At 48.5% G+C, this 69,323-nt stretch overlaps 1 pseudogene; it reads left to right on the forward strand.

Moving 5' to 3' along the window:
- Positions 1–35,532: 35,532 nt before the first annotated feature.
- Positions 35,533–60,456, forward strand: LOC140409380 (protein FAM200A-like; annotated as a pseudogene).
- Positions 60,457–69,323: the final 8,867 nt, after the last annotated feature.

A 69,323-nucleotide genomic window follows, 5' to 3' on the forward strand; every position in this document is an offset into this window, starting at 1 on the left:
GGGGCTGTCCTGGCTGGGGGTCGCGGACCTGCGCCGGCCGTGGCGCGCCGGCTTTCGCCGCCAGAGCAGCGGACAGCACTTTGCCGCCGTTCTAGCCCCCTAGAAAGGGGTGAATGCCTGGGCCCGTTGATGCTGGCTTCGCTCGCACCTGTTTTGATGCCGGCGTCAACACTTGGCCAGGATTTCAGAGAATCACGGCCTAGGTCTGCCATTACAGTTGAAGCTCATGGAACATAAGGGATAATGGCAGCATGGATATGAAATTGGCTGAGTGACAAGAAACAATGATTGTTTTTCAGGGTGGAAGAATGTATAGAGGGGGGTTCCCCAGTGAAAGACAACTGCTTTTCTCGATATTTTTAGTATCCAAGACATGGGTGTACGGACTCAATTAAAAAATTCACAGGTGATGCAAAACTGTGAGGAGAATAGTGATAGATTTCAAAAGGTCAAAGATGGGCTCATTGGACAGGTTTAACATAGCAGGTGAAGTTTAATGCATAGAAGAATGAAGTAAAACATTTTGGCAGGAAGAATGATATAATAGAATTTTAGGGCAATAACTTTCTCGGATTGGCAATCAGTGTTGGAGTCCATAACCACTTACCTGCATTAAATTCCTTCTGTGCCTGTCTCATCCGACCATCCTGACTCAAGCCAGACGAGATCCAGGCAGCGCTGCTTTCACCAGGGCCCAGTGTTGGAGTTTAAAAGAAGCGGAGTGAAGGAGGACATGCATCTTTTTTAATGGCACTAGCTGCTGTAAAGCAGGTGAGTTCAAAGATCCCATTGAAATTGATAGGCCAGGGAGGAGGTAAGTGCCTAAGGTAAGTCAATGTGATTTGGGCCGGTAGGCCATCAGACAGGGTGGGGGCAGTTCAGAGGGGGTCGGCTGAGGTTCAGGTAGGGATGTGGCGGGGAGAATCAGTTTGGTCAAATCAAGACGGGGGTGCCAGGTCACTCGGGTTGTGATGAGAGGTGGTTCACCTCAGGTTGGGGGGGGGGGGGGGGCGGGTGTTAGTGCGGGTGGGAGGGGGTCCATCCAGGTCAGATCAGGTTGGGTGTGATATCCCATGTGGGTGAGGTTCCGAAGTGGATAATCCCTTCGGTGGGGGGGGTGCTTAGTGGGGCAGATGGGGTGAGGGTGTCCGCTGTTGTGTCAGAAGTGTGGGGGGGGGGGGGTGGAATCCCGTGCGAGGACCAATCTGGGTATTTAAAATTGTGATCCTGAAGTTGAAGTGGTTTTATTTCTTTCATCTCTTTCAGAGTAACTATTAGCGTAACATTGGCAGAACCATCTGAAGTTAGTGATTTAAATTGCTTTGCCGGATTGTTCCCAGCGCAGGACAATGGCCATGGGGAAGTTAGTGCTTCTTGACAATTGCTGCATAAACCTTACCTTGGAATGTCCCAGAGGATTCCCAGCGCATCTTTGGAGTGCCCCCCAAATCTGACACTGCTGAGCCAGGAAGTCATAGGCCCCAGTATATACAATATACAATAAATAAAATATCTAAATATATCCATATGAATAATATAAATGGTATAACATTTTAAAGGGGTACAGGAACAGGGAGACTTTGGGCTATGTGTGCATTAATCATTGAAGGTGGCAGAGCATGTTGTGAAAGTGGCAAAAAAGCATTTGGGGTACTGGCCTTTAGTCATAGTGACATAGAGTACACAAGCAAATAAGTTATGATGAACCTTGATAAAATATTGGTTCAGCGATAACTCGAGTATTGTGTCTTATTCTGTGTGCCACACTTTAGTAACGATGTAGCCTGCTGTGAAATTAAACGCACTGTTTATAAACATCTAGCTATAATTGACACAGCTCATGACCACATCAAAAGCAGTTAAGTGCTTTCTGCTGAGAAAAAGAGGAAGTGAAAGCACTTAACTACAAGATGTTTATAAACATTGCGGTTAGTTTCACAGCAGGCAACTTGAGATCCATTCAAGTGTGAAAGGAATTGAAAACAAACAATCTAGACAACTGGGTGTCTGGAAGCTGTCAATTCCAGCCAACTAAAAGCTATTTCACTTTGAAGTGAATAGAAGCCTTGCAGATCAAATTATCTAAGCGGGTTTAAAGCCTTGTGATGTGATTTTCACTTTCTATGAAGTTACAGTTGCTGCTTTTTAGACATCGGCCTGAGGCAGCAGGTATAAGGGACAGGTGAGTCAAAAAGAAGTGATTTTCTTTCACTGTTTCTGCCTGGACTGCTCTTTACTTTCCAACAAGGGTGGTTGATGGCGGGAGTCTCTGGTGAGGGTCTGATGGGGGTCGCTGGTGGGAGTCTGATGGGGGTCTCGTGTGGGAGTCTCTGGTGGGGGGTCTGGTGGGTGGGTCTGGTGGGGGGGTCTGGTGAGCATGTCTGGGGGTTGGGCAGGGTAGGATGTGCATCGAGGGGAGAGGGGGGTCCTCCGATGGACTTTGGGGGCACCCACCTTAAATACCCTTGGCCCACCATGAGGTCCACTGCATCAGGGCCACGCTGGCAAATACGTGTACCAATCTAAACCTGTGTGAATCCCAGCCCAGAGGACCTGAGAATCACAGTGGAGTGGAGAATCCGGTGCCAGCCCGTTAATAGGATACAAGTGGTTCATTTTGACACATTTGCATTCTCCCGCTGGCGCGGGTCGCAAACCTTGATGTTGCCATCAGTGGGGTCCAAAGCATTGGAAACGGATCCCGTTTTTCCCCCCGACACTCAAATCTCTGCCATATCGGTAACACCACTACCAACAGCAGGCGGCGGAAAGTCCAGCCCTTTAAATGTCTCAATGAGATTGCCTCTCATTCTTCCAAACCTTAGGAAGCATAGGCCTAGGTTACTCAATCTCCCCTCAGGACAATTGCCTCATCTCAGTAATCAGTCTAATGAACCTTTGTTCCACTTCCTTTAAGGCAAGTATTATCCTCCTTTAGATAAGGAGACCAAAAGTGTTCACAGACACCAGGTTTGGCCTCACCATTTGCTGCATATAGAGGTTGAGGACAGATATCTTTGCTCAAAGGGTTGTGAACCTTTGATATTCTCTACATCAGAGAGCTGCTCATGCTCAGTTGTTGTGGGCAGCACGGTAGCATTGTGGATAGCACAATTGCTTCACAGCTCCAGGGTCCCAGGTTCGATTCCGGCTTGGGTCACTGTCTGTGCGGAGTCTGCACATCCTCCCCGTGTCTGCGTGGGTTTCCTCCGGGTGCTCCGGTTTCCTCCTACAGTCCAAAGATGTGCAGGCTAGGTGGACTGGCCATGATAAATTGCCCTTAGTGTCCAAAATTGCCGTTAGTGTTGGGTGGAGATGTTGACTTTGGGTAGGGTGCTCTTTCCAAGAGCCGGTGCAGACTCAATGGGCCGAATGGCTTCCTTCTGCACTGTAAATTTAATGATAATCTATGATTAATCTAGGACAATGTTTCGGCACAACATCGAGGGCCAAGGGCCTGTTCTGTGCTGTATGTTTCTATGTTCTATATACAAGTAAGGGCAGCACGGTGGTGCAGTGGTTAGCACTGTTGCCTCACGGCGCCAGGTCCCAGGTTCGATCCCTGCTTTGGGTCACTGTCTGGGTGGAGTTTGCACATTCTCCCCGTGTTTGCATGGTTTCGCTCCCACAACCCAAAAGATGTGCATGGTAGGTGGATTGGCCAAGCTAAATTGCCCCGTAATTGGAAAAAATGAATTGGGCACTCTAAAATTTAAAAAAAGAGAGTATATACAAGTCAGAGATTGACAGATTTCTAGATAAAGAGAGATTGAAGGGGTATGACCTTGTGCCGGATTGTGTAACTGAGGGAGAAGATCAGCCGTGATCTTATTATACCTGCTCATGGTTCTTATGCTCTTGTGCATAACATAATGGAAATAAAATTATCCTTGGATAGTCTCTAGATTTTTTTAATATCCATTGCATAAAATGCAAGTAGCCAAACCGTTAGAACACTTGAAGGTTCCTTTCCAATTCACTCACCAGCCCGACCTGGAAATATAACACCATTTCTTCACTGCCGCTGGGTCAAACTCCTGGAACACCCTCCCTAACAGCACTGTGGGTGTGCGTACACCACAGAGACTGCAGCGGTTCAAGAAGGCAGCTTACCACTACCTTCTGAAGGGCAACTAGCGATGGGCAATAAATAGAATAGAATAGAATAATCTTTATTGTCACAAGTAGGCTTACATTAACACTGCAATGAAGTTACTGTGAAAAGCGTCTAGTCGCCACGTTCCGGCGCCTGTTCAGGTACACAGAGGGAGAATTCAGAATTCTCAATACTGGCCTAACCAGCCACGTCCACATCCCGAAAATGACTTTTAAAAAATAATCATGTGCTATGGAATACTGCATGAAAGGATGTCATAACTGCCCCTTCTGCCATAAACCTTTTCAGAGTTGTCCATGTTTCGTAGACAATTATTGTGGCCAGTATCAGTTTTAACACCAAGCAAGATTGTTGTTAAAATGGTGGCCATTTGTGCCACAATCCTGACATGTTTCTCCTCTCCCTCACCTTTACCTTTCCCCTACTCCCATCGCACCCCCCCCACCCCACCCCACACCCCTCCCAACCCTGATGCCAACCTTGTCAAATCTGGGTGACATCCTAACCAGCCCTGGAACAGGGGCCGGGGGAGGGCATTGAAATGGCGCCAGCTTCGTGTTCAACTCTCCATGAAGTGTTTTATCCTGTTCAGAATGCAGTCCCAGGTCAAGTCAACCTCTTTTCTGAGGCATGTTTAGCCCAGCCATTTGTCTGCCAAGAACTACAACCTTCATTTTTAAATTTCTTAACGTAAAATATAAAATTCACCCTCCTTAAAGTGTAGTGTTGCTTCACTGACTACCTTTGTTAACAATGTTCACCACGTTTATTTGTTATACTTAAGCTGTTTAATTTGTGTGGCTATATCTAATTCTCTGTCCACTCAATGGGTGGTAAGTGTTTTTGGGAAGAGAGGGCTCATATTCATCCGTGGGAGAAAATGCAGATAATTATCCAACATTTCCTGCCCATATAACCTCAGCAACTTCAGACAGGAAGATTCTACTCAGCATAAATTATCAAAAACTATCAGATATTTGCTTTAGAATGTTCTTATTCATAAATGGTTTCCTATCATAGGTTCTACCAACGATCATTGATTTTGTTGTTACAGCTTGTTAAAAGCCGTGGTTCAACAATTTGAAGGTCATGGGTTCAAACCCTACTTAGAAGCTTGAATACATAATCCTCGCTGACATTTTAGTACACTGCTGAGATTGCGGGTCCAGAATTTCCTCCTAATTTGCACCCAACTACAAATGTAACCTGGGTATAAACAAGTGAAATATCTTAACGCTCCATGGAAATTTAGGTGAAAATATGTTATACTCACAATTATAACATGCCCATGTGTCCACCATCTTTCAAGTGTAATTAAAAACTGTGTTCAAATGAGTTCCCCCACTGAACACCACCCCCCCCACTCCCCCCCCCCCCCCCCACCCCTCCCATAAACTTGGTGAAGGCCTCAACACCAAAGTGTGAGTCTCCCCCAGTTGAGTGCAGGAGTTTGTGGGGGAGTTTGTTAAATTGCACCCCGATTCTCAAGAGCCAAGCCACCCAGTGTCACATGAAGCCAGCACAAATAAGTTGAGTAGCAATGAGTTGAAGCTTCAAGGTTTGCCTGCTGCTACAGAAATCCTACATTATGGAAAAGTCAGAAGGATGGTTTATTTTCTGTCTTTTCCACTGATCATCCTAATGCTGGAGGTGGGGGAGATTGCCCAGAAACATCACGTGGAGTCTCAAGGCACAAAGAAGTAACCAAGATAGGAAAAGACTGCATACCATTCACAGATATGCTTTTACAGATTATATAGGCTTCAAATGGTTCCGAAGAGATTCCTGAGTAAACACGGCACATTAGACAATTATGAATTGCTGCAAAATTACCTTAAGCGAGAAGGCCATTTTGAGAGAGGTGGCTCCAAGGTGTGGGAAGTGCTAAACATATTCCAATGACTCTCCTGCCAACATATTTCACTTTAAAATGTGGAAAGACATTGGCAGGGATCCTCCATTCACCATCGCTGCGGTCAAGAATCCCGGCCGGCGGAGAATGAAGCACCAGCAGAAAAATGCAATCACCGCTGGGTGCCAGACCCATTGCCATTCTCCGCTCCCTTCCCGTCAGCCGTAACCATGTGTGGTGAGCAACCTGCAGCCAGAGAATCCTCATCTGAGTGTAACTTGTCTGTATTTGGAAACGTGAAAAGTTGAGTCTCGAAAAATTCCATATTCTCCACCATGTCGGAGCTCCATTGGTGAGAATCTCCAGATATTTACTGGAACCAGCTTCAACATGAGAGAACTCCAGATCGAAACATTGAAACCCTGCAAACTTTATCCTTTGTTTTAAAAAGCCTATCTTCAAAAGCCCATTGGTGTGGAGACGTAGGGCAGGATTCTCCCAGCCCTGGGCCGGGCCGGAGTAACCCCGCGACCAGACCACGCCGCCCTGACGCCAGCACATGATTCTCCGCAGAGTGGAGAATCGGTGCCGCCGGCATGGTTGGCGCGGCGATGATCGCGGGCCGCTCTATGCGGCCGGTCCACCAATTCTCCGGTCCGGATGGGCCGAGTGGCCGGAAGAAAAAATCCATGTCCCGCCAGCGCCGTTCTAACCTGCTCTGAGCCGGCAGGACCTCGGCGTTGAAGGGTCAGGTGGCGGCCTATGTGGGGGAGGGGGATTCCAACTCCTGGGGGAGCCTCCGATGTGGCCTGGCCTGCGATCGGGGCCCACCGATCGGTGGGCCGGCCTCTCTGGCTGGGGGCCTCCTTTCCAAGCGCAGGCCCCTGTAGTCCTACGCCATGTTGCGTCGGGACCAGCGCGTTGAAGGAGGCGGCTGCACATGCGAGGATCCCGCGGTGCACAGTTCGCGCTGGGATATCGGCAGCTGGAGCGGCGTGAACCCCTCCAGTGCCGTGCTGGCCCCCTGTAGGGGCCAGAATTAGTCCTGGCAGCGGCCCATTCACGGCGTCGTAAAACGCAACGGCATTTACGACGGCGTGGACACTCTGCCGCGGGATTAGAGAATCCTGCCCCCTATCTGTTTGTCATTTGTGCGTGTATTTGCGTGGGTATTTTTAAAAGGAATGGAATTTCCAGATTACAACTGCATGTTAAGTAGTTCTTGTAGCTTGTTTTTAAAAAGAAGCTTTGCTTTATAATAAATCAATCATTCTGAGTTTATTGAAAGAAGTCTGATTAAAGTCTCTTTTATTCTGGGTAATGGTAGTTGTGGTAGTCTGTGTTAGAGGGATTACGGTACCTGGTAATGCCGGAATACCATTGGTGGAGAATGTACTTGTTCCCATTGGGTAAGCCTTTATGTTAGCTCTGCCCTGCTAGGCGGGGTATAAGAGCCTGTGCCGCCCTAGCAGCTTTCTTCTGTACCTGCGCTGCTGGGGAAAACACCTAGCGTATTAAAGCCTTCAATTGTCTCCAATCTCACTTCTGGAGTTATTGATCGTGCATCAGTAGTGAAGGTAAATGATTGCCATTTTGGTGAGCGAATGAAACTTTTGAACTAATGGTATGACCTGCAGAGTAGTGGGGCTAGATAAACTGCACACTCCTCCTATCCCAGTCATAGCAGTATGCAGGAGATGGAATTATTTGACCAGGTCTATGTTGATATATGAGTTTTGTTTTGGCAGCATTCAGGCTACCATTAATGAGGAGATCCAACACCAGTCAGCTGCACCAACTCAGTCTTCTACAAACTACAACACTGAGTGTTTGACAGCAGAGACCTCCACAAGCCATAAATATCTCTGTGTACTGAGCAGTTGTCATCATCACATTCCTGTACTACAGTGAGACTAGGACAATGATATAAATTCCACCAGCTATGCCTCTACCGCGTCCTCCGAATTCAATGGGAGGACCATCGAAAGAAACGCTAGCTCCAACAGAATCAACTCAAATGGACTGGACACTATGTCTGGATGACCAAAAACCATTTCCCCCACCAGGTCCAGTTTTCTCCACTCTTAAATGGTCAGCGTTCCAGCGCAGGACAAAGAAAATGCCACAAAGACACTCTGAATCTCTCAACATCCTCTTCATTGATGACTTGGAGGAGCTTGCTACCAACTGTTCAAAATGGCGACAACATGTCCATCGCGCTGAATTATGCTTTGTGTTGGAAACCTTAAAATGCGGTAGAGCAGCAGCAGAACAAAAAAGGAAGCAAATCCTGTATTTTGTATCCCATTACCTCGTCATACATGCTGCCCCATGTGTCCGACGATCTGTAGATTGAGAATCGGTCTGTTCAGTCACACGATGACCCATAGCAGAAACTCGTGTCCATGAGTAGATGTCATCCTTGAATTGAGAGAGGTGAGAAGATGATTAGCAGGAAGGTCACCACAGCTCTCAACCTCTGTAGGTGCAGCTCATTCCCAGAACATAAAAGGAGCTTGTGCCCGAGCAGTGAAGGGCAGCAATCTGCTGATGATTGGATACACAGAGCTGGAGAATTCACAGAATTTGCGTTTTCACCTCTGGAGGGGAGGAGACGGGCACTGGCCTATTGCCCCATCATTGGCTTCCCCAAGGTGCTTGTTGCAAAGAGGAGACTCATGTTTTGATACTGAAAGGTCTCCTTCAAACTCCATGTGAACAGGACAAATTGTTCAGGAAGTTCAGATTGTCTGCAGTGCACAAGGGCACATACCTTGGCATAATGCCTTTGACGTGCAAAGCTTTGAATAGACCCCCATGTTCAGAAATGGTCTGACAGTTGAGAGGTGATGTGGCATATATTCTGCTATCATAGCTTGACACTATTTTGGCCTCGCAGTATGAAGCCAGGGATAGGTACACTGAGGTGCATATGTCCTCCAGGCAGGTCATTGGGAGTTCAATCAGAATGCCGATTGGATGCCTGGACAGGTCTGGCATACTTCTATATTCCCCAGAGTGAGTGGCAAGGATTGTGGTCATGTACTTGACTCTGCACAACCTCGCACTGGCTGGAGGTCTCAACCACGATGGCTGATACAGACAGACCTACACTGTAGGATCCGGAGCAGAGAGGTGCGACGCCCGCTGAGGAAGCAAGCATTCAGATGTGACACCTGCTGAGGAATCAAGTATCCAGTTGGGCTGGGCTGTCAGACCACAGCTTGCAGTGTGTTGTTTTACACACCGAGCCCTGCTCCTTCAATTTCCCTAACAAAGCAGAAAAGTCAAAGATTAAGAAGTGTTATGAGATGGTGATCAGAAGAAGATGCAAACACAGTTTTGTTAACATTCGAAATAGATTTACCAAACTTATGTCTTACTAATTAAACTTATTGTGCGGTCCTCAATATGTAAAGTGTAAAGTTGCCATAGTTCCAGATGACCAGAGGCTGTTTTCCCCCTTTCAGGGGGAGAGCTGACTGGTGGTGATTTAACCTGAGGATCACCACACCGCAGGTGAGAGGCAAGGTTGAGAAGGTGGGGCCTTCATGAATAACCTCAGCCCGTACAGGAATTGAACCTGCGCTGCTGGCCTTGCTCAGCATCGCAAACCAGCTGTCCAGCCAACTGAGCTAAACCATGATTGGATGTTGTCATGATGAGTCATAGACCGATGTCTCATCAACTCATTAGGCGAGATTCACTAGCCTTTCCGTGGCATGTTTTTTGGCAGCGGGAGGCAGCCCAATGTTGGCCAGCAGTGAGATCTTCTGTTCCCGCCCCTGTCATTTCTTATTTAATCCACCCCACACCGCCAGGAAACCCGCGGCTAGGTGTGCCTTCGGCTGGACCAGAAATCCCACCGGCACGAACAGCTGGAAGATCGCACCCGTAATGGCTGTCTGCTCCCGGGGAAATGACGCTGCTGCCTGCATCCCAGAAGTGAGATCCTGAGCTGCCTCTTCAGGCCAGCCGTGAACAGCTGGAAACCTGTTTGCTGCTTAAAGGCTGCAGTCCAGGGTAATGCTGCCACTGCCATTTGGACCACAGGAGCCAAACCACCAGTGGAGAATGATCCGCGGCCTCAGCCAATGTTCAGATGAGTGGAATGATGGCAGCTGCGAGATACTGCAAGACCAGGCACTCAATACCATGGGGCCGGATTTTCCAGTCACCGGCGGCAAAATTGCATTTGCCGATCGGCCGGAGAATCATAGTTCCTGACCAAATCGGGGGCGGTGGCGCTTTCGCGATGCTCCGCCCCCTCCAAAGTGGCGTACTCATAGAGCACACCGCGTGACATATCGACGGCCTTAGGACATTGCCTGGTCTCACCCGTCGGGAACTTGGCGTGGCGGCTGGGGGCACTGTGGGGGGGGTGGTCCAGGGTGTGCGATCCATCCGAAGGGGGGGACTATTTTGACGGCCGGGTCCGCAAGTGGCCGGCGCCACGTAGAACGGCGTGGCCTTTGCAGACCGTCGCCGTTCTCATGTGAGGCCACGGACTCGCCAATTCTCTGGGGCATATCGGCAGCTAGAGCCGGGTGCTCTACGCTGCCGTCCTGCTACCTCCCAGTAAAACAGGGAATCGGTGGCCGTTTCGCGTCATGTTCCCTGGTGTAAAATGCCACCGTTCCCACGCCGGCGTGGGGACATAGCCCCAGAATCGGAGAATCCAGCCCCATGTGTCATCACACTTTCCAGCCTGTGTTCCGAAGCCTGAAGTGCAGAAGCCTGAGCTTGCTTTAGGAGCTCTAACTTCTCTGCATTGTTCTCTTTCTGTGGGCCTGCTGGATATCCGAAAGCAGCAAACAACAGGTTTCTGTTGCAATGCTGCTGCTGATAACTCAGCAAGGAAACATTGTCTATAATGCCAAGCAGGAGATTCTTCATGCCTACAGCTGAAAAGGCAGATTCCATTGACTCACTGCTCCCTGGCCATCCTCTGGTCAGTCTCTCTGAAGAGGCAGATGCATCCTTTGCCTTTTCCAAGTCCATTAAGTCAGACACCGAGGAGTTATCGTGACATTGCATTCCTCTCTAAGCACAGCTATCTGTGTCTGCACTGAAGCCCAGCTGAAGCAAGTTGGCGGAGGATGTGCTGAGGGTAAGGTTGAGGCTACATCCCCAAGGAGTAATGAGGATGAATCTTGGTTCTCCATTGTCCATAGAGCCATAAAAATGTTACAGCACAGGACTTCCGGTGGCGACTATGAGGGAATAGGTCGCACATTTGGTGGCTCCCGTTTCGGTCGGACTTTTGGACCTTTTCCCCCAACTTTTTTGCGCTTTTGAGCGCGGAACTGGAAAGCAATAGTACTCAGGCACTGAACCCATACAGAGTTGTATGGACTTAAGAAGCCGGAGGGACCGTAAACAGCAGAAGAAGTGGTCAAACAAGGGCACGGTGGAGGCTGTGAGAGAGACCAATTTGGCCAGTCTCCAGAGCAAGGCGCCGACAGCCCAGCCTACAATGGAGCAGCTGCTACAGGCCATGCAGGAGGGCTTTATAGCTCTGAAGCGCGATAATTTGGAGCCACTCCAAAAGTCGATAGACCGATTGGAAAAAAGGCTGGATGATCAGGCTGAGAAGCTCCAGAAGCTGGAGAAGACGGTGGAGGAGCAGGCAGACTTTCAAACGGTGGCAGACGTGGAGATTCGGAGGCTGAGGGATCAGCAAAAAATGCTCTTGGAAAGGCTGGAGAAGCTGGACAACAGATCTCGCCGTCAGAATGTAAGAATTGTTGGCCTCCCAGAGGGGGCTGAGGGGCTGGAAGCCGCCGCGTATGTGGAGGGTATGTTTCAGAAGCTGCTGGGGAATGAGGTGTTCCCTTGCCCCCCGGTGGTCGACAGGGCATACAGAGAGCAGGTGAGGCAGCCGTGTCGAGGGGGTCCCGCACGAGCAATGGTGGTCCAGTTCCACAGGTACCTGGACAAGGTGCGGGTTCTGCAATGGGCCAAGACCACACGAAGCTGCACCTGGGACAATAGCACCCTGCGTGTTTACCATGACCTGAGCACTGAGGTGGCCAGGAGGAGGGGAGTCTACAGGCAGGTGAAGGAGATTTTGTACAAGAACAAGGTAAAATCCGGGCTGCTTTGTCCGGCGCGACTGTGGGTTACATATGAGCGCCAGCACCACTATTTTGAGGAACCCGAGGAGGTGATGGACTTTGTTAAGAAGCAAGGGCTGGCTCTGAGCTGAGGACTCTTGGACTCATGGTAGAACTTTTAAGTCTATTTTGTTTCTCTCTCGCTTTGAGCGATGCCTGCATGCTTGGATCCGTTCTTTTTGTTTTTTCGATCTTTTTAAGTTGATGTATTTTGGTTGCAAATTAAGAAATCCAGCATGCAATGAAACTGCCTCAGAAGAGGAGACAATGAAAGAATAGTACCTTGATGCTCATCACCATTCATGGAATCTTGTTTAAAATTTCAAATACCCAATGTTTTCAGTATTTTATTGTGATTTTGTTTTCTTCCCTGAATGTTTCCTTTTTGGGGTCTCTTGTTGGGTTGGAGGTTTGGTCGGGGGAAAATAAAAAAGAAAATAGCTAAAAAGGTGTGGTTATGATGGGGGTACCGGGAGAATTTTTTGCAATCTTTTTCTGTGTGTGGAGGGGAAGGGCTGAGAGTGCCCGGTACTTCTTATCTCTATCTGTTTGATCTAAATTGCACTATTGTAGGGGATGTCTTCGACTTGTATTGAGTGTGTGCTTAAGCAGGGCTGGTTTGGGGAAGTGGTATGGATGGGCCGGGGGGAGGGGAGCCAGGGAACAATGGGTGAGAGACGTGCTGGCGCCGAAGTGGGGAGCCACCAGGCTGGCTGGGTGGGCTAGTGAACGGAAGCCAGGTGGGGGGGATTCATACAGTTAGACTAGAGTAGGGGTTAGGTGGTAGGATGGTGTTGCTAGGGGGGAGGGTGGGAGTTGATCTGCTGACGAGGGTGGAAACTGGACAAGGCAACAGTGACAAGGTCATCGGTGGAGCCGGCCAGGAGGCGGGCCAGAGGAAGCGTGACACATGGCTGGGGGGCTGGCCAAGGAAAGGGGATGGCTGATCGGCAAAGGAGGGGGGGGGGGGCGAAGTGCCCCCCAACCAGGCTGATCACCTGGAATGTTAGAGGGCTAAATGGGCCAGTGAAGAGGGCATGTGTGTTCGCACATTTGCGGGTTCTGAAGGCGGACGTTGTCATGCTGCAGGAGACGCACCTGAAAGTAGCAGACCAGGTTAGGTTGAGGAAGGGCTGGGTTGGTCAGGTCTTTCATTCGGGGCTCGACACTAAGACTAGGGGGGTTGCGAACCTGGTTAATAAAAGGGTTCAATTTGATGAAGAGGGTACAGTTGAGGACGGGGACGGCAGATTTGTTATGATTAAGGGTAAGCTCGAAGTGGTGAGAGTGGTCTTGGTCAGTGTGTATGCCCCTAATTGGGACGATGTGGATTTTATCAGGGGGCTGCGAGGGAAGATCCCCGACTTGGACTCACGCAAACTGATTATGGGTGGGGACTTTAACAGAGTCCTGGACCCGAACCTGGATCGGTCGTCTTCAAAAACGGGCAGGTTGCCAGCGATGGCAAAGGAACTGAGAGGGTTCATGGAGCAAATGGGGGGAGCTGATCCGTGGAGATTTAGCCGGCCGTCGGAGTTTTCGTATTACTCCCACGTCCATAAGGTGTATTCCCGAATTGATTTCTTTGTCATGAGTAGGGGCTTGGTGTCCGGGATGGTGGGGGCAGAATATTCGGCAATTACCATATCGGACCATGCTCCGCACTGGGTAGACCTACGGATTTGTAAGGATAGCTTCCAGTGCCCACAATGGAGGTTGGAAGTTGGATTGCTAGCAGACGAGGCGGTGTGTAAGACTCAGGAGATGCATGCAGAATTACCTGCAGGTAAATGATATCGGAGAAGTCTCAGCAGCAGTGCTCTGGGAGGCACTGAAAGCAGTGGTGAGAGGCGAGCTGATCTCAATCCGGGCCCACAAGGACAGGACAGACAGGGCAGAAACGGACCGACTGATTCAGGAAATTTTACGGACAGACAGGAGCTACGTGGATTCCCCGAGGCCAGAGTTACTCAGGAAACGACAGCGGCTGCAGGTGGAGTTCGGGGTGCTGACCACAGGCAAGGCTGTAGAACATCTTAGAAAGGCAAAAGGCGCGATATATGAGCATGGAGAGAAGGCCAGCAGAATGCTCGCGCAACAACTAAGGAAGAGAGAAGCGGCTCGGGAGATAGGAAGGATAGCGGATAGGGAGGGAAAACTGGTGGGGGACCCGGCAGGGCTGAACAAGGTGTTTAGGGACTTTTATAGTAAGCTGTACACTTCGGAACCCCCCTGGGACCGCAGGGGATGAAACGATTCCTGGACGGACCGACCTTCCCAAGAGTAGGTAGGGGGTTGGTAGATGGGCTGGGGGCCCTGGTTGGGATCGAAGAGGTACGGGGGGGCCTGAAGGTCATGCAGTCAGGTAAAGCCCCGGGGCCGGATGGGTATCCAGTGGAGTTTTACAAAACGTTTGCCGAGATAATGGGGCCGGTGCTGGTCAGGGTTTTTAACGAGGCAAGAGACAGAGGGTTCGTATCCCCGACGATGTCGCAGGCCACTATTTCGCTTATTCTGAAAGAGGATAAAGACCCGGAGGCCTGTGGGTCTTATAGGCCGATCTCTTTGATCAACACAGACACTAAGTTACTGGCTAAGATCTTGGCGACTAGAATTGAGGACTGTGTACCGGATGTAATTGCGGAGGGCCAAACTGGGTTCGTAAAGGGTAGGCAACTGGCGGCCAATCTAAGAAGGCTGCTTAATGTGATCATGATGTCCCCGGAGAGCAGGGAGGCAGAGATAGTGATAGCTATGGAATTGGAAAAGGCTTTTGATCAGGTCGAGTGGGACTATCTGTGGGAGGTGCTGGGACGGTTTGGGTTCGGGGAGGGGTTCATTGACTGGGTTAGGCTGTTATACCAGGCCCCATAGGCTAGTGTAAGGATGAACAGGACGACATCGGATTACTTCAGACTACACCACGGGGCAACACAGGGCTGCCCTCTCTCCCCACTGCTGTTCGCGCTGGCCATAGAGCCGCTGGCAATTGCTCTGGGAGCTTCAAAGGACTGGAAAGGGCTGGTCCTTTCAAAGGACTGGAAAGGGAGTGGAACATAAAGACTCGTTATACGCGGATGACCTGTTATTATACGTAGCGGACCCAATGGCGGGGATGGACGGCATCATGGAAATCCTGAGGGAATTTGGCCGGTTTGCAGGATATAAAATGAACATGGCTAAGAGCGAGTTGTTCGTAATTCAGGCGAGGGGGCAGGAGAATAGGCTGAAGGGGTTACCGTTCAGGCTGGTAGGAGAAAGCTTTAGATACTTGGGGATACAGGTGGCACGGGACTGGGGCAGATTGCATAAGCTCAACCTGTCCCGATTGGTGGAACGAGTGAGGGAGGAGGTTCGGAGTTGGGATGCGCTCCCGCTGTCACTAGCGGGGAGGGTGCAGACAGTCAAGATGACGATTCTCCTGTTCATATTTCAGTGCCTCCCCATTTTCATCCCGAAGTCCTTCTTTAAGGGGCTGAGTAAAATTATCCTGGGATTTGTCTGGGCGGGGAAGTCACCGCGGGTGAGGAAGGTGATGCGCGAAAGGAGCAAAGGGGAGGGGGGGCTGGTGTTGCCGAGCTTTAGCAACTACTATTGGGCGGCCAACATAGCGATGATAAGGAAATGGATGGTGGGCACGGGGTCGGTCTGGGAGCGGATGGAGGCTGCGTCGTGCGGGGGCACCAGTTTGGCGGCCCTGGTTACGGCGTCTCTGCCACTCCCGCCGGCGCGGTACTCCACCAGCCCTATAGTGGTGGCGGCTCTGCGGATCTGGGGCCAGTGGAGGAGGCATATAGGGGAAGTGAGAGCATCGGTGTGGACCCCAATCTGCGGCAATCACCGATTTGCCCCGGGGAACATGGACGGTGGATACCGACTGTGGCGGAGGGTGGGTATTGTGAGGGTGAGTGATCTGTTCCTGGAAGGGAGCTTTCCGAGCATGAGGGCGTAGGAGGAGACGTTTGGGCTGGCGGGAATGACTTTCAATACTTACAGGTGCGGGATTTTGTGCGCAGACTGGTGCCGTCCTTCCCACGCCTCCCGCCAAAGGGGAGGCAGGACAGGGTAGTTTCTAGGGGAGAGGTAGGTGAGGGTAGAGTCTCAGATATTTACAAAGAACTAATGGAAGCAGAGGATACACAGACTGAGGACCTGAAGCTTAAGTGGGAGGAGGAGCTCGCGGGGGGGCGGGGCGGGGGGGGGGGAGGATGGAGGACGGTATTTGGGCAGAAGCTCTGGGCAGAGTAAGCACAACCGCAACGTGTGCCAGGCTCAGCCCGATCCAGTTCAAGGTCGTGCACCGGGTCCACATGACGGTGGCCCGGATGAGTAAATTCTTCGGGCCTGAGGACAAGTGTGCCAGATGCGCAGGTGGGCCGGCTAATCACGTGCACATGTTCTGGTCGTGCCCTAGACTCAGGGGGTAGTGGCAGGGATTCGCGGACATTATGTCCCGGGTTTTGAAAACTGGGGTGGTAATGAGTCCTGAGGTGGCAATCTTTGGGGTGTCGGAGGACCCGGGAGTCCAGGAGGAGAAGGAGGCCGACGTCTTGGCCTTTGCTTCCCTGGTAGCCCGGCGACGAATACTGTTGGCATGGAGGGACTCAAAGCCCCCGAAGGCCGAAGCATGGCCATCGGACATGGCGAGCTTTCTCGGTCTAGAAAAGGTTACGTTCGCCTTGAGAGGTTCACTATCGGGGTTCGCCCGGAGGTGGCAGCCATTCATTGACTTCTTCGCGGAGAATTAATCAGGGAGGGGCGAGGGGGGGAGCTAGGGTAGTGTAGAGTAAGGGGTGGTTTAGGCAGGTCCTTGCGCGGATGGAGTCATGGTTTGTACTATGTGTTACTTGCTTTTCCTTTTGTACGTTCTATACAATGTCATTGTTTTATATGCCAAAAATACCTCAATAAGATCGTTTATTAAAAAAAAAATGTTACGGCACAGAAAGAGGCCATTCAGCCCATCGTGTGTGCGCGCCGGCCGAAAGATAAAAACCTAGCTACCCATGTTCATCTCACCTTTTAGCACCTGGCCCATAGCCTTGCAGGTTACAGCGCTCCAGGTGCTGATCCAGGTACCTTATAAATGAAATCAGGGGTGCTGCTTCCACCACCAATCCAGGCAGTGAATTCCAAACACCCACCACCCTCTGGGTGAAGATGTTTTCCCTCATATCCTCTCTAATCCTTCTGTCAAACACCTTAAACCCTTCATCTGCTAGCTCAATAGGCAAGATCAGCATTGTGAATCCAGTGTTCTCCTTCCCCCATTTCCTCCTGGTACTATTCAACCTCCCATGCACCTACTTCCTCTTCTGCTGCAACTGCTCCAGGTGCTAATGGCCTGTAGAGAAGCACATTTTTTCCCCCACTATTCATTGATAAATTGGCAGTGGATAAATACTTACAAGTTTGTGGACTCATCCGTCAACCTTGACAACAATAATGGGTGGCTCCCCAGGAGCTCCATTGTTTGTTGCCCATGCCAGGGACCTTAGGATCCCCATCACCATTCTTCATCCTCATTACCCTGCAAGGACAGAAAAGGGAAACATTTAAAGTGTGAAGAGCAATTGCAAGTGTTACCGCTCTGCATTCAAGGGGCAATGCATTCAAATTAACTTATTCGCTGTCAAGCACTTTGGCGTATCATGAGATCATGAAAATTGCTTTCATAAACAAAATAGTTTTTTCTTTCCAGGCAGATGTACAAATGAGCCTTAAAACAGGATGAATCAACTTAATTAGTTGCTCCTCAAATTCAACGCTTTGGAATGTTGAACACAGCACAAACCTCAGGTTGAATAGCTAAATCGCTTTGAGCTTCTGGGTCATCGATGTTGCAGATTCAGGATGGTCAATGTACTAAGCTGAAGCTTGGCTCCCATGTTAAAAAGAAAGGGAAGGACAAAAATGAGACACAAAACAAGATTTTTAATAATGTTTCAATTATTGGCATCTTGTCTGAGTTGTTAAAGATGTTCCTTTAACAGACTTTTTAAATCATGTCTGCTCTGACAGGTCTCTGGCTACCATTTCAATTTACTGGCAAAGTTGAATTAATCCAAATAAGCTGCCACTGCACAAGAAATCTTGGAAACAAAGTGAAATTTAAACTCCTCTTTGCACCCAAGAGAAGCTGCGGCTGTGCAGGTCCAAATGCAGCAAGACCTGGATAATATCCAGACTTGGGCTGACAACTGGCAAATAACATTTGCACCACACAAGTGCCAGGCATTGATCATCTCCAACAAGAGAGATTCAAACTATCACCCTTGACGTTCAATAGCATAACCGTCGCCGAATCCACCCACTATCAACACCCTAGGGGTTACCATTGACCAGGAATTGAACTGAATCAGGCATATAAATACTGTGGCTGCAAGAGCAAGTAATGCAAGGCAAGGAATCCTACAGCGAGTAACTCACTGACTCCTACCTGTCCGCCACCTGCTAGGCACAAGTCAGGAGCACAGTAAGAAGTTTTACAACACCAGGTTAAAGTCCAACAGGTTTGTTTCGATGTCACTAGCTTTCGGAGCGCTGCTCCTTCCTCAGGTGAATGAGGAGGTATGTTCCAGAAACATATAGACAAATTCAAAGATGCCAAACAATGCTTGGAATGCGAGCATTAGCAGGTGATTAAATCTTTATAGATCCAGAGATGGGGTAACCCCAGGTTAAAGAGGTGTGAATTGTATCAAAGCCAGGACAGTTGGTAGGATTTTGCAGGCCAGATGGTGGGGGATGAATGTAATGTGACATGAATCCCAGGTCCCGGTTGAGGCCGCACTCATGTGTGCGGAACTTGGCTATAAGCTTCTGCTCGGCGATTCTGCGTTGTCGCGCGTCCTGAAGGCCGCCTTGGAGAACGCTTACCCGGAGATCAGAGGCTGAATACCGTTGACTGCTGAAATGTTCTCCGACTGGAAAGGAGTGTGATAGAATACTCTCCCCTTTCTCATAGAATTTACAGTGCAGAAGGAGGCCATTCAGCCCATCGAGTCTGCACCGGCTCTTGGAAAGAGCACCCTACCCAAGCCCACACCTTCACCCTATTCCCATTACCCAGTAACCCCACCCAACACTAAGGGCAATTTTGGACACTAAGGACAATTTAGCATGGCCAATCCACCTAACCCGCACATCTTTGGACTTTGGGAGGAAACCGGAGCACCCGGAGGAAACCCACGCACACACAGGGAGAACGTGCAGACTCCACACAGACAGTGACCCAAGCCGGGAATCGAACCTGGGACCCTGGAGCTGTGAAGCGACTGTGCTAACCACTATGCTACCGTATTTCCTCAATGAGTACAGCTAAAACAACACTCAAGAAGCCATACACGACTCCATACTGGAGGTAGACCGTAAATACTCCAAGGCCCCAACCGTAGAGCTCCTGGGGAAGAGGAAAGAGCTACAAAAGGAACTTTGATCTGCTCTCCACCAGGAAAGCAGTGCACCAACTCCGCCAGGCACGTGGGACCCTATACGAACACGAAGCCAAAGCCGGCCGCCTGTTGGCACACCAGCTGAGAAAGCAGGCAGCCACCAGAGAAATTGCACAAATCAGGGATACCAGAGGCACATTAGGGACAGAACCAGAAAAGATCAACAAAACCTTCAAAGCCTTCTACCAAGGGCTGTACACCTCAGAGCACCCAATGGGGGAGTCCGGGATTAAACGGTTCCTTGATGGACTGGACATTCCAGTCGTGGGGGAGGGCAGAAAATGGGGCCTGGAAACACCACTAGCACTGGGAGAGATCATGGACAGCATTAGCTCCATGCAGGCGGGGAAGGCGCCGGGGCCAGATGGGTTCCCGGCGGACTTCTACAAAAAATTTGCGACAGCACTGGCCCCGCACCTGCGGGAGATGTTCACAGACTCGCTAGCTAGGGGCACACTGCCACCCACGCTCGCACAGGCCTCAATCTTGCTGATACCTAGGAAAAACAAAGACCCAACAGGATGTGGGTCATACAGACCCATCTCACTGCTGAACGCAGATGTCAAAATACTGGCGAAAATCCTAGCCAAAAGGCTCGAAGACTGTGTACCAAAGGTGGTTGCAGAGGACCAGACGGGCTTTGTCAAAGGTAGACAGCTTACCTCGAACATCAGGCATCTGCTGAACGTGATAATGACCCCCTCCGGGGAGAGAACACCAGAGGTGATCATCTCCCTAGATGCAGAAAAGGCCTTCGATAGAGTCGAATGGAAATACCTCATAGAAGTACCGGAGCGGTTCTGGCTTGGAACAGGGTTCACCTCCTGGGTAAAACTCCGATACAACGCTCCCATGGCGAGCGTATGGACCAACAACACCAACTCCCGATACTTGCAGCTGCACAGGGGCACCAGACAAGGATGCCCACTGCCCCCGCTGCTGTTCGCTCGAGCCATCGAACCACTAGCAATCGCGCTCAAAGCAGCAAAAAGCTGGAGGGGCATCCGAAGGGGAGGCAGAGAGCACAGAGTCTCACTCTATGCAGATGACCTGCCCCTCTACGTTTCGGACCCACAGAGTAGCATGGACGGAATCGTCGCGCTCCTGAAAGAGTTTGGCGCCTTCTCGGGCTACAAACTCAACATGAGCAAAAGCGAGATCTTCCCAGTACACCCACAAGTTAGGGGGTCAGCACTAACGGGACTGCCGTTTAAACAAGCCCAACACAAATTCCGCTACCTGGGGATCCAAATAGCCCATGACTGGAAAGGGATCCACAAATGGAACCTCACCAGTCTGACGGAGGAAGTAAAAAAGGACCTGCAAAGATGGAACACACTCCCACTCTCCCTCGCGGGGAGAGTCCAGACGATCAAAATGAACGTGCTGCCCAGGTACCTCCTCCTACTTAGATCCATTCCGATCTACATCCCCAAGGCCTTTTTCAAAGCACTGGACAAACTAATCATGGCGTTCGTATGGGGAGGGGGGAAGAATGCTCGGATCACAAAGAAGGTCCTACAAAAAACAAAATCCGGGGGGGGGGGGGGGGGGGGGGGGTGGCTAGCCCTCCCAAACCTACAATTCTACCACTGGGCGGTGACGGCCGAGCGAATAAGGGATGGATCAAGGAGCCAGAAGCCGAGTGGGTGCGCGGGAATAGGCCTCCTGTAAGGGGACCTCCCTCCGGACCCTCACCATGGCAGCACTCCCATCCCCACCCAAAAAACACTCCAGCAGCCCGGTGGTGATAGCCACCCTCCAATTCTCGAACCAGCTACGGCAGCAATTTGGCCTGACCAAAATGTCGGACAAAGCTCCCATCTGCAACAACCATAGGTTCACACCAGCACTGACTGACGCCACCTTCAAAAGGTGGGGGCAGGATGGAGAGACTCTGACAGTCAGGGACCTATACACGGTCGGGAGGATCGCAACACTGGACGAACTAACAGAGAAATTCCAGCTAGCCAGGGGGAACGAGCTGAGGTATCTACAACTCAAAAACTTCCTACGAAAGGTGACAAGGATGTACCCACAACCGCCACGACAGACATTACTGGAAGAGTTACTGGACGCAAGCAGCAAGCATACTAGATAAAGGAAACTGTAGCAACATGTATGACTGACTGGTAGAGAGGGCCGACACCGTACTGGACGCAACAAAAAAGAAATGGGAGGAGGACCTGGGGATTGAAATAGGGTGGGGACTCTGGAGCGAAGCACTGCATAAGGTCAACTCCACCTCCACGTGTGCAAGGCTCAGCCTGACGCAACTAAAAGTGGTACAGAGAGCCCACTTAACAAGAACCCGTATGAGTAGGTTCTTCCCGGAGGTGGAGGACAGATGTGAGCGGTGCCAAGGAGGCCCAGCCAACCAAGCCCACATGTTCTGGTCTTGCCCCAGACTTGTGGAGTACTGGACAGCCTTCTTCGAGGCAATGTCCAAAGTGGTGGGGGTGAGGGTGGAGCCATGCCCAAAAGTGGCGGTCTTCGGGGTATCAGACCAGCCAGATCTATTCCTGGGAGGAGGGCTGACGCCCTTGCCTTTGCCTCCCTGATCGCCCGCAGTAGAATCCTCCTCGGCTGGCGGTCAGCAGCACCACCCAAAGCTGCAGACTGGCTGTCCGGCCTCTCGGAATCTCTCCAAATGGAGAAAATCAAACTCGCCATCCGAGGGTCAGACGACGGCTTCCACAGAACGTGGGAGCCATTCACCCCATTGTTCCGAGACCTGTTTGTGGCCAACAAACAAGCAGAAGAATAGCTAGGTAGCCAAGAAACAGGGGAAAGTAGCCAAAGCATGAGAGGGAGAGATAGACCGGGAGAGGGGGGGGGGGGGGGTGGGGACAGCTAAACCTAAGAGGAAAGAAAGGCGAACCATAGGAGGGGGGGAGGGGAGGAGCGGGAAGGGACAGGGAACAAGAGAGGAGAACCAGGAGGGTGCGGGGGAGGCAGGGAAATGACAGCCGGAAGGAGGGCACGGGATACGATAACAAACTTGGCATCTCCAGGAACAGAGAACAAGGAGAATACAGGCGAAAGACGGGAGGAACGGCTGAAGCGGAGGTGAGCGCGAGACGACAATGGCAGCGAGATCCGTCCGGGAGAAGCAAGTGACAACACCAACACCAAACCCATTCACGTATTGCCCCCTGTAATTGTTTCTCCGGCAACCAAATGTATATTTACCTCCCCAGTCTCCAGCCCCCCCCCCCCCCCCTCCCTCCCCACAAACAGTCGCCGTCTTATGTGTTGTCAATAGTATTGCCAGTTGTACAGAGTTGCTGCTGTTGAGCTGGTGCAAATACCCTACCAGATATTTTATTTTATTTTTATTATTACTTTTTTTTTTGCTACTTTTGGGTGTGCCCTTCTCTTCTATATATTCCTTATTCTGTGTACATTATGGTAAATTGTTCAAAAACGCAAAAAAAAGAAGCTATACACCATTCAGGACAAAGCAAACCACTTGATTGGAAAACCATCCATAAAAACTCACTCCGTCCACCACCAATGCACAGTAGTAGCAGTGTGTCCCATCTACAAGATGCACTGCAGGAACTCATCAATGCTCCTTAGACAGCACCTTCCAAACCCACGACCACTACCATCTAGAAGGACAAGGGTGGCAGACACATGGGAACACCACTGCCTGGAAGGTTCTCTCCAAAGTACACACCATCCTGACTTGGAAATATAGCGCTGTCCTTCATTGTCGCTGGGTCAAAGTCCTGGAACTCCCTCCCTAACAGCACTGTGAGTGTACATACACCATAGGAACTTCAGTGGTTCAAGGGGGCAACTGACCACCACCTTCAGTTAGGGATGGGCAATGAATGCTGGAGGGGCTGGTGAAGCCCACATCCCATGACTGAAATACATTACCTGTAATGGCTAGCCTGAGCCACGGTCCGGCAATCAGAAAAGGTATGTGTTGCTAATCAGACACAATAAAGAACAAGAAAAATGGAGGCCTGTGCAGCAGATGGCTTTGTTATTGTGTAATGTGTGCCTGAATTATATGATAGGAAGGTACACAAGGAAACCTACACTCTGTAACAGCAAGAGGGCTTGGATGCGGGCTGGTCAAGGAATTGTTTGAACTTGTTTGTTTGGATCGTGAACTTAGCGGTTAATTACTTCTTACCATAAATTCAAGTTTTTTCATCCAAGCTAATCTATATTCATCCAACCAGAAGTTTGAGTAAACAAAGGTCCCCAATTATAACCCTGTGTCATTGGAAACAGTTTGTGTTGAAGGCGGGATGCTTCACTCAGCAGGCCCAGTGACTGAAAAGTGAGAAGCAGAACTACCACAAAACATCTGAAAATAAATTCAAACTTCCAGTTTTTGTTACATTTATATTCAATTTTACATTGGAGTTTAAATCATTTCTATTCTAATCACTTCCATTGAGTTCACTATGACCACTTAAGTTGGTCTACTGCATTTTTCTGGTATGAATCTTCTTTGAGTTTATTTAAGACATATTTATACAGTTCATAACATAAACTGACCAAAATGGTGCTGTACGCAATGCAATGGAGTTATCGTGCACCATGCCACGGACTGATCAGTTATCAGGTTCATGTGCAATTCGTCACAAAAGGGGTTCTCACTCCCAGCCATGCTACCATGAAAGACCCCTAAGTGAAGACTCAAAAAACGGAAGGAGAGAGTCAATTGGGGTAATTTTGACTTGGGTGAAAATGTACAACAGCCAATATCGATTCAGTCATCCCCTGTACATCTCTCCCAACTTTAATTTCACTGATAACACTCGTTTTGAACTATCACCCAAACTCAAAATTGCCTCTAATTACCGTAAGCCTTTCAAGTAAACATAATGGTCAGTTGAAGAGCAACATTGACACAAATACCTGAACAGGCGCCGGAATGCGGAGACTAGGGGCTTTTCACAGTAACTTCATTGCAGTGTAAATGTAAGCCTACTCATGACAAGAACGATTGTTTTTATTTAAGCATGGGGACTGATCGTTCAAGTCAGTTTGGATAGTCTGAGGGAGATAAGAGAATTTGGCTTTGCTAACTTATTTGGCATCAAATGTAAATATGGTGTTGCATTGATTAATTTGGTGGCATTGCTCTGTCCTGAACAATTAGTGTACGTCCCACTTGACTTTTCAACCAAAAGTTCATTACTGATAAAGCAATTTTTAAGCTTTATATTAAGTCTGACAAGAGACATTGTAAAGGTATTAATGTTGGCAGTTATAAAAACCAAACAATGGTTACCTGGATCTTGGCAAGGAAGACAGATTAGAATTACATTCAACTTTAAAAGGAATCAAATCACAGAAATAACTCTTGCCAGTTTTAGCAGACAACATTAAATACCTTTGTCTGCATTATAATAGTGATGTTTTACCAACTTCAGTATTCAACGACTGGCATATTCAAAAGTCATTTCAAACTTAGATAGTTTGCCTCTGATAACAGAAATAGATAGTTCTTCCTTGCTCTTACTCTCTGCTGTAGCAGATCACTCCACAATAAAATCTACTGATCTAGTGGGGGCTATTCTCCGATATGGAGCTCAAGTGTTTGCGCCGTCGTGAACGCCGTCGCATTTCACGACGGCGTGAACTGGGCCCTGGTACAACCGATTCTGGCCCCCACAGGGGGCCAGCATGGCGCTGGAGCGGTTCACGCCATTCCAGCCTCCTTTCGCGGAGCCAAATGGGCACCACGCCAACACACACATGCGCAGTTGGGCCGCGCCAACCTGCGCATTCGCGGGGGACTTCTTTAGCGCGCTGGCCCGACTCAACATGGAGTCAGTGTTCAGTGGCCAGCGCGTAGGGGGGGGAGAGGCCGGCCACCCGATCGGTGGGCCCTGATCGCGGGCCAGACCCCATCGGAGGCCCCCCCCCCCGGTGAAGGAGACCCCCCCCCCCCCCCCCACAGGCCACCCCCGACCGTTCCCACAGAGTTCTGGCCGGCAGCGACCAGGGGCGAACGGCGCCGGCGAGACTCTGTCGTATCGGCCCATCCGGGCCGGAGAATCGGCGGCGATTCCAGTGGCCCACGGGGCTCGGAGAATCGCCCCCAGTGTGTGCCTTTATGTTTAGAGCTTAGGACATGTAGACATTAATTAAAAGTTTGATAGAAACCTTCAGACAAACTATGTGCCAATAGGTGATTTATATATAAAGCCAGCTTCTGCGTACGTTGTTAAACTGACATGCTTAATCCAATCGCATTCATAGCCCTTACATTTTCCCGAGTTTACAATGCCACTGATTCCCTGAGTAGAAGACATTTATACTGTGGAATGCAGCCGGTGCACAGAGACAAGCATGTTTTTCACTGGCTGCATTCTTCTAATATAAAAGCATCTTACAGTTCAGAATGGGAGGCTGTGCGCAACAATCTATACCTAATATAATGTCTCCGGTGCTACGCCCTAGGCTGTGGCTTTTGTCTCTCATGACAGTCGCAAATAAGGACCTGCAGCGATGAGGCATTTGTCGTCTTTTAGACATTTGCAAAGTAATTCCACTTTGGGCCTGTCGCTAAGCAAACCCAAGCCTCAGTGGGTTATATTTAAGCCGAATTCAGGTGAACCAGATAGAATTTCTCGTTAGAGGCAATTTTCTATTCAAATCAATTAAAGCCCTTTGAACACAAGGCTCCTAACTGCTGGTGGACTATGAATGTCTGGCAGAAAGGAGGGAGTAAACAGCAGTTTGGTTAAAAATATTGAGCTAATAGCTAACTGGTTGAAAGGCTTTTTGTCCTATTAATATAGTCTGATTCCAGCTTAAAACCCGCCAACATTTTTTCTGTGTTAGTTTAAAAATGTCTGGCACTCAGGGCAAAGTAAGGCTGTTAATGCTAGAATAGTTTTGAGTATTTATGATCTATAATGTGTAGAATCATAGAATTTACAGTGCAGAAGGAGATCTTTCGGCCCATCGAGTTTGCACTAGCCCTTAGAAAGAGCACCCCTACTTAAGCCCACACCTCCACCCCATCCCCATAACCCAGTAACCCCACCTAACCTTTTGGACACTAAAGGGCAATTTAGCATGGCCAATCCATCTAACCTGCGCATCTTTGAACTGTGGGAGGAAACTGGAGCACCCGGAGGAAATCCACGCAGACACGGGGAGAAAGTGCAAACTCCACACAGACAGTCACCCAAGGCCGGAATTGAATCCGGTAGCCTGGAGCTGTGAGGCAGCAATGCTAGCCACTGTGCCACCATGCCACCTATAATTCCATTGGTAACGTATAATACTTCCATACTTGTTAGACCTTTGCAGTGGTTAACATTATTAAACTTTAACAATTTCCCCAAGTATGAAAGGCTTGCGCCAGGTATAACTACCTTGGTTATGGGTTTTTTTCTCGGAATTTCCTTCTCTTCCAGCTCACAGAAGTTGCAGGAACATCAGAAGACTATTTAGAGATTAAAATGTTCCTATGTCTCTCTCCTGGTGGTGCCAAGAGTGCCTATTGCAAATTAGACACTCACTGCTCATGATTTTCCATCCACTAATTTTAATGGTTGGACTATCATGGGCCAAGGGTACATAGCCTAGAGTGACTAGATCATTTGACAAGTATGGGGAAAACACAAGCTATCTCTCCAGACAAGTTGTCTTATTTTAATATTGATATGTTGCCATAGCAATAAATGTTCTGGCTCCGTTAATAATAATTTGCAGATTCCGCGGTAGGTTTTTATAAATTCACACTCCAGGAACTCTCGTTACCTCCGGAGTCTGCTTAACTCTATGCCTGAATTCCCAATATGCAATCCCCATGCACAAAGCTCTGGCCCATGAGCACAAACTTAAAGGCCGCAGAATTAGGCTCCAGGGCGGAGCATGTAGCCTGTTTTGCGGTGGACTGCTGCTTCTGGCCATCATGAGGGCATGGACTTTCTCACCATGGATATAGGTAGCAGTTTAGGGGTAGGAGGAGGAGAAGAAAGGGATGGGGCTCTGGCACATTCCCAATCTGACCCGGTTGTCTATGATTACTTCATTCAATTACAGTTCCCATTAATAAACTCAATGTCCCCATTGTACAACAGTCCCACGCGTTTTAATCCCACTGGTATGGACTATCATATTGTTGTACCATCAATTCACTGTAAGACGATGAGAACGAGTGAACAAAGGCTTTAACAACTGAGAACTTGTCTGCCTGTGAGTTCAGTAACAATGAGTGCCGCCCACAGGTGGCCAGGTCTATATACAGCCCCGGGGGGGGGGGGGGGGGGGGGGGGGGGGCAGAGGCAGAGCCCACCAGGGCTCCTGTACAATACATGGTAGTAGTTCGTATTACTATTTCCTGGTCATAGGCCACAGTACTATACAGACAGGGTAGATCATATTACCATTTCCTGGCCATAGGCCACAGTACTAAACAGACAGTTTATATTACGGTGAATACATTCACCACATTCACCCCCAGTTTAAAAAAATGAAGTCTGCCGGGGGTGAAGTGGGGTCATCATATATTCAGTCTGTCTGGAGGCCAGATTGTTCTTTTGGACCTCCTCAGCTCTGGCGGTGCGGTGGGTGCGGGCATTGCAGTTGATGACTCTGAGAGCGTGTTGTCTGGAGCTTCGGTCCAGCATGTCGGTGTCGGTTGAGGGGAGGGGATAGGCAGGGCGGTGATGGATGGCGACAGTGTAGGTGCGGGACAGTACAGGAGCCCCAGGGGGGCGCAAGGAGCATCGGGGATGGCGGTAGGCAGCGGTGGGGGGCGCGTTGGCCGGGGAACCAGCGGGCGGCAGGTCCCGTAGGGAGACCGTATCTTGCCGTCCGTCTTGATGCGCGACGTAGGCGTATCAGGGTTTGGCGTGCAGCAGCTGGACCCTCTCGACCAGGGGGTCGGTCTTATGGGTCCTCGTATGATTCCGGAGAAGGACGGGCCCCGGAGTTATCAGCCAGGATGGAAGTGAGACCCCGGAGATGGACTTCCTAGGGAAGACAAACACGCGGTCGTGAGTGGTCTCATTTGTGGCTGTGCAGAGGAGCGACCTAATGGAGTGGAGCACGTTGGGGAGGACCTCCTGCCAGCGGGGAATCGGGAGACTTCTAGACTGGAGGGCAAGAAGAACGGCCTTCCATACCATCGTACTCTCCCTCTCCACCTGCCCGTTTCCCTGCGGGTTATAGCTTGTCCTGCTCGAGGCGATGCTCTTACTGAACAGGTACTGACGCAGCTCATCGCTCATAAATGATGTGCCCCGGTCACTGTGAATGTATGCAGTGAACCCGAACAGGGTGAAGATGCTGTGCAGTGCCTTTATAACAGTGGCCGAGGTCATGTCAGGACATGGGATAGCGAAGGGGAAGCGGGAGTACTCGTCAATGACGGTCAGGAAGTATACATTGCGGTTGGTGGACGGGAGGGGCCCTTTGAAGTCAGTACTGAAGCACTCAAAGGGCCGGGAGGCCTTTACCAGATGAGCCTTGTCTGGCCGGTAGAAGTGCGGTTTGCACTCTGCGCAGACGTGGCAGTCCCTGGTCATGGCCCTGACCTCCTCGGTGGAGTTGGGCAGGTTGTGGGCCTTAATAAAGTGAGTAAGCCGGGTGACCCCCGGGTGACAGAGGTCGTCGTGGATAGCCCGAAGTCGGTCATCTTGCTGCTGGCGCATGTGCCGCGGGACACGGCATCTGAGGGCTCGTTGAGCTCCCCAGGACGATACTTGATATCGTACGTATAGGTGGAGAGTCCGATCCTCCACCTCAAGATTTTGTCATTTTTAATTTTGCCCTGTTGTGCGTTGTCGAACATAAAGGCTACCAACCATTGGTCGGTGATGAGGGTGAACCTCCTACCGGCTAGGGAGTGCCTCCAGTGCCGTACAGCTTCCACGATGGCTTGAGCTTCCTTCCCGACAGAGGAGTGTCGGATCTCGGAGGCGTTGAGGGTTCGGGAAAAGAAGGCTACTGGTCTGCCCGCCTGGTTGAGGGTGGCGGCCAGGGCGACGTCTGATGCATCGCTCTCTACCTGGAAGGGAACGGACTTGTCCACCACGTGCATTGCGGCCTTAGCGATATCGGCCTTGATGCGGCTGAAGGCCGAGCGGACCTCAGCCATCAGGGAGAATACCGTGGCTTTAATAAGTGGGTGGGCTTTGTCCGTATAGTTGGGGACCCACTGGGCGTAATTGGAGAATAGCCCCAGGTAACGTTTGAGGGCCTTGAGGCTGTGGGGAAGGGGAAGTTCCGTGAGGGGCGCATGCGGTCGGGGTCGGGCCCTAGGACTCCTTTTTCCATGACATAGCCGAGGATGACTAGTCGGGTAGTGCGGAAAACGCACTTCACCTTGTTATATGTGAGGTTGAGGGATTGGGCGGCCTGGAGGAACCTCTGAAGGTTGGCGTCGTGGTCCTGCTGATCATGGCCGCAGATGGTGACATTGTCCAAGTACGGGTATGTAGCCCGCAGCCCATACTGGTCCACCATTCGGTCCATCGTTCTCTGGAAGACCGAGACCCCATTAGGGACGCTGAAAGGGACCCTGAGGAAGTGGAAGAGTCGGCCGGCTGCTTCAAAAGCCATGTAGTGATCCGGGTGGATCAGGAGCTGGTGGTAGGCTGACTTCAGAACTACCGTGGAGAAAACCCGATATTGCACAATTTGGTTGACCATCTCCGCAATGCGGGGGAGGGGGTACGCATCCAGTTGCGTGAACCGGTTTATGGTTTGGCTGTAGTCCACAACCATCCGATTCTTTTCCCCGGTCCTGACAACTACCACTTGTGCCCTCCAGGGGCTGTTGCTGGCCTCGATGACCCCCTCCCTCGCTGGACCTCTGACTTGATAAAAGTCCTGTCTTGTGCACTGTAACGTCTGCTCCTGGTGGCAACGGGTTTACAGTCGGGTGTAAGGTTCGCGAAGAGCGGGGGGGTTGGGGGGGGGGGGGGGGTGGCGAGGCTACATACCATGAGGGGGGATAAGGGTTCGCCGAACTTTATGGTCAGACTTCGGTGACTGCATTGGAAGTCTAGTCCAAGCAGTAGGGGGGCGCAGAGGTGAGGGAGGACATACAGTTTAAATTGGGTGTAATCTGAGCCCGTTATACAGATCTGGCCACCTGTGGGCGGCACTCATTGTTACTGAACTCACAGGACGGCAAGTTCTTGGTTAATTAAGCCTTTGTTCACTCGTTCTCATCGTCTTGCAGTGAATTGATGGCACAACAATTTATGAACCGAAGACATCACTATGGAAGCCGCTCTATAGCCTGATAAACTTGACCTCGACGCACGAGCGACAGAAGCTAAGGAGATCTTCTCCCACTGGCTCCGCTGTTTTGAGGCCTACCTTGACTCCTCTGAAACGCCTCCCTCCGACACCCTCCACGCCCGGGTGAGCCATAGAATCTCCGTGATGATTGAGTTGTTTTGAGTTCAAGAGTCTCTTGTTCGTCTTTCATTTCAGTTCTTAACAAGATAAAATTTTTGGGGGGGTCTGCAGCGATAAAGCACAAAAGGAGGGTCATGGTGAGGATGCAGAGGCAAAGCAAGATAGACACATTCTTAAATTGCTTTCAAATCGCAAGAGATTGTGGGATGCGGGAGAATTTGGATGTGCGAAGGAGGATTAAGTAAGAACATACCACCATTCTCTATAATTTCAGCCTAGCCACTGAGAAAAGTCTTAGTCATGGCCATGCCAATGTTTGCCAGCACTGTCTCTTCCATGGATATGAGGACATGCAACCCAGTCTGACACCCACCGACGAGATGCTGCTGCCTCCAATTATGTGGGAACAATGTTCATGTCTGTGGTGGAATGTATTTTGGGTTATGCCACAGTTGAGTAACTGGAATTGGGTGCAAACTGTGAAATGTGAGCCTAAGGCTTGTGTCAGGGCTAAGTGTGTGAGGGGGAGATGAGGCAGTGAATGTTGGTTATGATTCATGCTTGATAGAGACTGTTGGTCGGTGTGCAAAGGGCAGGGGGTTTGGCGATAGAAGCAGTGTGAGAGGGACAAGCGGTTCAGTTGCAAGGATATGACATTTGAAGATGTATTCACTTATATTGATCACAGGCGCAAACTCATTAAACTTCTTGCAGAACTGGATCAGACTCTATGAACTATTGACCGCAATAGCTATCTGCTCCCACTGCCTCCATAATGCCTGCCCAAAGGACCTCCTGGACCTCTGAGGATCTCTCTCTGCCAGTCCAATTCATGCACCAAAGCCTCTAATGCTGCTTTGGAGACGTTAGGAGCATGTTCTCTAGTCTGCTGCACCATTTCCACTCCTACTTCCGCTCAGAGACAATTCTCAAACTAATTCAAGTAGTTGTCCCAACCAAAATGTTCCTAGCAATTAAATGTAATGAAGTCTGGCTTTAAAGTGGTGCAAGACTAACATGAACTGTGGCCCCCTTCTGAGGCTTTATCCACTCGGCAGTGTACTGCACATGGGGCCACACATCATTACCATTGAAACTAGCATGAAGTTTATGTGGTACCTGTGTCACTATGAAAAGGTGTCATTTAATCACATATCGTGATCCACACTGATTATTGATCTAACCCAAGTTTTCCACATTCTGTCTGCACCTTACAATTTTAATAGAATGGTAAATCTTTTAAGTTAATGAGGTGAAGGCTTTCATTCAGGAAATTATTGAGAGGTGCTAAAATTAACATGGTACGTAATGACAAAGTTGTTTGTCAATGTTGAACTAAATCTGTGGTTGTTTGTGCAAGTTCCAGAATTTAAATACTTATTTTCTCTTTCAGAATTCATCAAATAAAATGAGCACACACGTAATGAAGTCATCATCCACTAATCCTAGTGAATTGCTTTGGTAATTGTGTACTTCACTATATGCGTAAGTAAAGTTGCCATCGTCCCAGATGACCACAGACTGCTTTTCCCTTTGAGGGGGGAAGTTGACTGGTGGTGGTTTAACCTGAGGATCATCACATCTCAGGTAAGGAGCAAGGTTGAGAAGGCAGGGCCTTCATGAATAACCAAAGCCTGTACGGGGGATTGAGCCCATGCTGTTGGCCTCACTATGCATGACGAACTAGCTGTCCAGCCAGCTGAGCTAAACCGGTCGCATGCATAACAAATCTTTGCATCGCATCATGTTAATACATAAATGTGACTACACAGATTTGACATAGACGAGATTACATTAACATAGAGAAAATAGTTTCTTGCTTGCAAATGGTTCTTCTAAAGATAGTATATAAATGTATTTATTACAGTGGCATGGATAGTAATGAAAGAGATTACTATTACCAACCGTACCAGAGACCACCATTTGTCAAAGTAATAGATGGTGGCAGAAATTCCTTTTTTTGTAAATGCAAGTTTTTTGTATAGTTTTAAAGGTTCAAATTTAACGTAATAATTTTGATATGGAAGTTACACATTTGGAAGATCTGAAAAAAGCTTTACTGAGGTGTAAAAAATGATAATGTTCCATTCTTTGCCAAACCATATGCTGACTAATCAGTGGCATCAAGTACAAAGGGACACTGCAGGGTATTTATAAATGTGGATTTTCCAAGCAGAAATGACTGATAATGCGGTCTTTAACCTCACTGCTCCTCAGTGGATTTATATAACCCTATACTGAAATATAGTCAGGGGCAGCATTATGCTCTCTGATAAAACCTGACCTACAAAACAAACATGGAATGGAAAGGGTTAAAACAGCTGAGAGGCAAGGGTAAAGAAAGATGGATTATAAATCTTATGGTTGGGCTGGTGGAGCAGCTGACCCTACCTCTGCTCCCTCTCTCTTCTCATTCTGAGAATCAGTGTGGGACTAAAGTGTACCCTCTATAGACTAAATGGTCATTTGACTGCTTAAGCTGTGTTACGAGACAATAGAACTAAGGAGAATCTCTTCTTCCTTCCTTCCTGTTCAGTGTTCTGCCTGACTAAACAAACTAAATACACCTCCCCCCTGCTGAAAATAGTGGACTCGACCACAGCTTAAACCAACAAAGGCGTATTCTGATATATCTACAGCAGCACTGGGCACCAAGTCAACAAGCAGGTTTCATTGAAATGCAAATGTAAAATGTACACAACAGCACCTAGTGTTCAAGACTTTTCAACTTGCATTAACAATCATTTCCAAATTTGTCTAATGAGTGTTCTTCCATCAAAATATTTCCCCTCCCCCCCCCCCCCCCCCCCCCCCACCCCCCCTCAAACCATGCACTCTTTTGGTATTATTTAACATTATGCTGTGTCCTTCTAACCCGCAGCTCGGCTGATAAAGCTGCAACCAGCACAGCTGGTGGGTCAGGACAGGCTGAAACCTCCGTAAAATCCCATAAAAGAAAATAGGGTAGGAGATGACCTGTTATTGAAGGATGTGTGTTTTATATAGGAAACGGTTTTTATACTTCTAAAACCGATCAAGTGAAGGTCAGCTGGAGACGGTACATACAAAATCCATTTACAAGAAGTAGCAGAGTCACAGCCTCCCCTTAAGAGTATCTTCCCAATATCAAAGGGAGTAGCGCAGATATTTGAAGAAGTGGTGAAATTCTCTTCAGATGTGCATGGCATTTAAATGATTATCAACAGTGGCTCAGAAATTTCAATGCCAGAACATTGAGTCACTTGACCAGGTGGAGATTGAACTTTACACACACGATGACCTGAGACGCTGCATTTTGCCAATAGGGATGAAGTGCCTTTGGGGGAGTAAAATGAAAATAGGATGTGATAGCTCAAGCCCAGGAATGTTCAGGGAGGATTGTGGATAAGTGCTGAGCATGTTGTGTAATGCCTGAGCAGGGGGCGCAAAATCCTGAGGGGCTAGCATGAGTTCAAGCTAGCCTGCACTGAGCAGACTGCACCTCCTCAAGGGGGAGTGCATTTTGCTTGCAACAGGTGCCTGAAAAAAGTCAGTTTGGCTTGGGAAAGACGTGGATGGCACAACAGGAGAGTTTGCGCTGAGATTTCCGGACCGGAGGCCTTGGTCGAGGAGATGCAGAGGAAGAGAGATGTCATCTACCCCAGGGCGTTGGGAGGCCCTCCAGACAAACTCTCAGAAAGCAGTGGGATCAGATAACAATGGTTACTATCAGGCATCAAACTCCGAGGAGCTGGATGCAGAATCGCAAGAGGCTCAATGACCTAACATGAATGTTCAAGCTCAGTAAGTCCATCTTCAAGTGGACCATCCCAGCAACTGCACCATTATAGTCTCACACTCTGCCCAATGCAGCACACACCCATCATTCACTGACCAAAGGTCTCTATCAGTCATTACACTTCTAAGATTCACATCATCACCTGTACCTCACACACCCTCACACCGCTGCAAGCCTCATATCCACATTTCAAAGTTTGTGCAATGGCAGCTATTCAACCATGGCAGTCATATCACCCAAACAGAAAACACGACACACTGACAACCATCCCTCCCTCTTGCAAGACAGGTTGGCATTTCACTGGAGGGGAGCGTGCATAGCAGTTTGTTCTTACCCCCCTGGAGGAGACAGTAATCACCATCATTGTCTGAAGCAAGAAGTGGTGCTGAAACCATTGAGGATAATGATATGGTCAACCTCAATCTTCGTTCTCACATCCCATGTCCCTCTCACTTCACAATGACTTCTGGTTTGCAAGCTGCAGATGGTGTAAACAGACAGCTCTTGCTTCCCCTCCTCGCCCCTCATTGCCATCTTATTCTTGCGCCTTTCAGCTACCCAGGAACGGCTAACTGTCAGTGGTGGAAGAGAAAGGAAGGAGAGCAGGAAGATAATCATGATAAAGAAACAGTGTCACTTGCTGTCCAGCCACCAGTACAAATACTTACACTTTGGAGCACAGTTTATAGACAGATCCTGCACATGGTGAGACATCAGGCAAAAGCGACTGCAGCTACGGCAGGGAACAGAGTAGTGCAGACACTAACTTGCTGACGGGTGTGGGCATACACGGGCTGTGCTGCCGAGTTCTCAGGTAAAAATTTCTATGGGCAGCTTAGAGTAGAATACTGATGATGGGTGTGCGCACTGAACTGCTTGGTGTATTGGTAGGTCTGTAAGAAAGCCTGAAGTCAATGTCATGGAGTTTGGAGGAGACTGGAGGAGTCAATTTGGTACAGGACATCATGGAAAGCAACTTACCTGACAAGGGAAAGTCAATGATCTTCCAGGATTGCTTCTTGGCCTTTTGGCTAATGTCATAACATACACCAGTATATCATGGTGCAGACACACACTGATGGACACACTGTGGGACCAATCAACACACACAATGCCGCAGCCAATCACCAGTTAGAGCACACGCACTATAAAGACAGGGGGCATCAGAGTTCCCGCTCATTCAAGTTGCAGCTAGCTAGGAGGACAGAGCTCACAGCCTGCAGCACAGACATTCACCATGTGCTGAGTGCATCGACTGGTTAGGACAAGGCAAAGGTCTTTAGTAAAAGCTAGTATCATATTAACCCACAGTCTAAGTAAGTTCAAACAGTTAATGATTCAATAAAATAGTGTTGCACTATTTCAAGTGTTGGTGACCTGTATGTGATCCAGAACACCCAACACATCATGATACCAGGAGGGGTGGGATACTAGCACTTCTTATACCTACCTGCAAGTGATCTGCCTTCCGCCAGCATTCCGTCATCCTGCGACATGGACAACATCAGCCCGCCGCCGCCGCTCCGCATCGCCGGCAACCTCGGGGCCAACTGAAAGATTTTCAAACAGCGCTTCCAGCTCTTCCTCGAAGCCACGGACATGGAGGGCACCTCGGACACCAGAAAGATTGCTCTTCTCCTCTCCACGGTGCCGTCCATTCACGTCCCAGACCTCGACCATGTTCCGGTCTTTCAAAGAATGCAACTGTCTCGTGCACAGCACAAGGCGGCTCAAGACTCCCGTGCAGCTGATCTCCCTGCTCTGGCTCCAGATGACAACGTCCGCGTCCATCTTCCGGATGGTGGCTGGTCTGCAACTGCTGTGGTTCTTCGGCAGGTGGCTCCCCGCTCGTTCCTAGTTCGTCTACCGGATGGTTCCATTCTGTGCTGTAATCGACGTGCATTTTGTCTCGTTATGCGCTCGCTACATGATCCTCCACCATTGCCACGCCCTCCTGTTGTCCCTGACCTGGACTATGCGGAGATTCCGGTTACTCTGCATCCTCCTCACTCTGACGCAGTCTAGCCCGCTCCTCAGCCGTTGGCTCCTGACCCACCCTTGAGGCAGTCAACCAGAATTCGTCGCCCACCTCAGAGACTTAATTTGTGAACTTTGTGCACTAATGGACTCTCTGGTCTGTTCTGTTCTTCCGTTTAATCGTTCAAGTGGTTTGTATATAGTGTTCATCTCATTATTCTGCACCAGGTACCTTCCCATGTAAATAGCTTAGTTTTATGTACATAGTCCTGTAACTATTTCGCACACACGTAGTCAGGAACATTCACCACACACTATTTATTGTCACCCAGGCACATCTTTTTATGTGAAAGGGAGGATGTCATAATATACACCAGAATATCATGCTGCAGACACACACTGATGGACACACAGTGGGACCAATCAACATACAGAACACCGCAGCCAGTCACCAGTGAGAGCACACGCACTATAAAGACAGGGGGCATCAGAGTTCCCGCTCATTCGAGTAGCAGCTAGCTAGGAGCACAGAGCTCACAGCCTGCAACACAGACATTCACCATGTGCTGAGTGCATCAACTGGTTAGGACAAGGCAAAGGTCTTTAGTTAAAGCTTGTATCGTTTTTACCCACAGTTCAAGTATGTTTAAATAGTTAACCATTTAATAAAATAGTGTTGCACTACTTCAAGTGTTGGTGACCTGTATGTGATCAAGAACACCCATCACATCAGCTAAGATCAAGTGTAAGTTTCAAGTTGCGGGTTTTTGTGGAGCGTCGCTGGATGTCGATGTGGATTTCGGAGTGACATTGATGACAAGGAAGAAGACGGAGAAGACACGGTTTAAGCCTCTGGTTTGGACCTAACACTGGTGCAGCACGACTCAACGTTTGAGCTATGTCTGCGGCAAGTTCCCAAGCTCCAGGCCAAGGTGCACAGAACACTGTCAGGGTGACAGTGAAGTCGTTGGGAGAAGACATGCCCATGGGCAGGACCTACTTCATGAAGTGGATTCTGTTTGATTGCTGTGGACTTGAAGCAGCAGATACTTTTTGCCTGCAAGAATATCCCAGCGGTCAATGTCCCCTTGAGAAGCATTGCGGGATGCATCAAGCTTCTTCAGGTGCCCAGGGAGAAAGGTGACTCAGTGCCCCTGTCCATTCTGACTGTGGAGCCTCTGTTTACTCTGCCATCGCAGTGGAACTGGGTTTTCACCTTTTACCTGTACAACCCCCACATTCCTGTGGTGGATGTGCTCACATTGCTCAGCAGGTATCTTGAGCTGAACAGAAATAGCACTCTAGTCAAAGACACTTTTGGTACTTGGACCAACAAACGCCACATCCAGGTGACCTTGAAGACGGATGCGAATCGAGCCATCCTGCACCCTCCATCCAGCTTTGCCATTGGAGGAAGTCGAGGATATCTCTTCTATGCGGGACAGCCAAGAGTGTGTCGTACCTGCGGCAAACTGGACACGTTGCTGCTAGCTGCGGCACTACCGTCTGCCAAAACAGCATGCAGGAGAGACATGCAACCAAGGACTGCAAAGAAAGCAAGTGCTGCGACCAGTGTGGGGAGGCCAGCCATCTTTACCAAGCCTGCCCAAAACGGAACAAAGAACAAAGAAAAGTACAGCACAGAACAGGCCCTTCGGCCCTCCAAGCCCATGCCGACCATGCTGCCTGACTAAACTACAATCTTCTACACTTCCTGGGTCCATATCCCTCTATTCCCATCCTATTCATGTATTTGTCAAGATTCCCCTTAAATGTCACTATCGTCCCTGCTTCCACCACCTCCTCCGGCAGCGAGTTCCAGGCACCCAGTACCCTCTGTGTAAAAAACATGCCTCGTACATCTACTCTAAACCTTGCCCCTCGCACCTCAAACCTATGCCCCCTAGTAATTGACCTCTCTACCGTGGGGAAAAGCCTCTGACTATCCACTCTGTCTATGCCCCTCATAATTTTGTAGACCTCTATCAGGTCGCCCCTCAACCTCCGTCGTTCCAGTGAGAACAAACCGAGTTTATTCAACCGCTCCTCACAGCTAATGCCCTCCATACCAGGCAACATTCTGGTAAATCTCTTCTGCACCCTCTCTAAAGCCTCCACATCCTTCTGGTAGTGTGGCGACCAGAATTGAACACTATACTCCAAGTGTGGCCGAACTAAGGTTTTATACAGCTGCAACATGACTTGCCAATTCTTATGCTCAATGCCCCGGCCAATGAAGGCAAGCATGCCGTATGCCTTCTTGACTACCTTCTCCACCTGTGTTGCCCCTTTCAGTGACCTGTGGACCTGTACACCTAGATTTCTCTGACTTTCAATACTCTTGAGAACATGTCTGGAGTGCTAGGCAAGCACAAATAATCAGTATATCAAGTCACCTGCCCTAACCCAAGAGCATTCAGCCACCATCGGTACCCCAGGAGGTCATTCTAGCCCTAAACTGCCTAGACACCCTGCCAGCATCTGCAGGGCACACCTACAGCTGGGTCCAAAGAGACCCTATTCTTTCAAAGGTCAAACAAATGATATAGTCTGGCTGGCGCTGAGAAGTGTGAGCAGCTGAGGCCCTACTTCACTCATCAAGACGAGTTGACATGTGAAGACGACATGATTCTGTGCGGCTCACGGGTGGTAATCCGCCTCAGGCAAGGCGGCCCCTCCTTCAAGATCGACATACCATCCACCAGGGAAGGCAAAGATGAAGATGTTGGCACACAGCCAGACATAGATAAAACCTTTGAAGAACTGGTACAACAGTACCACTCTTGCCAAATGCAGCAATCTTTACCGCCATCCTTCACCCCTGGGAATGACCAGCTCGCCCATGGACCAGGGTCCAGGTTGATTATGCGGGGCCGTTCCTGGGCAAGCTGTTTGGCGCTGGTGGACACCCACTCAAAGTGGCTATCGGTTCAAGAGATGGGGACTGCTATCTTGGTGGCCACGGTAGATGCCTTGCGCTGAGTGTTTGCCATTCATGGACTTCCTGAGTCAATTGTTTTGGGCAGTGCCACCCCCTTCACTGGCGAGAGAAAATGGCATACGACACATCAGCCCCCTACCACTCAGCATCAAACAGTCCAGCTGAGAGGGCTGTTCAAACTTTCAAGAATGCCATGGAAAAGCAATCCGATAAACCACTTTGCCAGAGGTTGGCTATGTTTTTATTGTTGTACAAATCAACCCCCCATTCAATCGCGGGGGTCATACCGGCTGAGCTGCTCATGGGCAGTTGAGAACCAGATTGGATCTTGTATTTCCAAATTTGGCGGAGGGGTGGAGGTATGTCAAGGCTCCCTGAAGAGTAGCAGTCAAAGCGGAGGAGAGACCTGATTTTGCTCCAAAATTACACTGACTGTTTGCCTTGGTTAGAAGGATGGGTTGTGGCCCAGTCAGGGCAGTGTCTTATGTGGTTGATGTTCACAGGAAGACCGTCAAAAAGCACGTCAACCATCCTGAGGAGCAAGGGGTGGTGACCACCTATGTGGGGTCGGCAAGTCCAGTGAGCATCAGGAATACTCCTGTACCTTGGTCCAGCCAAGGGGAACCAGGAGCTTCTGCTTCTGTTCAACCTGCTGCATCTTTGAAGCCAGTGAGGCTAGTTCGCCTGTCGTTGAAGTGGGCCCTCCTGAGGTGGCATCGACTGTGGACCACTTGATCGCACAAAAAAGTGCCGCGCCTTTGGCAGGGCTTCGGAGGTTCTGGACGACGCAGAGGTCCCCAGGCTTATTGATGTTTTGGTGGACTCTCTTTCCTTGGTGTTCCCTGTTAACAATTGTAACTTTTGTACATGGTTTTGGGGTAGTGTGTTAAGGAGCTTAAGGAAAAAGGGATATGGTAGCATGACGCCTCTCTCAGATTACACCAATTAACCCTGCTGCCCAGATATCCAGAGAGGCTGAGCATTGGCTCGATGTTTGCTTGGCAGAATGCCTTCCAGTTGATGTACATCTCAGAACGGATATTCGATGCTCACAAAGCAATGTGTGTAGTCAATGGTTCCCTATGCATCATGGGGAAATCTGCAGTCCTCACAATGTGCTTGATCCACTTACATCTCTTTGGGCAGAGAGAATTAAATGTATCCAGCTCTCTTTGAAGACAGAACTTTAGTGAATTCCATTATCCAACAGTGGACAGTGAATTTGGAGATGTTGTAAATATTGGCTGTTCCAGCTTGGATAAAGCCAGGCACATAAACGTCCATAGTCACAGTCACTCTCGCAGTTATTGGCAATGCCATCCTCGCCCTGCTCTAAGGCTGCAGTTGTGACTGCAGTAGGTGGTAGATTTGATGAACACCACCTAATTGAAGCAAAGATATCTGATTAAATATTCCTCGCTGAGGGTCAGGTGGGAGAATTTCTCCCTGAACTCTCAAAGGGGATTGTGACCACCTGCTGAGATCCCACCTTCTCTTCTTCCCCTCTTCCTCCTCCCTCTTTCAGCAACTTGTCAGGTTATAATCAATGTTCGGTACCATTCGCAACTCCTCAGACAATGAAACAGTCCATGTCCATATGCAGCAAGACCTGGACAATATCGGCTTGGGTTGACAAGTGGCAAGAAACATTTGCGTCACACAAGTGCCAGGAAATGACCATCTCCTACAAGATAGAATCTAAACATCGCCCCTTGACATTCATTGGCATTACCATCACTGAATTCCCCACTATCAACATCCTGGGAGTTACCATTGATCAGAAACTGAACTGGACTAGCCATAGAAATACTGTGGTTACAAAAACTGGTCAGAGGCTGAGAATTCTGCAGCTAGTAACTCACCTCCTCACTCCCCAAAGCCTGTCCAAGGCACAAGTCAGGAGTGTGATGGAATACTCTCCACTTGCCTGGGTGAGTGCAACTCCAAAAACACTCAAGAGGCCTAACACCATCCAGGACAAAGCAGCCTGCTTGATTGGCTCCTCATCCACCACCTTCAACATTCATTTCATCCACCACCAATGTACAGTGATAGCAGTGAGTACAAGATGCACTGCAGTAACAACCAAAGCTCCTTTGATAGCACCTTCCAAATCCATGATCCACTATCGCAGCACGGTAGCACAGTGGTTAGCACTGTTGCTTCACAGCGCCAGGCTCCCAGGTTCGATTCCCGCCTTGGGTCACTGCCTGTGCGGAGTCGGCACGTTTTCCCTGTGTCTGCGTGGGTTTCCTCCAGGTGCTCCGGTTTCCTCCCACAAGTCCCGAAAGACATGCTGTTAGGTGAATTGGACATTCTGAATTCTCCCGCAGTGTACCCGAACAGGCGCCGGAGTGTGGCGACTAGGGGCTTTTCACAGTAACTTCATTGCAGTGTTAATGTAAGCCTACTTGTGACAATAAAGATTATTATTATTATTATCTAGAAGGACAAGGGCAGCAGTTGCATGGGAACACTAGCAAGTTCCCCTGCCAACCACACACCATCCTGACTTGGAAATATATCGCAGTCCCTTCACTGTCGTTGGGTCAAAATCCTGGAACTCCCTCCGGAACAGCACTGTGGCCGTTCCTAAAACAAGAAAGCAGCTCACCATCACTGTCTAAAGGGCAATTAGGGATTTGGGATAAATGCTATGCCCACATCCCATGAACAAATTATTTTTATTAATATGCCCCATGTCTGGGAGGAAGTAAAGTCTGTGAAGAATCCTTGAAGTCAGGACAAAGTCCTTCAGCAAATGCCACACCACTCCTGTAGACGTCAGCAACTTTAAACAGGTCTGGAAACCACCAAATACTTCCTCAATTGCAGCAAGAGCCAGCAGCAATCTATCAACAATTAAACTTGGAAGTTGTTGGCGGCCCTGACACTCCTGTGTGCTCCTGCGTGATGTGAAAGGAGGGAGGGAGCTGGAACATTGAGCTCCTGGATGGCAGTGCTGGCATCAAGTCAGCAGTACACACTGATTGACGTTGCAATCTGTCCACTCTGCATACCTCTTGGACACTCTGATCCAGCGCACCAACACCCTCAGTGTGAATGTTGGGTGAGGGCAGGTTTGCGATTAGCTGGATGCTTGGATAACTTGTCCACATTCACATGCCAGGCTCATATGTGGAGAATGACCATTTGGACATGTTTGTTGGAGTCACTGCCTGTGAAATACTACCTTGAGAGTTGGAACATCAAAAAGAATATGAAAGAATTTTAAAGTACATTGATTGCAATTTTCCTTGGAGCATGCTTCCTCTGTACAGACATAACTTCAGCTGAGGCGCATCATCAGAAAGTCTGTTTACACCTGGCGGAACAGGAGGAGCTCCCAGGAAATTCAGAGCCATTGATTTCAAACTGATTTTTTTAAGAGTGTCCTCATGATTAAAGAGGGAACCTATTTATATTTTAATAAGGTTCTGGAAGCCTGCTTAAAAATGTTTCTCTCTGTTGGTCTAATGCAAAAGATTACCGTGAACATGAAATACGTTAAATTGTAAAGCTGTTGTTCTGAAGTGGCTTGCGACACCTTTAATCCCACATTTAACGTATCACTCTTTAATTTCACGCAGATTTTTAAAAATAACCCCCACATGAGTCTCCTTTGATGCACCCCTGTTAATGATGAATAACTGTAGCTTGTGTGAGGCTGACAAAAAAAAAGAACAAAAGAATGTAAATCTTTTCAAACTGTAGGCAAATTTCCACTCTACGTTCACCCAACCCCCAGCTGCGACTTTCCAGCCCTCTAACCCTGTAAAGTCTCCCATTGTTTCTCTTGACACTGGATCACCAAGCGGAAAAAAAACTAACTGCCAGCACAACAGCTATCCTCTGATAGGGCCTAGTGGTATCTAATCAAGGGCAATAGGCCATTTCCGAACAACTGGGCAATAAAAGATTATTTCCAGTCACAGAGCAAAAGAGAACAGGCGGGGGGGGGCGGGGGGTGGGGGGGTTGGTTGGGGGGGGGGGATCTCTTGTCTGTGGGAGGAAGTGCATTTAAGAAGCCCAACAGACGGGAACCATCTGGCCCTGAGCTACACAGCCTGTTCTCAGAGAGAGAGAGAGACCCTCGAAAGGGGCCGCTGACTTACAGTCTGGCTCAAATGCTGAGCATTCAAGAAAAGAGCAGAGATGAATGACAAAAAGCCGACGCGGAGGCTGGGGGTGCATCTTTCCTCACGGTGTCTGATTCTGGAAATTTCTGAAAAAAAGGTGGTGAAATCTAACCAAGTAGCAGTATGAATCATAGATTGCGTGCCAGTCAGACTGAGTGTGAGTAAGGGGACTTTTTTTTTTACTTCCAAAGTTTTTATTAATCGTGTTCTTATTTTCTTGGTGAGGGGATCAGAGAGAAGGAAGTATTATTGGTGATACTCTTGTTCATATTGGAAGGATTAATCCACTGGCTGGTAATTCTATAGTTTTACCAGCGGCGTTCTCAATGAAAATCTCTCATCTGTTGGCTAGCTTCCACAGTCTGAAGAAGAAATTAGGCCTTGTTGCCTTCATTTTCCAAGCAGAAAATTGATACAAAAAAGGACCACTTTCAGGACACAATGTCAATCAGTCAGTGCCTGCATTGTGGATGCTGCGATATAGGTGTTCTGCAGCTGCGCCTGATAGCAGACACTGGGTGTCTTGCTAATTTTAATGAGGAGCTTAATACCTTTAAGGACCAGAAAGGACCCCTGCTCAACACAGGATTACTATGTCCACAAACAGTCTAAACAATGACCACAAAGGGTTCTCTGATGGCTGCCACAAACTTTACCCTTCCTGGCTCCACAGCTCCACTGCATGTCACCTCCAGCCCCTGCTAGCCAACATCCCGTTATACTCCACCCCTCCCACCCTAACACTTAGAGGGGCACAACTCCCCTTAGATATAGGCCACACTGTTATATGGCGTACTGTTCTCAACTATAACTTGGAAAATATTGAGCTTCGGGGATTCATCAGAATATTACCAGTGCTCCATGGTTAAACTCGGAAAGGGAGTATATAAATTAGGCTTGTATTCCCAGGCATATAAATGGTTAAGGAGCACCCAGTGCCCAATTGCGACTCCCATCAACAGAAATTACTGGCCCCAGCTTTTCCCCCCATCTTTGGTCTCCCAATCACAGCTCCTTCCCTTGCCGGGACCTGCATAACTGACCCATATGAAGCCGCCTGTACTTACTGTGGTAGTCACCACTGTTTGTGTATATTACGTATATGAGAAGTAATACGGTAAAGCTCCTGTACTACAGGTACGGGGGTAGATTCCTGCCTGCTGGCTCCGCCCAGTAGGCGGAGTATAAATGTGTGTGCTCACCGAGCTGCAGCCATTTTGGCAGCAGCTGCAAGAGGCAACATATCTCTGCTTAATAAAGCCTCGAGTACTCTCTACTCTCGTCTTGTCGTAATTGATAGCGCATCACTTACCTCATACCTGGCCTCCTCCATGGCCACTTGTCAGGGACTGGCTGCTACTGTCTGTTACTGTCTCCTGACTACTGCCTGTGGCACTTCTGTGGCATGAGGGCAGGCAGCCATCTGTTTGGTCAGCATCTCCTCCCACACGGGGGCAAATAACAAGACTTCAGGCAGTTAACTATAAAAACGGTAATACTCCCCAGGCCAGTGGAAGTCATCTTGCCCTCCAGCTTTTTGTTTTTTTTTCACATTTCTTCATGGGATGTGGACATCGCTGGCTGGGCCAACATTCATCGCACATCCCTAAGGGCATTTCGGGGTCAACCACAATGCTGTGGATCTGGAATCACATGTAGGCCAGACCAGCTAAGGACAACAAATTTCCTTCCCTAAAGGACATTAATGAACCAGATGTTTTTTTTTAAATGACAATCGACAATGGTAATGTTTCATCATTAGGCATTTCATTCAAATTTCATCACCTGCCATTGTGGGATTTGAACCTGGATCCCCAGGCATTACCCTAGGTCTCTAGATTACTGGCCAAGCGACACTACCATTGCACCACTGCCTCCCTGCTGTTTGGCAGCGCCACCCCTCTATGAAAATGTCCGACCATCTTCATACAAAGGGTAGTCGAAGTGTGAAATTCACACAAAAATCAATAGATGCACACTCAATTAATCATTACCTTCAGTGACTGGTGTACAATTGGATTGGATTGGATTTGTTTATTGTCACGTGTACCGAGGTACAGTGAAAAGTAGTTTTCTGCGAGCAGCGCAGACAGATCATTTAGTACATGAAGAGAAAAGAAAAGAAAAGAAAATACATAATAGGGCAACACAAGGTCCACAATGTAAAAACAGAGATACCGGAATCGGGTGAAGCATACAGGGGTGTAGTGTTAATCAGGTCAGTCTATAAGAGGGTCGTTTAGGAGTCTGGCAACAGCAGGGAAGAAGCTGTTTTTGAGTCTGTTCGTGCGTGTTCTCAGACTTTTGTATCTCCTGCCCGATGGAAGAAGTTGGAAGAGTAAGTAAGCCGGGTGGAAGGACTCTGTGATTATGCTGCCCACTTTCCCCAGGCAGCTGGAGGTGCAGATGGAGTCAATGGATGGGAGGTAGGTTTGTGTGATGGACTGGGCTGTGTTCACGACTCTCTGAAGTTTCTTGCGGTCTTGAACCAAGCAGTTGCCATACCAGGCTGTGGGAGGACTGTCACGTGTTTTTCGGCAGCCCACCAGCAGGGTCAACCCGTCCCGCCATTGTCAAATAGAATTTTCATTGACAGCACCCCTCATCGTGGGGAAACCCATGTGTCGGCGTGGGACTTGAATTTCCTGCCAGTGTGAACAGCCGGTAAATGTCGCCCATGGTGTTGGGGAAATTGATGAGATTGAAGCCTGAGAATCTGCATCCCAGAGTACTTAAGGAAGTGGCTCTAGAAATAGTGGATACATTGGTGGTCATCTTCCAGGATTGTGTAGACTCTGGAACAGTTCCTGCTGATTGTAGAGTAGCCAATGTAGCACCACTATTTTAAAATGGAGGTAGGGAGGCTACCAGACACTGGCAACTCAATGCATTTATTAAAATGAGGCCATAAACTCAATTTCGGATGAGTCTCAGACCTTCAGTTTCTGCCATGCGTTCCTTGCTGCCAAGCGTTCCAAGCCCAGAAACAGACCAAAATCAATTTCTGAACAAAACAGTACTTCCGCCTTGGCACAGTGATCTCTGTAGGTTGCAATCTGTAACTAGGAATACATTTCAGAAGAGGGAAGAGGTCTTCTTTTTTTATCTCAAAAGAAGTTTTGTTCATTCACCACTGGCTGAATTCTCTTCTCTGGGGCTAGGTCCCGTGACAGGGATGATAATGTAGAGGTCTTTCTATCTTCTAGCCCTGATCTTATTAATTATGCATCGGGGGGTTTAACAGCGTAAGTATGGCTGGGCGAGCATGATGGAGTGCGTCCTGCTTTCATATGTGGGTGCCATATTTAAAAGGCAGCCAACATCACTGAACCATCATTGGAGAAAGAAGATGATTTGCCAGGAATACCCTGAATCTGGAAGATGGACCTTCTCGATGATGTTGCTGGAAGATTGACCTGATAGATGCTCCCTCCACCCACTGCTGTGGTGCTCCAGGGTCCAGGGTTGCTGGCGGTCTCCATCTCAGACTCCAGAGACAGCCTCCAGGCACTCTTCAAGTAAGTCCCCACTTCAGCACGCCACATTGTTCCAGACGTGTTCTGGGCATGTTTTCCTGCTGCCATCATGGAGAATCAGGCATGGGTGGGAGATTCCGGTCGGGCCTTCATCTGCATCCCATAAGCACGACAAAATCAGTTCCAAGCTGGTCTCCAGTGTGTTTCCTGACCTGGGAAATTCATGCCAGTGTAAAACCAATTTTTGGGCCTCTCGCCATATTCTGCAGCTCAGTGGCAGAGTGGTCAGCACGACTGCCTTGCAGCGCCAGAGACCCGGGTTCGATCCCAACCTCGGGTGGCTGTCTTGTGAAGTTTGCATGTTCTCCCCGTGTCTGCGTGGTTTCCTCTGGGTGCTACGGTTTCCTCCCACAGTCCAAAGATGTGCAAGTTAGTGGATTGGCCATGCTAAATTGCCCCTTGGTGGGTTTATGGGGATAGAGTGGGATTGGGCCGAGATAGAGTACTCTTTCAAAGGGTTGGTGCAGACTCAATGGGCCTAATGGCTTCCTTCTGCACTCTAGGGACTCTATGATACAGGTGCGCCCCCACCCCCCATCCCCAGACCACCACCTCCATTGAACCCGTCAGCAGGGCCATGTGAGAATTCCGTCACTTGTTTCAGATCCCAAAAGAAGCTTTGTTCATTCACCACATCTGCTTTCTCTTCCTGAATAATATGTTATCAATTAATATGCACCAGTTATGGTAACTTTATTAACAATCAAGATTTTGAATCTGTTTACACTACTTCAGCATCGTTGCAAAATGGTTTTCACATAAAATTGCAGGTAACCCCAGGTGGCTCCGGATTTGCCACCAGACAGGAGCAGTGTAAGAAGTCCCGAGAGAGTGTGGATTTAACACTGCATGGAGTCAAACCTTAGTGATCAGAGGATCAGTCAGACCTAGTAAACATTTTATAACTTTGTTACAGCTTATTTAAATATATTGAGCAGAACACTCCATCGTATACTCTGAAATTTAAACAGTGGGAACAGAGCTCTGCATCTACAGAACTTTGTCCTTGGTCTAACATTTCCAATTATACCCAGGCAGTTAGAACAAGGTGTTGCCGGCTGCAAGTGGGTGCTTGAGTTATTTTTCATTTGTTCACAGATCGTGGACGAAGGTGATGAAACTTGAATCTTTGAGCATCCCTAGTTGTCCTGACAATGTGACAGTGGGATTTTGATTTTGACTGCTGCACTTCTAATGTCAATGGTGCTTCCACAATAGTGGGTAATTCCAGGATATTGACCCAGTGAAGATGAAGGAACACTTACATATTCCCAAGTCAGGAAGATGTGGAGGTGCTTGATGCTTTTGTCCTTCTCAGTGCTGGAGGTTGCAGAGGAGGGAGGAATTGTAAATAAATACATTCAGGGGCGGGACGGTGGCACAGTGGTTATCACTGCTGCCTCACAGCATCAGGGACCCAGGTTCAATTCCGACCTTGGGTCACTGTCTTTGTGGAGTTTGTACGTTCTCCCCCAATCTGCGTGGGTTTCCTCCAGGTGCTCTGGTTTCTTCCCACAGTCCAAAGTTATGTGCAGGTTAGGTGGATTGACCATGCTAAATTGCCCCTTAGTGTCCAGGGATGTGTAGGTTTGGTTACGGGAATAGGGCGGGGTGGACTGGGGAGTGGACATGGATAGAGTGCTCTTTCAGATGGACAGTGCAGACACAATGGGTCGTATGGCCTCCTTCTGCACTCTAGGGATTCTGTGATCCACTAGGCAGATGTTGGGTCCAGAAGTACAGGGATATGTCAAGAAGGCTGCTCCCTCCTGGATAGTGTTGAGCTTCTTGAGTGTTCTTGCAGTTGCACCCAAACTTTTGCGTTAATATTCCATCACCGACTTGTGTTTTGTAGGTGGTAATGAGGCCAAGAAATAAAAAATGTACCACTTGTTGCAGACTGAAAACTGCTCAGCTTCTGTCCGGATCTGTATCCACAATGTTGATATGGCTGGCCCAAATGACCTTCTGATCAATGGCAACCCAAATGTTACCCAGACCCTATTGTAGACGGCATGAGCCTCAAAACAGTTAAGAACGAATCTAAACACTAGAAATGTCAGAAAATTGTCCCATCTCTGACCAATGATGGCTGGATGGACATTTCTCCGCAGAACTTAACATGAGATCTAAGCCTGATATCTACAGTGCAGCACTGCACTCGTAAACATCTGTTATTTTCCTTCACAAATTGCTTTATTAGAATGCAGATTTGATCAGCCTGACTAAGTGCAAACTAAGGAGAAAGTCTATTTTGATTGATGGTCTGTGGTACTAATTATTCTCAGCCAGGTCAGTAACAAAAAATGACAACTGGTCTCAGCATCGCTGGGTTATGAAAGGGGCTTTTAGACAAGGACACAATCAGACTGAACTGTGATGCTCCCTAATGTGAAGTAACCTCCAAGCAAATACTGAACTCCCAAATGAAGAAAGGCTGGTTGTGTGGGGTGCCTACTGGCACCTGTAATACTGTACCTTAGCAAGAGTCTCTTTCAAGGCAGGAGCGGAGTAATGCTAATCCCATCTCATTCACACACATTAACATTGAAGGAGCATGGTTTGGTAGTCAGCTGCAATGTCATTGTTAATGCAGCATCAACGACAACATTATTATTCATGTGAAGATCAACATTGAAAACCATTAGGATAATAGGTTAATATTCTGTCTTCACTGCATGCATGGTAATTTGACGAACACATCTAGCTATCATTCCATTGATTTCGCAGTTCTCCTGGATACTTTGCACTCCAGAAATGTAAGCTGATCCAAAATTCGGCTATCAGTGCCCTGTCCAACACCAAGCTCCCCTAGCCCCCTACCCTACTCATTGACCTACATTGGTCCACCAACATCTTTAATGTGAAATTCACATTCTCGTTTTTAAATACCTCCATGGTCCCACCCCTCTCCATCTCCATGGTCCTGTCACCGTCTAAGGACTCTGCGTTTCTCTGTCACTGGCCTCTTGCGCGTTCCCCATTTTCTTTGCCCCATCCATCCAGGACCCTAAACTCTGGAATTCTCTCACTAATGCACTCCGCCTCTGCAAGTTGTTAGTAAATCAGTTACTTACATTTTGTGCACTATGTTGTATTGTTACTGAAGGGAAAGGCACCAAACTTTACATCTCCTTCACAATGCCTGGAATAGAGTAACAAAACCCACAAGGATGTTTGCACCTGAATTGATACAAGCCCCATCTCCCCTTCATCTCCTGCCCTTTGTTGAAGCTGCATCTCATGTGTGAAGTCCATAGGTGTCAGTCCTCTGATACTTCACGCAGTACACAAGGTGGAACACGAGGGATTAGATTTTCCCCCCTAACCCTGCCCAAATCAGTGAGGATTGCAGCCAGAAATATGGGAAAAGCAGGTTGCAGCCAAGCTCCATATTCCCATCAGAAGTTTTGTTCCTCCCCCCATCAGCTCTGCAGTTAATGGTTATGGTAATGAGACCGTGATGATATTAATGACGTAACAGTTGCATCAGGGGTCAGATGATCGAGAGGCTCCATGAGAGCTAGGTGTAGAATAGGCCATGTCCTCACTACCTTTTGCTTATTCCTATTTCAAATCACTTGCAGAACGCAATTTAACGCACAAAAAACAGAGTCCCGTTTTGAGTGCGCATAGCAGGTTCTTTCTTGGCACCCGCAGCACCGAGAACAACTCTGCTATCAAACAGGGCTCTGTCATTTTTTCTGGCCTTGGTCAGGAACACCCCGCACTTACCTCATGCTCAGCAGTGCAGGAAGATTTGGACGCCATTTTAAAATGCTGCCCCGGTCTCTCGGCCCCCTTCGGACAGCCCACTGTGGCCTCCGGACCACCCCACTCCCTGAACCTATCTCTTAGGGGGTCCTCGAGCCTCCCCTCACCCCACCTCTTAAGGGCACCCCCTGGCACTGATCCCTGACATTGGCAACCTGGCACCTTGGCTCTGCCAACCTGGCACCCTGGCAATGCCCCTGCCAGCCTGGCAGTGAGACCATCGTGGAAGTGCCAGTGCTCAGGTTCCGACCACATAGAGGCTTCCAATGGCCTGGGATAGCCCTCCCCCCCCCCCCAGATGCCGTTACACCTGGTCCACATCTGTGTGGACCAGCGCTAAATGGCGCCATGGCGAGGTCTCCCAGGCATGGGTGTTTGTTCCTGAGCATCAGAAGAATCGGGTGCTAACATAGTTAAGTGAGTCTGACACAGACTCTCGTCGGTTATGGCAAGGCTTAAACAACATAACGAGCTACAAAGCAAAGCCGAGTAGAATCTCCGGCAACAGTGCACCCCCCCCGCCCGATGAATTCAATGCATTTTATGCTAGGTTCAAGCAAGAAACCAACAAACCATTGTCAAATGCCCCAACAGCCTCGGACACACCCATGCCTATCGTCACAGCCTCCAAAGTCAGATCTGCCTTCTTGAAAGTGAACCCTAAGCCGACTTCCGGGTGCGGCGATGACCAGCTAAGTCGCACGTTTCGGCAGCTCCCGGTGGAACGGACTTTTGGGCTCTTGATAGGAGCCCCAACGGCAATTTTAACGGCTGAAAACACCGTGCGGTAAACCAGAAGGGTGTTCCCCCTGGACACGGATGGAAAAAGGAGAGGAAAGTGGCCGGATTGCAGCGGATCCTTTGGAACAACGGCAAGGAAGGCAAGCAGAAACCAAGATGGCGTCGGAAGGTGGCAGTTTCGTATGGGGCCCTGAACAACAAGAGTTTTTGAAACGCTGCGTGGAGGAGATAAAAAAGGAAATGAAGAAAGAGTTGTTGGCCCCGATATTACAGGCGATTGAAGGGCTGAAAGAGGAACAAAAGACCCAGGAGCAGGAGCTTCGGGTCGTGAAGGCGAAAGCAGCAGAGAATGAAAACGATATACAGGGCCTGGTGGTGAAGTCGGAGATACAGGAGGCACACCAGAAACGATCTGTGGAGAGGTTGGAGGCACTGGAAAACAACGCAAGGAGGAACAACTTGAGGATTCTTGGCCTTCCTGAAGGTGTGGAGGGGGCGGACGTCGGGGCATATGTGAGCACGATGCTGCACTCGTTAATGGGAGTGGAGGCCCCGACGGGTCCGTTGGAGGTGGAGGGAGCATACCGAGTTATGGTGCGAGGATCGAGAGCAGGAGAAGCTCCCAGAGCCATAGTGGTGAGATTTCTCCGTTTTAAGGATAGAGAAATGGTCCTTAGATGGGCGAAGAAAACTCGGTGTAGTAAATGGGAGAACGCGGTGATCCGCGTCTATCAAGATTGGAGTGCGGAGGTGGCGAGAAGGAGGGTGAGCTTTAATCGGGCCAAAGCGGTACTTCACAAAAAAAAGATAAAATTTGGAATGCTGCAACCGGCAAGACTGTGGGTCACATATCAAGGGAGGCACCACTACTTTGAGACGGCGGATGAAGCATGGACTTTTATTGTAGAAGAAAAATTGGAATGATTGGACTACGAAAATGAACGTTTGGACAAAGTGGTGGGACGAGTGGGGGGGGGCGAAGAGGGATTATATGATTAATCCTGCGGTATGGTAACTTTTCTTTCTCCCACAGGTGGTGATGGGGGGAGGTGGGGAGGGAGAGGAGATGGGGCGTTGGCCATGAGAGGCGGGGCCGAGGGAGAGGCGCGGGCTTGGTTCCCGCGCTATGATAATTATGGCGGGAATAGAGAAGCAGGAAGGAGGGGGCGCCGCACGGGGCGAGCCGTGATCACGGGGGGAAGCCGAGGTCAGCCAGAGTTTGCTGACTTCTGGGAGCAACATGGGGGGAGTAATTACGCTAGCGGGGGGTCTAGCGGGGGGGGGGGGGAATTACTGGGTTGCTGCTGCTGGGGAAAGGGGGGAGTGGGTACGGGAAAGGATGGGCGGGGGGGCACCGTCTGGGAGAAATACAGCTGCGTGGGAACTGGGCGAGAAGCTGGAAAAAGATGATGGCTAACCGGCAAGGGGGGGGGGGGGGGGGGAAGCCCCCCAACTCGGCTGATCACGTGGAACGTGAGGGGGCTTAACGGGCCGCTAAAGAGGGCACGAGTACTCGCACACCTTAAGAAACTTAAAGCAGATGTGGTCATGTTACAGGAAACGCACCTGAAACTGATAGATCAGGTTAGGTTGCGCAAAGGATGGGTAGGGCAGGTGTTCCATTCGGGGCTGGATGCGAAAAACAGGGGGGTGGCTATATTAGTGGGGAAGCGGGTAATGTTCGAGGCAAAGACTATAGTGGCGGATAACGGGGGCAGATACGTGATGGTGAGTGGCAAATTACAGGGAGAGATGGTGGTGTTGGTAAACGTGTATGCCCCGAATTGGGACGATGCCAATTTTATGAGGCGAATGCTAGGACGCATCCCAGACCTAGAGACCGGAAAGCTGATAATGGGGGGAGACTTCAACACGGTGTTGGAACCAAGGCTGGATAGGTCGAAGTCCAGGACTGGTAGGAGGCCGGCAGCAGCCAAGGTGCTTAAGGATTTTATGGAGCAGATGGGAGGGGTGGACCCGTGGAGATTCAGTAGACCTAGGAGTAAGGAGTTCTCGTTTTTCTCCTATGTCCATAAAGTCTATTCACGCATAGACTTTTTTGTGTTGGGTAGGGCATTGATCCCGAGGGTGAGGGGAACGGAATATACGGCTATAGCCATTTCGGATCATGCCCCACACTGGGTAGACTTGGAGATAGGGGAGGAAACAAGAGGGCGTCCACCCTGGAGAATGGACATGGGACTAATGGCGGATGAGGGGGTGTGCTTAAGGGTGAGGGGATGCATTGAAAAGTACTTGGAACTCAATGACAATGGGGAGGTTCAGGTGGGAGTGGTCTGGGAGGCGTTGAAGGCGGTGGTTAGGGGGGAGCTGATATCAATAAGGACACATAAAGGGAAGCAGGAGAGTAAGGAACGGGAGCGGTTGCTGCAAGAACTTTTGAGGGTGGACAGACAGTATGCGGAAGCACCGGAGGAGGGACTGTATAGGGAAAGGCAAAGGCTGCATGTGGAATTTGACTTGCTGACCACAGGCACTGCAGAGGCACAATGGAGGAAGGCGCAGGGTGTACAGTATGAATATGGAGAGAAGGCGAGCAGATTGCTGGCACACCAATTGAGGAAAAGGGGAGCAGCGAGGGAAATAGGGGGGGTGAGAGACGAAGATGGAGAGACGGAGCGGGGAGCGGAGAGAGTGAACGAAGTGTTCAAGACATTTTATAAAAAATTGTATGAAGCTCAACCCCCGGATGGGAGGGAGAGAATGATGGAGTTTTTGGATCGGCTGGAAATTCCCAAGGTGGAAGAGCAGGAAAGGATGGGATTGGGAGCACAGATCACGGTAGAAGAAGTGGTGAAAGGAATTAGGAACATGCAGACGGGAAAGGCCCCGGGACCGGACGGATTCCCAGTTGAATTTTACAGAAAATATTTGGACTTGCTCGCCCCGCTACTGACGAGGACCTTTAACGAGGCAAAGGAAAGGGGACAACTGCCCCCGACTATGTCAGAAGCAACGATATCGCTTCTTTTAAAGAAGGAAAAGGATCCGCTACAATGCGGGTCCTACAGACCAATCTCCTTCCTCAATGTAGATGCCAAGGTCCTGGCCAAGGTAATGGCAATGAGAATAGAGGAATGTGTTCCGGGGGTGGTTCATGAGGACCAAACTGGGTTTGTGAAGGGGAGACAGCTGAACACGAACATACGGAGGTTGTTAGGGGTAATGATGATGGCCCCACCAGAGGGTGAAACGGAGATAGTAGTGGCGATGGATGCCGAGAAAGCATTTGATAGAGTGGAGTGGGATTATCTGTGGGAGGTGTTGAGGAGATTTGGGTTCGGAGAGGGGTATGTTAGATCGGTGCAGCTGTTGTATAGGGCCCCAGTGGCGAGTGTGGTCACGAATGGACGGGGATCGGCATATTTTCGGCTCCATAGAGGGACAAGGCAGGGATGTCCTCTGTCCCCATTACTGTTTGCACTGGCGATTGAGCCCCTGGCGATAGCGTTGAGAGGTTCCGAGAGATGGAGGGGAATACTTAGGGGAGGAGAAGAACACCGGGTATCTTTATATGCGGATGATCTGCTACTATATGTGGCGGATCCAGCGGAGGGGATGCCAGAAATAATGCGGATACTTGGGGAGTTTGGGGATTTTTCAGGGTATAAATTGAACATGGGGAAGAGTGAGCTGTTTGTGGTGCATCCAGGGGAGCAGAGTAGAGAAATAGAAGACCTACCATTGAGGAAGGTAACAAGAGACTTTCGTTACCTGGGGATCCAGATAGCTAAGAATTGGGGCACATTGCACAGGCTAAATTTGACGCGGTTGGTGGAACAGATGGAGGAAGACTTCAAGAGATGGGATATGGTAGCATTGTCAATGGCAGGGAGGGTGCAGGCGGTTAAGATGGTGGTCCTCCCGAGATTCCTCTTTGTGTTTCAGTGTCTCCCGGTGGTGATCACGAAGGCTTTTTTCAAAAGGATAGAAAAGAGTATCATGGGTTTTGTTTGGGCCGGGAAGACTCCGAGAGTGAGGAAGGGATTCTTACAGCGTAGTAGGGATAGGCGGGGGCTGGCACTACCGAGCCTAAGTGAGTATTATTGGGCCGCTAATATTTCAATGGTGAGTAAGTGGATGGGAGAGGAGGAAGGAGCGGCGTGGAAGAGATTAGAGAGGGCGTCCTGTAGGGGGACCAGCCTGCAGGCTATGGTGACAGCCCCATTGCCGTTCTCACCAAGGAACTATACCACGAGTCCGGTGGTGGTAGCTACACTGAAGATTTGGGGACAGTGGAGACGACATAGGGGAAAGACCGGAGCACTGGGGGGTCCCCGATAAGAAACAACCATAGGTTTGCCCCGGGGGGAATGGATGGGGGATATGGAATGTGGCAAAGAGCAGGTATAACGCAATTGAAAGATCTATTTGTGGATGGGAAGTTTGCGAGTCTGGGAGCGCTGACCGAGAAATATGGGTTGCCCCAAGGGAATGCATTCAGGTACATGCAATTGAGGGCTTTTGCGAGGCAACAGGTGAGGGAATTCCCGCAGCTCCCGACACAAGAGGTGCAGGACAGAGTCATCTCAAAGAAATGGGTGGGGGATGGTAAGGTGTCGGATATATATAGGGAAATGAGAGACGAAGGGGAGACTATGATGGACGAGCTAAAAGGGAAATGGGAAGAAGAGCTAGGGGAGGAGATTGAGGAGGGGATGTGGGCAGATGCCCTAAACAGGGTAAACTCGTCGTCCTCGTGCGCCAGGCTAAGCCTGATTCAGTTTAAGGTATTACACAGGGCACATATGACTGGAACACGGCTCAGTATATTTTTTGGGGTGGAGGATAGGTGTGCGAGGTGCTCGAGAAGCCCAGCGAATCATACCCATATGTTTTGGTCATGCCCGGCACTACAGGGGTTTTGGATGGGGGTGACAAAGGTGCTTTCGAAAGTAGTAGGAGTCCGGGTCGAACCAAGCTGGGGGTTGGCTATATTTGGGGTTGCACAAGAGCCGGGAGTGCAGGAGGCGAAAGAGGCCGATGTTTTGGCCTTTGCATCCCTAGTAGCCCGGCGCAGAATATTGCTAATGTGGAAAGAAGCCAAGCCCCCGGGGGTGGAGACCTGGATAAATGATATGGCGGGGTTCATAAAGTTAGAGCGGATTAAGTTCGTCCTAAGGGGGTCGGCTCAAGGGTTTACTAGGCGGTGGCAACCATTCGTCGAATATCTTGCGGAAAGATAGATGGGGGAGAACAAAGAAGGCAGCAGCAGCGGCCCAGGACTTGGGGGGGGGGGGGGGGGGGGGATGGGGGGGGGATGGGGGGGGGTGGCCTGAGACAAGACAGTTGTCAATTAGGGCTAGTTTTTATTTTCTGTTATTTAATATTTATTTATTTGTTGCTGTTTTTGTTTAAATTAAAAAAGGTCATTATTATCTGCATTGTTACAATGTTGTGTTAAGGATGCACAATGTACTGTGTTGGTTGACCAAAAATTTTCAATAAAATATTATTTAAAAAAAAAGAAAGTGAACCCTAAGAAAGCAATGAATCCTGACGGAGTCCCTGGTTGTGCACTCAGATCTTGTGCAGGCCAATTGGCGGGTGTGTTTGTGAACATCTTCAACCTCTCCCTACTCCGGTCCGAGTTTCCCACCTGCTTCAAGAAGACCACCATCATACCGGTGCCAAAGAAACACCAGGCAATGTGCCTCAATGACTACCATCCGATAGCCTTGGCATCTATCATTATGAAGTGCTTTGGGAGGTTGGGCATTAGACACATCAACTCCATACTCCCAGAATTCCTTGATCCACTGCAATTCGCATACCGCCACAACATGTCCACAGCAGGCTCCTATCTCCCTGGCCCTGTACTCATCCCTGGAGCATATCAACAACAAGCACTCCTACATGAGGCTCCTATTCATTGACGACAGCTCCATCTTCAAAACTATTATCTGGGCCAAGCTCATATCAAAACTACAAAACCTAGGACTTGGCTTATCCCTCTGCAACTGGATCCTCAACTTCCTAACCCATAGACCACAATCAGTAAGAATAAACAACAGCACATCCTCCAAGATAGTCCCCAATACTGGGACCCCGCAAGGCTGCGTACTTAGCCCCTACTATATTATACAAAAACATTTGACTCCAACTCCATCTACCAGTTTGCTGATAACACGACTGTAGTGGGTCGAATGTCGAACAATGACGAGTCAGAATACAGGAGGGAGATAGAGAACCTAGTGGAGTGCTGCAACGACAACAATCTCTCCCTCAACGTCAGCAAAACTAAGGAGCTGATCATTGGCTTCAGGAAGTGAACTTTCATACACCACCCCCCGCCTGCATCAATGGTGCTGAGGTGGAGATGGTTGACAGCTTCTAATTCCTAGGTGTGCACATCATCAACAATCTGTCCTGGTCCACCCATGTCGACGCTACAACCAAGAAAGCACTTATACTTCCTCAGGAAACTAAGGAAATTTGGCATGTCCATATTGATTCTTACCAATTTTTACATAAGTATCATAGAAAACATCCTATCTGGCTGCATCACAGCCTAGTGTGGCAACTGCTCGACCCAGGACCAGAAGAAACTACAGAGAGTCATGAACGCAGCCCTGTCCATCACCTTCCGTCCATTGATTCCATCTACACCTCCCGCTGCCTTGGTAAAGTGGGCAGCATGATCAAAGGCCCCTCTACCCGAGTTATTCTCTCTTCCATCGGGCAAGAGATACAAAAGTCTGAGAACACACACTAACAGATTCAAAAACAGCTTCTTCCCCATTGTTACCAGACTCATGAATGACCCTCTTATGGACTGAACTGATCTCTCCACGCATCTTCTCTACTGAGCAGCACTACACTTCATACGCTTCACCCGATGTCTATGTCTATGTATTTACATTGTGTATTTATTGTATGTCCTATGTTTTTCATGCATGGAATGATCTGCCTAGACTGTACACAGAACAATGCGTTTCACTGTACCTCGGTACACGTGACAATAAATCTAAATCTAACCTAACTTCATTTAAATATGTAAATCTGGATCACGCCCAGTGAGGGCGAGATCCAGATCGCGATATCTCATGAGATCTCATTGGACCTTGCGAGATGTTCTGAGTGTTGCAAATCTCGCGAGAGGTCTCTCATAAGATTTAACCATCCCGTCGCATCACCGTGTCAGGTGCAACAAGGTCATTCTATTCCTTCATTTTCCGGCTGTGAGCAATCAAGGCAACAGGACCGTGAAGAACTGAAGGTGGATCATTTTGTTATAAGGAAGAGAGGGTCAGATACACAAACAGGCCAAGATCTCACAACTGAAACTGCTACAGAGTGCTTCTCAGGAGCGTCCCCAGCAGGACAAAGCAGTGCTAGAGTGAGCTGCACAGGAGAGTCCATGATAGGACAAAGCAGTGGGAGTTTTATACAGAGCTCCAGAGCCTCTGGTGAATAGCCAACTAAGAAGAAACTGAAATTGAGAACAAAGCAGTATATAGATGATTTCTTGAGATATGGCTTTGATATTTGTGCCAATGCAAATCAGGATGCAAAGCCAATGTGTGTTATATGCAGGGAAGTACTGGCAAATAAAATTTTTAAACCTTCAAAGCTTCAAAGGCATTTGAATGTTAAGCATGGCGAGTTCGAGGACAACCCTCTTTATTTTTTTCAAAGGATGTAGCGAGAATTTAAATCACCAGCTGAAGTCCTTAGCAGAACTGTAACATTGAATGACAAAGAACAATTAGTCCCTTGCTGGGTAGCTTACCATTTAGCTAAAAAGAAAATTCCCCATGCTATAGCAGAGAGATTAATTCTTGCTACAGCATTAGATATGGCTCATACAGTCCTAGATCAGAGGTCAGCTGAAAAACTGAAATGCATCCCAATTTGTGATAACACAGTGGCTCACCGAATTTGTGATATTGTGAAGAATTTAGAAGCCCAGCTTTTTTCTCATTTAGAGTCAGCACAGGAGTTCTCGATACAACTGGATGAAAGTACAGATATTTCAGATTATGCTAGTTTATGTTGGATATGTTTGGCACAATGAATTTGTTGAGGATTTGCTGTGCTGCCTGACATTACCAACCAGCAAGACTGGCGTAGAGATTTTTGAAGCATTGAATGGTTATGTGGTTGGAAAGTGCAGGTTTGACTGAGTCCTCTGCAGATGAATCACAAGCGATGGGGTAGCCAACACGATTGGGAAAACAGCTGAGTTGTAATCAGGAGTGAGGAGGTAGCTTGTCAGGACATTGGTTTATTCACCATGAGGCATTGGCATCGAAAGAAATTCCATCCGATCTTGAAGTGGCATTGAAAGGAATTGTCAAAGTTGTGAATTTCATTAAACGCAGTGCACTCAATACCAGGATTTTTGAGGCTTTGTGTTCCGATATAGGGGCCGAGAGCACACATTTATTGTTCCACACAGAGGTACGTTGGCTGTCAAGGGGTCAGGTGCTTGTCAGAGTTTACAAACTGAGGTGTGAAATCCAGGCTTTCCTCCTTGAGAAATCATTCCCTGTAGCTGATTTGTTTGGTGATGAAACTTGGATGCTAACTATGTCTTGCCTTGCAGACAACTTTTCAATTCTAAACTAACTTAACCTCAAATTGCAAGGGAAGGATGAGGATTGCTTTCGGCACTGTGAAGAAACAGATGCTTTTCGAAGTCATTGAAAGTTGAGCAAGTGCGAGTACAACACCAAAACTACTACATGTTCCCACACTGTTCGACAAATCGAAGAAAACAAGTGTTAGTAAAGGAACTGCCTTTACTGATACTACGTCTGCCTACTGAGGTAGTATGGGTTGAAGTCAGAAATAGGAAAGGAGCAGTGTTTGTTAGGAAAACTTGTTAGGAGTTTTCTATAGGCCCCCCAATAGTAGCAGCGATGTGGAGGAACAGATTGGGAAACGGATTTTGGAAAGGTGCAGAAGTCACAGGGTAGTAGTCATGGGTGACTTTAACTTCCCAAACATTGAGTGGAAACTCTTTAGATCAAATAGTTTGGATGGGGTGGTGTTTGTGCAGTGTGTCCAGGAAGCTTTTCTAACACAGTATGTAGATTGTCCGACCAGAGGAGGGGCAATATTGGATTTAGTACTTGGTAATGAACCAGGGCAAGTGATAGATTTGTTAGTGGGGGAGCATTTTGGAGATAGTGACCACAATTCTGTGACTTCACTTTAGTAATGGAGAGGGATAGGTGCGTGCAACAGGGCAAGGTTTACAATTGAGGGAAGAGTAAATACGATGTTGTCAGACAAGAATTGAAGTGCATAAGTTGGGAACATAGGCTGTCAGGGAAGTACACAAGTGAAATGTGGAACTTGTTCAAGGAACAGGTACTACGTGTCCTTGATATGTATGTCCCTGTCAGGCAGGGAAGAGATGGTCGAGTGAGGGAACCATGGTTGACAAGAGAGGTTGAATGTCTTGTTAAGAGGAAAAAGGAGACTTATGTAAGGCTGAGGAAACAAGGTTCAGACAGGGCGTTGGAGGGATACAAGTTAGCCAGGAGGGAACTGAAGAAAGGGATTAGGAGAGCTAAGAGAGGGCATGAACAATCTTTGGCGGGTAGGACCAAGGAAAACCCCAAGGCCTTTTACACATATGTGAGAAATATGAGAATGACTAGGGCGAGGGTAGGTCCGATCAAGGACAGTAGCGGGAGATTGTGTATTGAGTCTGAAGAGATAGGAGAGGTTTGAACAAGTACTTTTCTTCTGTATTTACAAATTAGAGGGGCCATATTGTTGCAGAGGACAGTGTGAAACAGACTGGTAAGCTCAAGGAAATACTTGTTAGGAAGGAAGATGTGTTGGGCATTTTGAAAAACTTGAGGATAGACAAGTCCCCCGGGCCTGACGGGATATATCCAAGGATTCTATGGGAAGCAAGAGATGAAATTGCAGAGCCGTTGGCAATGATCTTTTCGTCCTCACTGTCAACAGGGGTGGTACCAGGGGATTGGAGAGTGGCGAATGTCATGCCCCTGTTCAAAAAAGGAATAGGGATAACCCTGGGAATTACAGGCCAGTTAGTCTTACTTCGGTGGTAGGCAAAGTCATGGAAAGGGTACTGAAGGATAGGATTTCTGAGCATCTGGAAAGACACTGCTTGATTAGGGATAGTCAGCACGGATTTGTGAGGGGTAGGTCTTGCCTTACAAGTCTTATTGAATTCTTTGAGGAGGTGACCAAGCATGTGGATGAAGGTAAAGCAGTGGATGTAGTGTACATGGATTTTAGTAAGGCATTTGATAAGGTTCCCCATGGTAGGCTTCTGCAGAAAGTAAGGAGGCATGGGATAGTGGGAAATTTGGCCAGTTGGATAACAAACTGGCTAACCGATAGAAGTCAGAGAGGGTGGTGGATGGCAAATATTCAGCCTGGATCCCAGTTACCAGTGGCGTATCGCAGGGATCAGTTCTGGGTCCTCTGCTGTTTGTGATTTTCATTAATGACTTGGATGAGGGAGTTGAAGGGTGGGTCAGTAAATTTGCAGACGATACGAAGGTTGGTGGAGTTGTGGGTAGTGAGGAGGGCTGTTGTCGGCTGCAAAGAGACATAGATAGGATGCAGAGCTGGGCTGAGAAGTGGCAGATGGAGTTTAACCCTGAAAAGTGTGAGGTTGTCCATTTTGGAAGGACAAATATGAATGCGGAATACAGGGTTAACGGTAGAGTTCTTGGCAATGTGGAGGAGCAGAGAGATCTTGGGGTCTATGTTCATACATCTTTGAAAGTTGCCACTCAAGTGGATTGAGCTGTGAAGAAGGCCTATGGTGTGCTCGCGTTCATTAACAGAGGGATTGAATTTAAGAGCCGTGAGGTGATGATGCAGCTGTACAAAACTTTGGTAAGGCCACATTTGGAGTACTGTGTACAGTTCTGGTCGCCTCATTTTAGGAAGGGTGTGGAAGTTTTGGAAAAGGTGCAAAGGAGATTTACCAGGATGTTGCCTGGAATGGAGAGTAGGTCTTACGAGGAAAGGTTGAGGGTGCTAGGCCTTTTCTCATTAGAACGGAGAAGGATGAGGGGCGACTTGATAGAGGTTTATAAGATGATCAGGGGAATAGATAGAGTAGACAGTCAGAGACTTTTCCCCCGGGTGGAACAAACCATTACAAGGGGACATAAATTTAAGGTGAATGGTGGAAGATATAGGGGGGATGTCAGAGGTAGGCTCTTTACCCAGAGAGTAGTGGGGGCATGGAATGCACTGCCTGTGGAAGTAGTTGAGTCGGAAACATTAGGGACCTTCAAGCAGCTATTGGATAGGTACATGGATTACGGCAAAATGATATAGTGTAGATTTATTTGTTCTTAAGGGCAGCACGGTAACATTGTGGATAGCACAATTGCTTCACAGCTCCAGGGTCCCAGGTTCGATTCCGGCTTGGGTCACTGTCTGTGCGGAGTCTGCACATCCTCCCCGTGTCTGCGTGGGTTTCCTCCGGGTGCTCCAGTTTCCTCCCACAGTCCAAAGATGTGCAGGTTAGGTGGATTGGCCATGATAAATTGCCCTTAGTGTCCAAAATTGCCCTTAGTGTTGGGTGGAGGTGTTGACTTTGGGTAGGGTGCTCTTTCCAAGAGCCAGTGCAGACTCAATGGGCCGAATGGCCTCCTTCTGCACTGTAAATTCAATGATAATCTATGATTAATCTAGGACAAAGGTTTTGCACAACATCGTGGGCCGAAGGGCCTGTTCTGTGCTGTATTTTTCTATGTTCTATAACTGTCAATAGACTGGCAAGCTTGATTCAGTCGCATCTGGCTGCGCTGATCAACCGTTTTTGTTGCTACTTTCCAGAGAAGTGTGATATTTTGAAAAAGAAGAGGTTGGTGAAAAATCCTTTTGAGTTTGAGACCCCAGAGTCAATTATTAATTTACAGATGACTCCAGATGAAGAGACTGAATCTCTGCGCCGCACCTGTGACAGCACATTAAAAACACGCCACAAGTCCATGTGGCTGTCAGCATTTTGAAGTAGTGTCTCTGAGGAGTATCCAGTGCTGAGTAAAACAAATATTTTGTTGCTATTGCCCTTCACAACGACTTGCATGTGTGAGGTTCAATTTTCTGTCCTCACAAAGACGAAGATAGCACAAAGGAACTGGCTGAACACTGCACCCGATATGTGCATTGCCCTCTCCTCCTGGGAGCCTGAACCTGAACATTAAAGGTGAGAGAAAATGGTGTTTTGTGAAGGTCGGCCGGTGTGGGTCACGAAGTTTGGCGGGTTCGGGTCCCGAAGGTTGGGCTGCATGGGTCCCAAAGGCCGGTCGGTTGGTAAAGTGGGGCCCAGGAAAAGAAATTTGAAAATTAATACTTGCTCTTTTAAGTTCAGGGGAACTGGGGTCATGTATACCTTTGCCAACAGCTTTCCTGGTTAAGCTCAAATGCTGAATCTGCAATATCACAGAAGGCAATGCTTTTTGAGTTACCCCGTTAAACTAATATCTTGGATGTGAACTCCTGGTTTCTGCCAGGCCGCTAGGGAATGTGTCGAATGGAGACCAGAGAATGGTAGAAGAGATATTAATAAAATTGATGGCCGTTAAAATGGAGGACAGAAGTTGAAAAATGCCTTGAATATAAGGGTAAATTCACTTTGCCAGGTTTCTATGAATGGGTTTGAAGATAGGTTAACATCACTTTGGTTTCATTCCTCCAATCGCACTCTTCCTTTAAGTGCAGCTCACGCTATCAATGTCCTGGGGGTTACCATTAACCAAAAACTGAACTGGACTAGCCTCATAAATACTACGGCTACCAGAGCAGGTCAATTGCTAGGAATCCTGCGGCGAATAACTCACCTCCTGACTCCCCAAATACTGTCCACGATCTGAAAGGCTCAAGTCAGATGTGTGATGGAATACTCTCCACTTGCCTAGATGAGTGCAGCTCCAACAACACTCAAGAAGCTCAACGTCACCCAGGATAAAGCAGTCTGCTTGATTGGCAAACATTCAATCCCTCCACCACTGACAAACAGTAGCAGCTGTGTGTATCATCTACAAGATGCACTGCAGGAACTCACCAAGGTTCCTTAGGCAGCACTTTCCAAACCCACAACTTCCATCTAGAAGGACAAGAGATCAGATACCTGGAAACCCCACCACTCGGAGGTTCCCCTCCAGGCCACTCACCATTCCGACTTGGAAATATATCACCATCGTTCCTTCACTGTCACTGCGTCAAAATCCTGAAACACTCTTCCGAACAGCACTGTGGATGTACCTACACCTCATGGACTGCAGTGGTTTAAGAAGGCAGCTCACTACCACCTTCTCAAGGGCAATTAGGGATGGGCAATAAACACTGTCCTAGCCAGCGACGCCCACATCCCGTGAATGAATTTTTTAAAGCACCTGGAGCATTTGATCAGTGAATTTACTTGTATTTTCTATTGGTCCTTACAGGATTTCAAAGTTGCATAAGATCTTTTGCAAAATTAATGTGAGAAATTTCCGCTGATAACAGGTACTGTTTCGAAAGCTTGGGGTTAGCGTGACAGAGACAAAAGCTTTGAAGTAATTTTCTCAATTGCTGTATTTGCATTCCTTCTATTGACAACTGTTTGGGGATTATATTCAAGGTGCCAGCCTATATTATTGCTAAATACCTCCTTCATGAACATAAATATACATGTGTTTTGGTTCCACTCTGTGTTCAGTGCTTCAATTACATTTTTTCCTTATGCGAACACAACTTCTCTTGTTCCTCTTCCAATCTCATCAACATTGTAGTTGGAGGCTATAAAGGTCTAATTATTTACATATTGAACCACGGGTAGACTCCACGGTCGGACGGAGGGACAGATAGAATTTCTGGTAACTATTCTCGTTGACAAGAGGCAGTCAGCAGGAAATGCTGAAAGAGAACTAATCCTTCACAGGGGGTAAAGGATGGACCATTTACTTGAGCGAGCCAGCTTTATCCAGTTTCATGTGCTCATGTCTGAGCATGCAACCAAATTGCACAGAGCTTGAGAAAATGTAACTAATTAAATGGGATGGGAGATCATTTTTTAAACGGAAATATTAACAGACACATCATTTTTTAATCTCCCTTTCTTCCCACGTCTCAGATGACCTCAATCCTGATGGTACAGTTAAGAGAATGACATTTTATTCATGATCACTCATTCACATCCATGATGTGGAGATGCCGGCGTTGGACTGGGGTGGGCACAGTAAGAAGTCTTACAACACCAGGTTAAAGTCCTCACCTGATGAAGTACTCATCTGATGAAGGAGCTGCGCTCTGAAAGCTAGTGATTCCAAACAAACCTGGTGGACTGTAACCTGGTTTTGTAAGACTTCTTACTATTCACACCCAGTCAAGGATGGGAGGGTACTCATCATCAGCACTTCACATCTAATATGGAGGGAGAGTCTCTCTACCATGCAGGTATCATTAATATGCCTTTACTTGGCCCAGAGGACCAGAGGTTTGGTGTCCTGCTTTGTTGCTTCTCAAATTGGACGGGATTCCAGCATCATGCATTCATAGATTCATAGAATTTACAGTGCAGAAGGAGGCCATTCGGCCCATCGAGTCTGCACCGGCTCTTGGAAAGAGCACCCTACTTAAGCCCATGCCTCCACCCTATCCCTGTAACCCAGTAACCACCTAACCTTTTTTGGACACTAAGGAAAATTTATCATGGCCAATCCACCTACCCTGCACATCTTTGGACTGTGGGAGGAAACCAAAGCACCCAGAGGAATCCCACACAGACAATCCATTAAGGGCATGTGGCCTGAGTACCAAGCTAAACCTGCCCTCCAACCACCCATAACAATTCAGGTGGCCTGACACAGCTCGCCAGTTGGGGCCTCACCAATTTCACCCTGTACTGAGGCACCTGGTTACGTTTGGAGTGAGGTGATAAGATGGGAGGTGAAGCCAGGCAGGCAGCATCTTGTTTTGTAGAGCTGGGAGGAGCACTCGTCTTCCTTCCATCTCCACAGATACCCTCATCCCTTAAATTTTTTGCAAGTTCTGACTAGCCCAAATAAATATGACCGTTCAGGCCCCAAATGAGTGCAAGCTAATAGTGAATGATTAAAAGGAAGATAGGGTAAGGCTGATGTGCATTTGTTTAGCAACTTTCACAATTTCAGGTCATCCCTAATCACCTTACAGCCAATAAGGTTTGAAGGACAGTCGCCGTTGTAATGAGGGAAGCGCTCAAGTAATTTATGCACAGCAAGATCCCACAACCACCAACTCAGTGCCTTTAATATAGTAACACATCCCGAGAAACTTCAAGCAGAGCATTTATCAAATGAAGTCTGGCACCAAGCCGCATTAGGAAATACAAAGCCAGATGACAAAAAGCTTGGCAAAGGAAGTAAATTTTAAGTAACATCTAAAAGGAGGCATGAGAGGTGGAGAAGTTTCAGGAGCAAACTTCAGAACTTAGGGCCCCGGCAGCCACAGGTTCAGCCACCAGTGGTGGAGTAATTAAAATTGTGGACGCGCAAGTGACTAAAATTGGATGAATGCAAATACCTCGGAGGGTTCTAGGGCTGAAGGAGGTTATAAGACATAGGGAGGGGTGAGGCTATGAGGGATTTGTAAACAAGGATGAGAATTAACGGGGAGCTTGTGTAGGTCAGAAAACAACAACATAAATGATCAGGTAATCTGTTTTAGGTGCCGGTTGAGGGATAACTGTTGACAACGGCATTGGGAGTACTCTACACTTCAATAAGTCTACCCCAGAGGGCTGATGGTGCCTCAGTTTAATGCATCATTCAAACAATGACCACTCCAACAGTTAAAAAGAAGCGTAATACTGCAGAAGCCGCAAATCTGTTCCGAAGTCGTTGGCAGGCCGGATGAATCAGAGGTCACCCATGCCAGCAATACGTCGTGGGACTGTACCGTGGAGAAGGCCATCGCTTTGACAGCTTCAATACCACTTTTCCTGGCCACGATCATCCTTTGCTGATTTCTGGAAAATCACACCCAATGTTTCAGGTTGATGACCCTTCAGCAGAATTTTATTCTACCCCAGAGGCAGCCTGGGACATGGGGGGCATGTTTAATCAGGCAGGACGGTGCATGATGGAGACTCCATTGCCTTCCTGTCTCCTTCCCAATTAAGTCCAAGGTGGAAAGTCCCAAGAGGGGCTTTCCTACTCGGAAGCCATGGGGACACTTAAATAGCCTCATTCTGTCGCCGCTGGTATTCAACCAATGGTAGGTAGGAGCCATGCCATGTGGTCGCCCTACTAGGTAAACCTTGGCGGATATGCCTGCAGGCGGGTGGGGGGAGGCCTGTCTATATGAACAGCTAAAGTCCAATGGAGATACCTACTGGAGGCCTTGAAGATCCAGAGGACGCCCGCCAAAGTCATCAGAGACAACAGGGCATAATGGTCAGCAGGCTGCCTCGACCACTACTGCAGGATGTAAAGGAAGAACTATAGAATCCCTACAGTGCTGAAGGAGACCATTTGGCCCATCAAGTCTGCACCAACTCTCTGAAAGAAAACCCTACCCCCTTTTTATGGGCCAGGGTTTAGAGAACCCCAAAGTGTATCATGGAGTTCCCCTGGCCCACAACTTTTAATAGATTGTGGTATGGGGAGCACACGGCCCACTCTACAGGTGTGGTGGAGCAGAAATGGAAAAGTATTTTTAAAAGCAAAACAATGTTTATTCTATGAACTCAAGTTAACCTTTTTAAAACATACAGTGAACACCATAGCAACCATTAAGTCAAATACAACCCCCAAAGAATACAACACTAAGTAATCCTTTAAGCTTTCCTTTTAACATCCATAAGACTTAAAAGACCTTTCAACGGAAGCACATCAGGTTAAAGTCACTACTGTTATTAGTTTTAATTCTCCAGGATTGATTTACAGTCTTTAGATTACAAAGAGAGATTTAAACACCTTCTGGCTGTGACTGCAGCTATCCAGCTCTGAAAACGAAGCTAAAACACACCCTGCAGCCTGCTCAAAAACAAAAGTAAAAAGCTGGCAGACAGCCCAGCTCCACCCACTCTCTGACATCACTGCAGTAGTAAACACCCATTTCTTAAAGGTACTCTCACATGACACCTCCCCCCCAAGAAAAAAAAAAACCCATCAAATTCAAGATGATTTCAGTTTTCACCTTTTCACTATCCTTTAAGAAATGCACACAATAAATATACTTTTTCGTTTCAAAAAACAACACACGCAAACAGGTATAATAATATAGTCCATTTTCTTTTCGTTCTTCTTCCTCCAACTAAAATCCTTCTCAATTGACAGACTCTTTGAACAAGAAGGTCTCTGCACAATCCGTCCAGTGCTCTACACCTTGGCATGTCTCTTTAAAGTCAGATACGGACTTCCGGGTGCGGCGATGACCAGCTAAGTCGCACGTTTCGGCAGCTCCCGGTGGAACGGACTTTTGGGCTCTTGATAGGAGCCCCAACGGCAATTTTAACGGCTAAAAACACTGTGCGGTAAACCAGAAGGGAATCCCCCCTGGATACGGATGGAAAAAGGAGAGGAAAGTGGCCGGATTGC

This window comes from Scyliorhinus torazame, chromosome 3, assembly GCF_047496885.1.
Source record: "Scyliorhinus torazame isolate Kashiwa2021f chromosome 3, sScyTor2.1, whole genome shotgun sequence".
NCBI lineage: Eukaryota > Metazoa > Chordata > Chondrichthyes > Carcharhiniformes > Scyliorhinidae > Scyliorhinus > Scyliorhinus torazame.